This window comes from Rhinatrema bivittatum, chromosome 3 (assembly GCF_901001135.1).
Source record: "Rhinatrema bivittatum chromosome 3, aRhiBiv1.1, whole genome shotgun sequence".
Classification (NCBI taxonomy): domain Eukaryota; kingdom Metazoa; phylum Chordata; class Amphibia; order Gymnophiona; family Rhinatrematidae; genus Rhinatrema; species Rhinatrema bivittatum.
The window spans coordinates 23,758,797-23,830,541 of record NC_042617.1 but is presented as its reverse complement, the minus strand read 5'-3'; the positions used below and the strand labels follow the sequence as shown (position 1 = coordinate 23,830,541).

The window sequence follows — 71,745 nt, the reverse complement described above, 5'->3', positions numbered from 1 at the left end:
AATATAAATCCTGTATCTCCAGTTCTGTAAATATATATTCTGTGTCCACAGATCTGCCATTCCCACCTCACCTCTAATAATGGGAGCAGAACAGAGCTCGGTTATTTCCCTGTACACCTCCCAACACAAAAAAAAAAAACATTCAAATTGTAGTGTCATCTCAGTAACACAAACTCCCTCTACTAAGAACGTAAGAAATTGCCATACTGGGTCAGACCAAGGGTCCATCAAGCCCAGCATCCTGTTTCCAACAGTGGCCATGCCAGCTGTGCCTGGCAGGATCCCCAGGGCTAGAGAGACTCCATGCTGCTGTCGCTTAGTGATAAGTAGTGGCTGTTCCCAAACTCTACTTGGTTATTTATTTATTTATTTATTTAGCATTTTTATATACCGACGTTCTCGATACAAAATATCAAATCAGGTCGGTTTACATAAAACAAAACAATCGCGGTGAGGCGTTACAATAAACGGAGTTTCAGAACATGAGAATAAATATTAAATAAACAACAGTGACTCATCAAATGACGAGAATCTATATAGTAAATAACATGTAATAAAATAGAAAATGGTGGTAAATAACTAACTTGAAATAAAATAAATAATAAATAATTTATTATTTATTTTATTTATTTATATTTTTTATATATGTTTAATAAAATATATATTGTATATAAGAATTTTGGATATTTTTTATTTTAATAAATAATATAAATTTTTTATTTTTTATGTTTAATAAATAATAATAACATATAAATAAAATAATAAATAAAATAAATAATAAAAAATAAAAAATTTTTTTATTGTTAATAAATAAATAATTTATTATTTATTTATTATATTATTATATTTTATATATTTTATATAAAATTTATATTTTATATAAAATATATATTTTATATATTTATTTTTAAATAAAATAAATAAATAAATGGTTAATAACAGTTTCTGGACTTCGCCTCCAGGAACTTGTTCAAATCATTTTTAAACCCGGCACACTCTGAAATAGTACAAAATCCTGCAAAAAAACCCCCAAAAAAAGCCCAATCAGCGCGTATGGAGAAAACCTGCCATACACCGTACTGTAGCGCTAATTCACAGGGCTCCAACAGCAACTCCCCTGCCTATGAAAAGGCAGCACTGAAATATTACACTGGGTCCTACAACATTACTACATCTCCTCTCAAGAAAACAGAACGAACAAGACTGCTACGTGCCGAATGCCTCAGCTCGGACACCCGCGCAGAGCAATAAATCTAGAACAGGGGACCACAAATTGCAAATGTGCAAACAGAACCCGAAACGGAAAGCCCCAAGAAGCCAGACTCTGTGGGAGTCATTTTCAAAATCATTTGCACCCATAAAATGCAGTCTGACGGGCGTACACGGACATTTTGAAAATCCTCCCGGGGGCTGGGCGAGGACAAGGTGCACGCGGAAGTGATTTCATGCGCGCGTTGAAAGGTACTTCAAAGGGGCGTTCCCGGGGGGGGCAGAGCTGGGGGCAGGGAAGCCGCTGACGCCCGGGCTTCTGATTTTCCGAAGCGTGCGCATAAACGCACGCAGGCGCGTTTGCACCCGCGCCCCATGCAGGCGTGCACGCCCTAATTTTCCTCTTAAGTCCTAAAGCTGCCCTCTGTATGCAGAGCAAAACTGGAAAACCAGAAACGGGAATACATTCCCTCCTCCTCCTCTGCTGAAGCCGCGCCCCCTGCGTCGTCCCTGCGGGGAGTGGGGGAGGGGAGGTTGCGTTGGAGCCGCCGAGCTCCTGTCGGGCATTTTGTTACACAACATCTCCCCGCACCACGCCAGGGGCTTGGTGGCCCCCGGCACAGCGTCTCCCACCGCACCCCCTTTGCCCTGCACTGATAATCCCCCAACTCCTCTCTTTCCCCCTGTACCCAGCAGATGCCCCCTCCTCCTCCTTCTGTCTTTCTTTCTTTCCCCCGCCCCCACCAAAGGACCAGGGACGGGAAGAAAGAGGGAGAGAGGATTGGGGATGAGGAGGGAAGAGAAGACTAGAGGGAAGGCGGATAGAAGAGGCAGAACTGGAGAAAGTATTTTTTCACTCCGTGCACAATCAAGCTGTGGAATCCGTTGCCAGAGGACGTGATGAAGGCGACGAGCAGAGAGGGGGTTTAAATGAAGTTTGCACCAAGTTCACGACACATTATTAGCCGGGCAGACTAAAGAAAGCCATTGCTGTCCCTGGGAGCGAGTAACAGGAATTAGATCTGCTTTACGGGATCTGCCCGGTACTGTTGGAGAGAGAATGCTGGGCTCGATTGGGCCTTGGTCTGACCCAGCGTGGCCTAGGATGAGGGGAAGAGGCTCCCAGGATAAGGAGATATCGGGACCGGGGGGGGGGGGGGGGGGGGGGGGGGGGGGGAAGGAAGGTGGGTGTCTTGTCCTGCTCCTTCTCACATCCTCCCGCCCCCTCGAGCCTCTTTCTCACTCACCCCATCCTCCCCCTCTCTTACACGTGCACACTCACACAGCCAGGCCCCTCCCCTGTAGCCACTAGCTTGCAAGCCTGGCCAGCCCCCCCTCGAGTCAGACATTCCCTCTAACTAACTAGCCTTGCTGCCTCCCTCCCCCGCCAACCTGTCTCCAGCCAACCATTTCTTCCCCATCAGCCAGTCTGGCTTCCACCCCAGGCTGCAAACGAGTTCCCCTAGTAGTTAGTCATCCCCACAGCCCTGCTTGCCAGCCGCCACCCCTCTCAATGACAGGCCGATACAGGAAAGGTTGTGGGAGAGCGGGCGAACTGTGCGCACGATCCACTAAATTAATTTATTTAAATCAGGGCCCGCGGCAAAAAGAGGCGCTAGGGACACTAGCGCGCCCCTAGCGCCTCTTTTTGGACAGGAGCCGGGGCTGTCAGCGGGTTTGACAGCCCCCGCTCAATTTTGCCGGCGTCGGTTCTCGAGCCCGCTGACAGCCACGGGTTCGTAAAACCGGACGCCGGCAAAATTGAGCGTCCGGTTTTCAACCCGCCAGCCGCGGGCCTATTTCAAATTTTTTTTTTTAAATTTTTAACTTTTTTTAACTTATAGAAACATAGAAATGACGGCAGAAGAAGACCGAACGGCCCATCCAGTCTGCCCAGCAAGCTACGCACTTTATCCTTTTTTTTTTTTTTTTCAATCTTTTTTTCTCACCCACCTGTTACTATTGGCTTCCAGTACCCTCCAGCCCTAATTCCCCTCCACCCCACCACCAATGTAGAGAGCAGCGCCGGATCTGCATCCACGTGAACATCCAGCTCAATTAGGGGTAGCAACCGCTGCAACAAGCAGGCCACATCCCTGCCCCATACTCTTACCCTTTGGGGGCCTCTGACTTAATATCGCCACGGGAATAACTAATAGCACCCGCAACATGCATTTGCATGTTGCGGGTGCTATTAGGTTCGGGGGGGATGGACGCGCGTTTTTGATGCACTATTACCCCTTACTGAATAAGGGGTAACGCTAGCGCGTCGAAAACGCGCATCCAATCGCGGGTTAACAGTGCGCTCCGCCGGAGCGCACTGTACTGTATCTGCCTGTAAGTCAGCCAGCCTCCAGCCTTGATCCCCAACCCCCCCCCCCCCCCCGTTTCTCTTGCACTGTGCCGGATGTGCTACTGCCGGCACACCCGACTCTGTGGGTTTGTGCCGTGGGGGTGGCTGTAGTTTCATGCTAAAGAGACTGCAGATCAGCGTGAGAGTACAGGCACCCACGCGGCATGCACTCCCAGAGAGCTGCGCAGTCCTGGAATAGCACCACCGAAAACGTCGGTCCTGCCAGCATGTGGTGTCCTCTCCTAGGACTGATCGTGGGGTTCCTGCTTGCCCCCTGCCTCTCCTTAGCATGTCAGCACCGTTCCTGGGGCCCCATTCAGTACTAAGGGACCAAGCACTGTCCCAAATTCCTGCACAGGGATTAATTCCCCTAGTACTGATTGGGGATTGGTCCGTTCATCGTATTGTAATGAAGGAATGAATGCTAAGTGGCAGTATTTATTTATTTTCCTAAAAGGACTTGCATCCTGTACTATCGTACCATCCAGGTGGATAACAAAATAAACAGTCATGTTGCTCCAGATTTATTGGTATACCTTTTATCTTTCTTCATATCGATTTAGAAATATTGACTTATATTGAATCTCTGTTTGTTTTGTTTGATTGTTATGAATTCTGACAGATGTAATTGCCTTAAGAGATTCTTTGTAAGTTTTTTCTTTTTTGTAACATTACGAAAATTGAAAAAAAAAACAAAAAACAAAAAAAAAACCAGTCATAAAATGGTAAGAGCACACAAATCAATGCATAAAACATAGTTACATAAAACCTTTATGGCACCAACCATTAAAAATGTCATAAAAGTCATAAAAACCATATTCCAATCCTACATAATTAAATAACACCAGCTGACTCATACAAGATCGCTAGAAGCCTGACAAAATAAGTGAGCCTTCAATAATTTACAGAACCTAATTACACACGCTTCAGCTTATCAGGTAAGGCGTTCCAGAGATTTGGGCCGAACTTACAAAATAAGTGCACCGAATCATGTCCAAGCTTGATAAAAGCAAGGCCTCTCTATTATTAGCCTTGCGAAAACCGAACTGGAAATCATCAGGAAGACTGTGATTGTCAATGCAACTTGTAGTTCTTTGGGCCCCATATTTTGCCAGTGGGGTAGCTTTCTGGAGGCTTTGGAGGATTCAGGTGGGAGAGGGAGCTCGAGAGAGGATGGGATCTTTAGGCCCGCTACGTATTTTGGTTGGGAGGTTGGCAGGGGGGGAGGGGGGCAAACAGATACAGCTGCTGCCTGAACCAGACATTACCTCCTGTAAGGCCTCTGACGCTTGGATTTTCAGAGCCTTTGTGAAAGTGGATGCCCATATTTTGAGTGCCTAGAGACCTTTGTTTTCAGTTTTATTTTTACTAGGACTTTTTCGGTTTTTGTTCATTATTAGAAACAATGATAAATGCCCATAAAAATAAAATAAAAACTGAAAACTAAGGTCCCTGTGGATACCGTAGGGAGAGGCAACACTAATCTTAGCCAGTTCCTCTTTAAGCTAAGTCAACTCCTTCTTCATTATAGAGAGCAGTAGATGGTGCAAGTTCTAAGCTTTCACATGGTCTGCCTAAGGACTAGTGCCCCACAGTTATTACTTAAGGAGCCGGGTTTGTTATTTCCTCAGCTGCCCGCATCCTGGCTAATTAGCTGCTATCAAAACTGGACACCACACTTTGCTAGCTGGGGACACTTCCCTCAGAGAAACGATATTCAGTACTCATTTTGCTATCCAGGGCCACCTCCCTCTGCTATCAAAGTTTGGGCACCGCCAACCAGGACCACCGTCCTCGGAGAAATTATTTTCAGTGCTCACTCTTCTTGCCAGGACCACCTCCCTCGGAGGCATGATGGTCAGTACTCACTCTGCTATGAAAGCTGCGCACCGCACTCTCTTATCCAGGGTCACCTTCCGCAGAGATACCATGTTCATCACTTCCACCAGATTCACAAAAGCTCTGGGAACCTGCAAAAACGCAACACTTCACAGTGAATGTTTAGGCGTAGTCTCAGTTTTCCAGCTCTTGCCATCAAATAGGAAAAACACTTTAGTGTGTCCGGCTCGTAATCTGCAGCGTCTCAACACATATACAATAGGCAAGGCCCCCCCGGTCTCTAACAGCAGCTCGGGGTAGATTCTCCTGCAAGCGATAGCAAGGTTTATGGCCCGTCTTTATTTATTGATGAATTGATTATAATTGGCGCCTTCCTGGGACACCATACAGTACTTGGAAGCAGCAGGAGTATCGGCACGGAGTAATGTGTAATCCAGAGGGCAGCACGGTGAAAGGAAGGAATTAGGCGTCAGGCACAGGCGGCTTTTTTTTCTGAAGAATGCCGGGGTGGCGCTCTAGGGCTGTCGGGAAGGTGCGAGAAGAGAGCGCGGGAGGTGCGTGGGGCAGTGCGGGGAGCACGACGCGCATATTAAGTCAGAGGAGAGGGAGGGGCTGAGCCACGTTTTTGAGATTCTACGTAGGATTTAACATCTACAGCGCCTCTACCTGCACTGTAAGTATCTATACTCTATTATTAGGTGCCTTCCTTTAAAATCTAAAAGAGCTTCCCGACCTTTTCCACTTGGCCCTCGTTTTGCTCTTTGTGTTTTCGTTTTCCCATCCCAGTTCTTATTCCTCTGGTTTCCTTTCTCATGCTCCTTCTGCCCTCTGACCTCACCCTGTCTCATTTCCCACCTGTGCTATCCCCCTGCAAATAGCAGCAGCCTCTTTTCGCCTCCCTTTAGTGTCTCTTCTGTCTGGTCGCTCCCCTCCCTCCCAGACTCTTTTCCCTAGTCTGGCTTTTCTTCCCTCCTTCTCTTAGGTTCCTCCTCCCTCCCTGGCTGATCCCCCTTCACCTACCCAGGACCTCCCCTCTCCCCCTCCCTCCCTGAGCCCCGCCAGGCTGCTTCCCATCCTGGCTCCCTCTCTTCCAGGATGCCCCCTACTGGACTGTGTGGGCGAGGGCGGCACCAGAGGGATCTCCAATGCCTTTTTCCTACTGCCCCTCTCTTCTCACAGAAATGATTCAATGTCCCGACCCGAAACAAGGCCACGCCGGCACCTGTTCTTCAGTTTGAGTTTAGTCTGATCCTAAGCTTTATCATATTATTGCAGGATTTTGTTATACTAAACATTTTTCAGAAGATTTTAATTTTTTCCTTTCATTGCACACTATTTATTTTGTAATATATTTTATCTTATTATTTACTATTTATTATATTAATTTATGATTTGTATCTTTATTGTATTCATTTCTTTTTCATTATTGCTACCTTCCTATCTGCCACTGCACCGTTTCCGGGACTCTGACTTCTGTGCGATGCCTCTTTGCCTTGGCTGTCGTATCAAGCCATGCCATCCGACCCCGGGCAATTGGACATTAGACACGCTTTCTGTGTCTGTGTGCGTACCAGGTCCGGTATCGTCCCCTTCCCTCTGAGGAGACTCCCCCATCCCCGTGAAGGGATTCCAGGACCTAACTGATCCCGTCGGGTTAAAAACTCTCACCATCACCTTCCCCCATCACCTTTTGGATGTCTCTGTCCAGTTCCTCCATCTGTGCTGGAGGTTCCATCGCCCGCACCGGTGTGGATGAACTTTCATCATGACCCACAGTACCTCCTCCTTTCTCCATGCCCCCCCTGCGCTGCAGTTGCTTTTATATTTATTTTTTTAAAAGTAAAGTCCTCCAAGTCCCACACCTGGTAACATCTGTATCCCTTTTTTTTCAAAAGCAGAGAATTAGAGAGCAGATAAAGACCTACAGGCCCAGCTGGCCTGCTCAGTGTCCCCTGCCTGTGAGAATAATACCAGGTCTCCAGTTCTATCCTCACCTCTCCTCTGCCGATAGGGTGACCGGACAGTCCAGTGCTGCAGCCACTTATACAGTGTCCGGTTACAAGTGTAAAATCCGGACAAGCAAGGCCAGGGGCCAATCAACGGTAGGCGTGTCAGGATTCGTAGAGCACCAGTCACTGCTGCTATGCAGTGCTTACTGCTCACTCAGTGCCCTGAGATGCAACATGCAAGGAGCTCTCCGATATCCTGGTTGGCTCAATGGCTGTTCCCTTCCTCCCTCAAGTCAGGCCCCCCCTTCTCCTAGACAGCTGCTGCCTGCCTGCCTGTCCTGTTCTCTCACCTCAGACAGGGGCACGGGCCCTCGGGCCTCGGTTCTCGAGCTTCCTTTACCTCCCCCACTCTGGCTCTTCTCCGACGCAGTGTGTGCCAGCAGACGTCACTCCCGCAGCCACAGCATCTTGCACCTGACATTTTTTTGCTTCACTCACTGGAGGCTGTGACTCAACTAACTGTTTCTAGTAAATTTGCAAATTCAGCTCCTCGCGCTGCCCGCTGCTGCCTCCCTCTGACCTCCGACACAGTCCTGACCCCATGTGGCTCTGCCCATATGTACCGTTCTTCCCTCCCTCCCGCCATCTTACCTGCAGGCTCCACACCACCCTACCCGGGACTGGATGCAGTCATTATGGCCAGGAAGGGACAGCAGGAGATAGTTTTAATCCTCAGTTCTAATTATTGAATGCTATTTCATGAATCTGCTGTTTTGAAATGTTATTGATTTATATAAAAAAGTTGTATCTTGCGCCCTCCAAGATTCAGGGTGGTGTTATTGGAAATGTATAAAAATTTGTATACTTTAATGTTCTGTTCATCAGCTGTTTTGAAATATTTATTCATTTTATTTGTATGGTTTTATTATTATGATGTTTTATATTTTCTGATTTTATTGTTTGATGTTTTCTGAGGAATGGTGTTATTTCTGTTATTCCTTTGTTTACTCCTGGGGGAATTCTGCGCACAAAAATTTTAAATTCTGCAAAATTCTGAATACTTTATATGGGTCAAAATAACACAATTTACATGACAGTCTTTAAGTAAGGGGTTGAATAACTGAATTATTTTTGATACTTGATCGACCACTTTGTGGCTAAGTATTTTTTGATTAATATCTGCGGGTTACCAGCCGGTTGAAAGATACAAAATAAGTTGTTTCATCAATTTGCACTTTAATGGTTTATATATAAATTTACTAATAAAAAATGGTTTTTGGAGTGTTGGATGGGTAGACATGAGACAATAGATGATTAAAAAATCTTTGAGCTCACAGGCTGATTACTGCCTGCGGCCCATTGCGGGCGAGAGACAGCGGATTAAAAGTCCACCGTGAGCGAATGCCTATGATATTGTCTCTAGTCTAGTCTTTGATATGTGGTGGTGGTAAATAGTTATAAAACTATTTCCCTCTCTAGAGTGTTACACTTTACTGTGTGAGCAGTCTTTAAGTAATTACATTTTTAATTAATACCAAGAAAGGTTATTACTTAAAGATGCAGAATTTTAAATATTTTGAGCAGAATTTCCCTAGAAATTCACTGTAAGAATGTCCCACTCTCTCTCTTTACTCCCCTGGCCACTTTGCCCTCTCCACCTGCCAGTATCTCTCCCCTTCACCTCTAGGCTCAACCCCTTCCACTCTATTGTCACTCCCAGAGTTTGACCCCATTCTCAGTACTGCCCCTCATACAGGCTCCCTCTGTCCCTCCCTCTCTCACACACATGCTCCCTCTCTCTAATACACATACACACACCCTCATACAGACTCCCTTACTCGCACAAACACATCCCCTTATACAGGGTCCTCTCTCTTGCATACGCACCCACACAAGCTTCCTTTCTCTCTCATGCATACACCCTCGCACAGGCTATCTACCTCTCCCTCACACACACCCCTTCTCACAGGCTTTCTCTCACACATACACAATCCCATAACACAGGCTAGCACCCTCACATACACACGATCCCTTTTTCATACACACGAGCTCCCAATCTCTCATACACATACACACTCCTACACAATTTCCACATACAGGCTCCCTCTGTCTGGCACCCACACTCAAGCACCTCCCCACTCTCACACCCCCTGCTAACACCTCTGGTCTCTCTCGCACCCCCTGCTCACCCCCCTGCTCTCTCTCTCTCTCTTACACCCCCCTCCCCTTGCTCTCTCTCATACCCCCTCCCCCTCTCACACACACACACACACACATTGTCACCAGGGCCTTCATCTTCACCTCGAACGGCACGTGCTCTGTTTGAAGTACACCGGGATCTTCATCTTCACCGCGAATGGCGTGCTCCATTCATAGCATGCTGGGACCTTCATTTTCGCCGCGAACAGCACGTACTCCCCCCCTGCACAGAATTTGGCACTTCTGTGCAGGGGGGGAATTCTGCACAAATCCTGCGCTCCTCAGTAGCACAGAATTCCCCCAGGACTATCTGTTGCACTGCATATAAAGTCTGTATTTTTGCAGTTTCCACTTCAGTTTACATCTGCATGTTTCTATTTTTAATTTATGGTATATTCTGTTTTTGGTGAAGGTCTTTCTGTATTCTGCATGTTTAGCCAAGGTGAGATATTTTGCTAGTGCAGCGGTTCTCAACTGGTGTGTCACCACACTTCCCAGTCCCCCCGCCCCAGCGAAATAGAACTCATTCTCCACCCAGGGCTTAAACTGCTGATAGCCCTGGTGGAACGTGTCAGGTGAGCTGGAGTCGGCGGCACTGGCATGGTCATTCTTCCGGTCCCCTGCGGCTGGGAAGAGGAAGTGGTATGCAGCTGGCACGCGCGCGGGAAGAAGAGACCATGCTAGTGCGAGCAGTGCGGCCTGAAGAAGAGAGGTGCGGCCTGAAGAACGAGCAGCGCGTGCGGAGCACAAGAGGAGCAACGTCAGCCCCCGTGGCTGATAGGAGTCCTTTCTCGAGGCCGCGAGGGCTGGAAGTGGAGGGGATTGCTACTGCCACTAAGGCAGGAAATGGAGTAGGCTACTGCTGTTGCTAGTTTGGTGCAGGGAGAGAGAGGGTGAGTAAGTGAGCGAGCAAGCATATGTTTTTGAGATCCTGTGTGAGAGACAGAGAGAGAGACAGCATGTATGTAAGTGTGTGATTGAGAGCCTGTATGTGTAAGTGTGTTTGAAAACTTGTTTGTGTGAAAGAGAGTATGTGTGTGTAATTGAGAGCCTGTGTGTGTGATTGAAATCCTTTGAGTGTGAAAGAGATAACATGAATGTAAGTGTATGACTGAGAACCTGTATGTGTAAGTGAGAGAGATTATATGTATGTATGTATGATTAAGAGCCTGTGTGTATAAGTAAGAGAGAGAGCATGTGTGTCTGTGTGTGATTGAGAGCCGGTGTAGGTAAGAGAGTATGTATGTGATTGAGAGTCTATGTGTGTGAGAGAAAGAGACAACATGTATGTAAGTGTGTGATTGAAAGCATGTGTGTGTATGTGTGAAAAGACAAGACAGCATGTGTGTAAATGTGTAATTAAGTGCATATATAAGGAGAGAGAAAAAGCATGTGTATATGTGCATGATTGAGAGCCTATGGAAGTGAGAAAGAGAGAGATTGTGTATATGTGTGTGACTGAGAGAGAGAGTTTGTGTGTGACTGAGAGAGAGGAGAAAATTGCACGCAAACCATCCCTCCACCTGCTAATTCAAAACAATCTTAGGGCACCTGGATATCAAACGTTCCCAGGTATGCAGAGCAAAGCATTTTTTTTATCCTTATTTTTCATTATTGGATCTTTGTCTCTCCTATTTTGAAATATTTTATTGGTCTTTAGAAATGTTTGATGAGTTTTTAATTATTGGATATTCCATTCATCAGCCGTTTTGAAATAATCTGTTCTTTTTATTATTATGGTTTTACTGCTATTGATTTTATATTTCTTGATTTGTTTTATGAGGACTGGTGATGTTTCTCTTGACTTTGATATTTATTTATTTATTTTTAGATTTTTATATACCGGTGTTCCTATATGAAATAAAGATCACATCGGTTTACATTGAAACAGAACATGAAAATTGCCAAAAGGCATTACATAGATATACTGCATGCAGTCTCTCTGGCAAGTTGCGGTTTCCAGTTCAGTTTTTGTCTGCATGTTTCTAGTTATGCTTTATGGTCTCTTTATTCTTTGTTAGGTGAGGGTCTGCACATGTGACTGAGGGGAGGTATTCTGCTGGCGTGTAGTTTCTGTGCAGGACTCTATAGCAACCCGGCTTGTTCTGCTTTCCTAATAGAAGGAGTATTGGTGTAATATTTTCAGTTTTGCCTTGTAAAGTGGTTACTGTTTGAGTGCTGGATATTGGTACTGTTTTGGTATGGGATGTTTACTATTTATGCAATTTCTGTTCAGACAGAGTACTTATCTTTCCCTTGTGTCATTCTTAGCAATAAAAATAATACTGGGCCTTTATTTTTTATTTCCACCGTGAATTGTAATGAGCAGTGTGTCACACATGTGAGCGTGGTCTGTCAGGTGTGTCACGATGGGAAAAAGGTTGAGAACCACTGTGCTAGTGTAGAGGGATCTATAGCAGCTTGACTTGTTCTGTTTTCTAATGGGAGGTGTATTGGTGTTTAGGGCCTGGTGTAATATCAGCAGTGTTGCCTTTTTCATAGGTAGGGTTGTTACTGTTGAGTGCTAGCAGTTAGTGCTGTTTAGCTACAGGAGGTTTGTTATATTGTAACTGTAATTCAGCATACTCATTGCTTTCCGAGGGCCAAGACCACACCCAACATGTATTTTAGAGCAGGACTAACATCATATGGGTTCCAAGCAGCAGGATCGGAAATATATGCAAATGTTTGCAGATTTATGCAAATAAAGGGGAGGGAACATACCCCCAAACCCCGACCCCCATCCCTGGGCCTCAAGTGTCCAGTCCTGGTCTGTGGAAAAGTTGACAACCCCATCTACAGAGGTTGCTCTGTGCTTGTTCCAGGGCTTATTGAATTCTCCCTCCCCTGCCCCCAAACTGCTCCTTCCATTGAGGGGCTGCTCTCTTCATACGCAGAAATACTACCTCATATTACTCAGAAGTCAAACCCCTCACCCCCCCGTGCAGCTTCATACTGCGTCCCGCTCCTGGTGCTTTAGTCAGAACCTTTGAGATACACGAATATCTCAATTATAACCCCCCTTTCCTTTCTCTTGGGCAGGATATGCACACGTTTAGGCCTCTCATGGGGCTCTTCCATCCTCTGGCTGCCTCTGCTGTCTCTGCCCGTCCAGAGATGTGGCTTTGGTGGATTTTAGCATCTCCCTTCCTCTGCTGGTTCTGTCTCTCCCTATGCAGCCATTGCCTTGTTACGTTCTTTGCTAACCTTGGCGTCACCTGATATGTTCACCCCCCTCAGGTCCCTCTCATGTCTGGTGGTCAGCGCTTTCCCCCTCCATTTCTCCACGCCCACCCCCCTCCCCTTGGGTATCACTGCCCCAGGTTTCCGTGCCGCGAATGCTTCTCTGCACCTCCTCACGTTAAATATTAGCGGCCACGATCTCGAGCACTTCTCAGGTTTTCTTAAATCTCTCGGTTCTTCCCTCCCTCAGCCTCCAGTGAGCCTCTACGCACTGTCACATCCCTTCCACTTCCCAACTGGGCCCGACACAGACCCTGCGCACACTGCTGACCCACGGACACCCACCTCTTTATGAAGTATGTCCAGGGCCTCTTGAATTCGACTGGAAAACTTAAGCGGCGAATGGTAGTTCTGGTAGGAAAGATACGAACAGACGTCAGTTCACGTTTCTTACTTGTGCAGAGAGGGAGCAACACGCAGGAGGCCCCCTTAGGTCTCGTTTGCTGTCTTTCTGTCCACCCTTGTAATTAACAGTTTCAGCAGTCTGTCTCCCTTACATGGAAGCTGCCTATCCATTGAGGAATGCGTCTCCATGAACTTCTGTCCACTACGGTTTCCCGGCCCTTCCAAGGCTGTCTCCCCTGCTGCTACTTACAACCCAGCCCGTATGGTTTGCTTTGCATTTTAATCTGTTCACGATAACTAAAATGGACCTGCATGTCCAACCTCTTTTCTTGTTATCTCCAGCTCTAACTATCCAGGAGGCAAATTCAAATCTATCTGAATTGCCTTGGGCGTGGTCCCTGTGTCAAAAGCATCCAAAATTGGCTTCTTACACACCAAAGGCAACAGCCGTCCATACGGACGTGAACAAAAGTGAGTGGGTGACCAATATTTCACCCGATTTCAGGCTTTACTTACGGAATCCTTGCAGTAGTCACAAAGGTCGTTGGCTCCGACAAACAAAGTGATGACTTTCCAGTCGTTCTGATAGTTGATTCTCTGTTAAAAAACACCAAAGGTTCAGTATTCGGAAACTTGCTTTCCTGTCCCCCGAGTGCGCTGGCTGTCTCTGCTTCCCCTCAAATGCTCTTGTAGCTGACGCAGATGCGGTTATTGGCTCGGGTTTCTGCTTCTCACGGGCCTAAGTCCATGGGAGCTCTGTTACGGGCACCCAGGCCCCTCCACAACGCAATAAGCCACTGGACTAGCCCAAAGAATCTTACTTTCTATGCCCAGGCTCTTGTACCCTACTTTCAGTGTAAAAATACATCTCTACCCTGCACAAAAGAGTCTCTGCTTCAGCCACATAGCAGAAGTGTCAAAGAGGAGGCTTGCCACTATAATACAATGCAGTAGAACTACGTTGCCCTTCTGAGGGGGCCCGATGGAATAAGGGGCTGTGTGCACGTTTTTGGCACGCAAACTTTACTGCCAATGCATAAAATAATACACACGCAGCGTGTACAGGTTAGCGCCCACCGATGTAAACGTACTGGTAATGAAGACATGAGCTATTATCCACACACCCTCCCCCCAATTCAGAGGCCGATGCAACAAGACGCACGATAAAATGGACGCTCGTATTGCGCGTCCGTTTTCCTAACGCGTGCACAGCCGCATGCCTCCGGGCGCCCGATGCAATATGAAAATGAGGTGCTGCGTTAAAAAGGACGCAGTAGGGAAAAATTGTGCGTCCCCAGCGCTCGAATGCATCGGGCGCCCGGAATTGCAACCGGCGCGCGTGCGTTTCATCCCGCCTCAGGCCGATTTCGCTGCTTGCTAGCGTGTGTGCAGGTTGTGCGTGTATACGGTGGGTGTACAGCCTGCGTGTAAACTGTGTGTCCAGAATTTTTATACCTATATTTTTTAAACGCCAGCAATAGCAGCGCAACAATACTAAGTAGCAGGAACCTCAGAAGACAATCATTTTTTATTTCTCCTGAGCCCTTGACTCACGGACTAACTTAATGCCAGCTCCGGGGCTGGAGTTAAATTTTCCACGTTAAAAAGTGTGCATTGGGCACCCAGTGATTTTCTGCATGGGGGGGAAGGGGGTAGTAGCTATTAGCCTCGTCTACATGGCATTTACATGTGACGAGCGAGATCGGCTCTGCAGTTGTTTGGGTGAACGTTTTGGACGCACTAATCTCCTTATTTTATCGGGTGCTAGTCTGGTGCGTCCCAAACGTGTGCCCAGCCTCATGTAAACTTGGTGCTAGGGCTGGGCGCACTTTACTGTATCGGCCCTGCAGCGAGGTGCGCTGGCTGCCCTCGTGTTTCCTTAGCGCTGGAAACTTAACTCCTGGTCTGAGGTGGAGTAACGTTTCCAGCGTTGGTGCTGGTCTGTGGATGGAAGCGGGAGTTCCGGTGCCTTGGGATTTATGCTCAGAAAATAAGATTAATGTGCATACAAAGCACGTATTTTGTGCATGAATATGATTTATGTGCACATACAATGCTTTCTGCGCTGCAAACGGTTTTTTTATGTACAAAAATCATATTTTCTGCATCTAAATCCCAAGTACAGGTCCGAGGACAGCGCAACTCGGGATTTCCGTGCTGAACACAATTTTTGTGAGCATAAATCAGATTTTATGCGCAGAAAATATGACTTGTACCCATAGAGCATGTTTTCTGTGCATAAATCATATAATTATGTGCTAAGCATTTTTAATGCATATTTTCTGGCTAGCATGGTTTTTTTTTTGTTTGTTTTTTTTTTTTAACTCCAATGCATTAGCACGCCATTCGCTGACAGCATAGGGATCTGAGATTGTTTTAGCACGTGCGCTGACCTATCTCGGCCCCTGAAGGAGGAAAGGGGACAGGACTTTCCATGGTTTTCCTTCCTTTGAAACAATGGTCAGATGGCTAGCACCTCCAGTATCAAAACACGACGACCCAAAAATTACCAGACAAGCTGCACTGAAAGGGCTAAATATTTAAACTGAGGTGCAAGTGCAACCTATGCCAGAATTTGTACCTCAGCTCTAACTGTTCCATGCCAGCCTGAGAATACAGGCCTTTTTAAACCAAAAATACTGGACACGCTTTAATATAGTAGTGTCACCATATGTGTGTGTGGAAGAGGGGTTAGTCTGTCCGTGATTACTTGAAAAAGATGTAATGCCACCAGTACAACATGCCAAAGGGCCTGAAAGCCTCAGACAGTTCAACTGGATGATGCAGGATTTATTTATGCAAAACGCATTAACCTGGACCTGAATTAGTGCCCCCATCCTCCCAGCCCTGTCAGCCCCAGTCTGCTTCCCAGGCCGCTGCTGGTGATGTCATAGTTGCACGTGCACACCAGAGGCTTCACAGAGTCAACGCTTAGGAGAGAGTTAGCCGGGGTTCGGTTTCCTTACCGAGTCGTTCCTCATCAGCGTTATCAGCTTCCTCGCTTGAGCCGGCATGTCACTGCAAGGAAGGGAAATTCTGGTTAGGAAACCGGCTGGTGGGAGATGACGAGGGAGTGGGTTTGGCTTTCCGCCTTGGGAGCATGGTCACCTAATTTCAGACACTGAGATTGTCTCGCTTGTGTTTTTAGTGTTGGAAGCAAAAAAAAAACAAAACAGAAGGAGTCTTAACGGTCTCTCTGAACCACTGCCAGCAAGAAGGTAGGCTCTGCAGGGTCATCTGGTAGGGTTAGTGACAACTGCAGCAGGAATAAAGTGAGGAGAAGAGGGGCTTCCATGAACTACAGGATGGCCAACTTTATCTGAAGGCACTGTCTGAGTTTTTTCTACGTCAATAAAATAATTTTTTTCTCTCTGGCATACAACAAAAAAGTCATCCGATTTGGAAGTATTTCAACAGAGCTTAAAGACAGGCCCTTCGTGTTCCAGAATGTTCCACGAGGCGGCTTTTGAACGTCGCTCGCCTTCCGTTACAGCCCTCATCGCCCATTTCTTTCGCCTCCTTTAATTTCGGAGTCCGGTTAGGGGGAGGGGGCTACCAGCATACACAAGGGTCTGAAAGCCCCAGCAGTCACGCGCGCGCGCACACCGCGGTAAGTCCCGTCTCGCGCTAGCGGCAGCCGTCAGCGGAGCGCAACGGGAAGCCGGGGGATGGACGTTTGGAGGGAGAATGCTTTAATCTTCCTCTGCGGGCGGTCACCTAACGTTGCGTAGGAGGTGTGGAATGGGCGCGCATATCAGAAGGACTACGTTACCCAGCTGTGATCTGATATGTAACCTACGGCAGGGGTGGCCAACGCCAGCTCTCAAGAACCACAAACAGGCCTGGTTTTCAGGATTTCTACCTGTATGCAAATCTATCTCATGCACATCTATTGCAGATAAAAGAAACAACCGAAGATAAAGTGATGATACCAGGGGCCCTCACATTCTCCTGCTTCTCTGGGCTTGGGCCAGAATGTGAGGTTAGATGGAGCTTGCTGGTGCTCTGTACTGGCATTTATCTCTGCCCCACCAGCAAGCGAGCAAAGGGTGAAAGAGAGAGAGAGGGATGAGAACATTGGGAGGCTAACCCAACTTTTTATTTTCTCTGCAAACCACTGAAATACTTTTGGGGGTGTTCACTGTTGGCTGGTGAAGGACAGAACAGCAGAAGCGTCCCTCTGAACCACCTCACGCAGAGGGCCAGCGGGTGGAGGGGAAGTGTGGAAGGAGGGGGGGGGGGGGTGTCCCAGCTTTTCCGGGTGAGCCCCAGGCACAGCCAGGCCTGGCCCCCATGTTGGCATAAGAGGAGGCGGCTGTGCTGCTAACACTGCTACCCTGGAGCTTCAGTAAGAGGGAAGGATGGAGGGATAGGGAAGAAGGGGAATAAAAAAAGCACATTTATAAAACAGAGTAAAATTAATAAAGAATACAAGAGGAGGATACGGAGGAAGAGAATACAAAGGTCAGTACGGAGCTGGGGAAGGGATACAAGGGGCTGATGCAGGAGCAGGGGCGATAGGGAAATTGTGGATGGATACAAGGGGATTGATGGAGAAGTTGGGGAGAGACTCCACACGTTATTACCCCAAGTAACGCTGGAGGCGCTGGGGTCGCGTGGCACAGTGACCCTTGCATTGAAAACGGGGGGCCCCATGCAGATATCGGATGGGTGGGAGGGCTTCTGGGGAAGGGTGCCTGCCTGGGGGTGCCTATTTGTGGGGGGAGAAGGCGCAATTTATTGGATTCTTAAGGAGGGAGGCAGAAGGCCTGGATGCCCGGGCCTGGCAGCAGTACTGTTTTTGGAGTTAAAATTCATTTTTTGAGGTTGGGGGGAAGGGGTGTTGTGACTTGTGATGGAGGGGACATCGGACAGGGAGGCTTGTAACTTGGGGTTTTGGGGGTTTCTATTAAAGGTGTGCTACGTATCCAGATATATCTGAAGATATCCAGGTAAGCGGTCACAGAAGGCCAGATAACTTTAGGCATGCTCTGAAGTGCTAGCCTAGCCGGATATACCCGATATTCAGCTGTGTTAGCAGGAGAACTCAACCCCTCCCAGAACACCCCTTTTTTATCTGCTAAATTATAACCACATAACTATTCATCTGCCTATAATTTAGCAGGTTAAATGGCTGAATGTTCCAAATTCTCCATTTAGATGGATAACATTTGAGCTATTCCTCTAGATGGCTTTTGAATATGGACCTTCCTGTAGCTAGGACGGTAAACATGTTTAAAGTGAGAAGACCAAGATCTGGAAGGGTCCAGGATTTGGGATTTAAAAGCAGTTCTCAAACAGATGGTGCCAGAGATGGAGCAAGATGCATCAACTCAAGAAGGCTCTTCCAGGCCCCCCGGTGCCACAAGACAAAAAGCACAGAGTCTGGAATGAGCAATGGAGGAGAAACGTGCAGGGAAGAGAAGGATGAATGTAGGGGGAGATATGAGAGGAGAAGTGGTGTTGCTGGCATTCTGCCACTTCTGCTGCTAGGTTGGTCCAGACTATTCCTACCATCCCACTAAAGAAGATGGCTGCCCTGAACCTTCCTTTTGAAATAAAAGAAAAGATGAACCTACCCAGCTTTCGCTTCTGAGACGGCTTGATTGAGAAAGGTGGTGGGCTGGTTTTCCTTCCCAGTTCCAATGGCATAACCCGTCAACGTGGAGTTAAATTCCCGAAGAATATCTAGGCACACACAGAAGACAGAATGGCTCTAGCAGCCTTACACATCTCCAGCACACAAACAGGCTAATCATATTGAGTCTCCCTCTGCCCGTCAGTCCAGTCCTTTCAGCAGGAAAAATACCCCCTCCCTCGAGAAGGTATTCTCCACTGTTGGTGGCACCAGAATGTCATCCAGTCATGTCAGGGCTTTCTGGCCAAAGTGTCACTGCAATGGCCCAGCAAGGAAAGGTAATGAATAGAGGAGGAACAGCCCGGGTTGTCATGACTGAGCATCTTGGGGCCATGACCCACCAGAGGCTGGAAACTGCCGAGCCAAAAATCCATAGTTAATCAATTATTTTGATGTCTAAGAAACCCATGACATTGTGGGATGCAAGAAATGCATTCTAAGTTTAATTCTGGACCTTTAGACCTAAGATTATGGGACTGATGACAGTAAAGTAATCGTCAGATTAGTATTCATTTCTGATAGGGCGGCGCTTCCATCAGTAAAACTCAAAGCCGCAGTACTTTCAATTCGTCGCAAAACCTGCGCAGGGTGATTTTCAAAGCCACTTATCCCGGGTAAACTGCCCTGCTCGGCCCGGCTTCCCCGGCACTTGTAGTTTCAGCCATGTTAAAAAGAGGCATTGTCCTGAGGGGGTGTGTCTGAGCCAGGGGAGGAAAGCAGCGCACGGAGCTGGCACTTTCCCGGGTGCATGTGCTATTTTACCACCCCCCGATCCATGCAAATTGCAGCTTCTCAGGACCCGCACTTTATGCTCGTTAATCGTTAAAGAGAAGCTCACCTCTTCTGAAAATCGCCTGCAAGCAGACGCGCTGAAAGCGCCCACGTACTTTAGAAATACGCAGACAGTTTGGAAATTGCCCCCAAAATCTGCAGAGAGTAGGGGGGGTTAGTGGGGGCATCTGAATGAAAAAGTCTTTGCCCCCAGCATATTTTGAGTCTTAATATTTGTAGTTTTCCTTAAGAAAATTGCTAGTTGGTCATGTCTTCACCTGCCCCCTTCATCTCTCCCACTCTACCCCTTCCACCTCCCCTGTCCTCCCCTCCCTGCCGCCTCCTCTCTGACCCGGCATGCCACAAGGCACTCCCGAAGCCGCAGCTCCAAAATAAAAGTTGAATAATCGTGGCGCACAGCGTGTTGCACGTCCGCCCCTTGATTTTACAGGCGACGATGATGATGATGATAATGTAGGTGCTTGAAAACCAGGCCCTACCAACGGGGACCAGAACCTGTACCGCACTGCAGCCGCACAGCAGAGGACTCGCAACGTTAGACGAGAGATTAGGGCTTATTGTCAGGTTTTTCTTCCCTACAAGCTCGGAGTGACCTCTGTCATTTTCAAGGCCGCAGGCCTGGGGCTATGCCCTTGCACTCACTTGGTAGAGTGGTGACAGTCCTTAATGATGCGTCCCCTCCGATGCTGAAACAGAAGCAGAGAAAGAAGAGAGCTGACACACGGGTTCTAGAAACTTACAGCGCCAGATGAGCACAGACATAGATTTCACGTCAGTCCGTCCCTGCAGCAAGAGCAAAGCAGCAAATCAAATGTTTCCTCTCCAGCTTTATCGCCTTAAGTCTCTGCTGGTCTACATTTGATGCCCTCACCAGCACAGACTGGCCAGGGAAGCCTGGTATTTTTAGCCGGGTCTGCCTGGCGGGCCGCCATGACAGAATTCATTAGTAGTGGAGTCTGTCGGGCAGGCGGGCATGCCAGGGGAAATGCCGACGCCCAAGTCGCCTGGTTTGTCTGGTAAGCTGCGTGCTCCGTGCGCCGGTCAGGTTGGTGCACTGGCTGGCGGTGCTGGGGCATTATTCAGAAAGGCCACGAGGACCTAGAAAGCTGGATGTTTGGGTGACAGCCATGCTGGTATTAGTGGTGGCTGTTTGAATTATTTTGAGATTTTGTGGGTGGAAATGGGAAAGAGGGAGGATTGGGTGTGAAATTAAAAAGAGGAGTAGCCTAGTGGTTAGAACAGCAACCTGGGTTCAAATCCCACTGACACTCCTTGAGATCTTAGGCAAATCATTTCAATCTGCTATGTTTCAGCTACTAATTTAAACTGTAAGCCCTCTGGGGCAGGGACAGACCCACTGTACCAAAATGTAACTCATCTTGAGCTACATCTAAATAAATAGTCATATCCAAATACAGACCCAATGTGCCAGCACAGTGCTAGGGCACACTTCCCTCTCAGCCAGTACCGACCCAGTATCCCAGCCTGATATATAGATTAGCCATGCTGCTGCCTTTTAAGTGAGCTGTTAAACAGGGGTCCTCTCAACCTCTGCCTGTCACATGGCAGGGCAGGGATATGAAACCTGGTGTCCTGGCTGCTTTCCTTTGCAGCCTGGAGAATCTGGCCCCCGCCTAACTTTTCTCCGTAAAAGCCCTCCTGTACTTTGGACATGAGAGAGCTCAGTGCTGCCTGCCATATATTTGAATGTCTGGAACAGGAAAGCCGAAATGTTGACCCAATGCTGAGAACTCTGTGACATCACAGTCATGGCGGCTTCATCCTGTACAAGACATCTCATGGCTGCATTCTTTCACTGTCTCTCTATAAAGATATACACACGTACAAAAAATTCATGCACGTCTTCCTCAACCTGCCCCTTTGAATGTTGACATCTCTCTTAGACCAGTGGTTCCCAATAAGAACATGCCATACTGGGTCAGACCAAGGGTCCATCAAGCCCAGCATCCTGTTTCCAACAGTGGCCAATCCAGGCCGTAAGTACCTGGCAAGTACCCAAAAACTAAGTCTATTATAAGAACATAATGCAATGGAGGCAGTGCATGCACATTTGTCTCATGCACATTTGTCTCATGCATATTCCTTATGGAGATCCTAAAAACCTGACTGGCTGGGAGTCCTCCAGGATAGGTTTGGGAACCACGGTCTTAAACCTTGAGACGTTCTGAACACACTTCTGATTTGGCCTCAGGTGTAATGATGGCCAACTCCAGTCCAGAAGGGCCGCAGAAAGGTCTGGTTTTCAGGGTAGACAGCGGTTGTCTTTATGGCACATTTGTGCACCCATTCTAATTCACATAGGGGTCAATCTTCAAAATATACTCCGTGCCTAGAGTTTGGCTAAGTTAGCTACCCAGGGCTGAAAATCAGCGCTAAGTGCTTTACTCTTTTTTCTCCATCCTAACTCTGCCCCGTAGCCTCTTATATTTTAGACTCCTAAATTTATGCACTCAAACCTAGTAAATTTTCAAAAGGCACCAACTTAGATGCCTGACATCCCAAATTAGGAACCTAAATTTTGAAAATTGATCAAGATTGCTCTGACTATCTTGGGTTATCCTATACAATGGACCTGCTTGCATCTGTTAAAGGTTGTCCATCCTTCTTCCAGCAAATCCTGACCTGAGTGTTAAAGCCTTCAACCAGGCCATGGCTGCTCTTAACCTATTGGCCTCCAACCTCCAGCTTTCTATCTACACACAAAATGCCCTTGGCCTCTGTGATTCTGTACAGCGTTTCCAGTATCTGGGCCGCATCATGGCATACCTCCATGACAGGCCCCGGTACTCCGTAAGAAGACCCAACAGGTCACCTGGTTTAGCACCAACTCCATTTCCAGCCTAAAAAAAAAAAAAAAAAAATCATCAACATTGCTTTATGATAATCAGTTCTGGTGACCTGGCGTTAATTGTTTGCAGACACTTACTTTCCAACCTGAAATGATATTGCTTTATAAGCATTTCAAATTCCACCTTTTCTTAAAGATAGACCCAAGGTGGATTCCGTAAAGTAACAAGGCGTTGAGTACGCACACAGATGTGATGCACAGATTTCTTTATTTTCAGTTTTTATGTTCCTCCTATCATAGTGACGACCAAACTAAGCAAATTACAATCTAAACATTGACAGCTCTAACAACATGGACAACAAAACACGTATTAGTTAAAATAAACTAAATACAAGAGGTAGATTTCCACTAAATATATAAGAAGTGGGTACATTAGGTAGGAGTAAGGAGATGGGAGCACTGGATATAAATTGCACATTCATAGTTAAGAAGTTAGACACCAGCAGTGTGAGGGATATTAAGGATCAGTTGGCTAGAGGTAGCCCGGAAGTAGGCAAACCTTGTAGGATTTGCGGTCAGGAAGACCTCCAGTAGACTAGGATGAGCCTCTGGTATGGAGTCTAGGGGAAGACTTGGACTTTAGTTAAACAGCCAAGCTTTGATTTTTTTTTTTCCCAGTGGAAAGCCTCTAATAATCTCCTAAGAAAAAAAATCCAGGGCACTCAGAGTTTCATTCTCTGAGGGGAGAACAGCTTTCTTCTTATTCTGTGTCAGAAAGTAGGCTGAGCACAGGCTGCAGGGAATAAAGGTCCCAGGTGGGCATTTACAGCTGTTCCCATCTCACTACAATGTGCAAATTAAAAACAAAACAAAACATAAAAACTTAAAAAGTGTTGCGTTCATTAAAATAAAAATGTTAAAAAGGGTTCTTACAGTCAAAGAATCCCCCATAGCAGCTACAACTTTCACATCTGCTGGTCGCAAGGCATGAACTGAAATGCAAACCAAATGCAATTATTTTTTATTTAGCCAACAATTGTAGCCCACTAGTCCGAAAGTCAATTCATTCTATGTAGCAGATATACCATTCAGTGCATGGGTTATGTTCATTAATAGAGTATTCAAGAGAAAATCTAGTCCTGTAATCGGCATCCAGACATGGATGTGACTAGTAGATGCATGCCTTGGCTCTAGTCAAGTAGAAGGTGGTTTAGAAAATGGAAGATGATGAGAATGCTTGGGACAGATACCAGAAGTTAGTAATGGCAATAGGGGTTGATGACAGGAGATAGCTGTAGGTAGGGGCAGCTGGGTAGCTTATCTGGGTGAGATTCAGTATTATAAGGCGGCTCTCTGTGCCTAGGAAGCCAGCAGTTTGCATTTCTCTGTGAGATGTGCTATGTCTGGGATCTTAGTCTGGGGGAATTCAGCAGTATCTGGATCTAATTGTCAGACCTCACTGGTGCAAAGGATAAGCCTTCGATAAGGAGTGAGAAGCACATGGGTGCACTCCAGTTCAGCTCAGAACGTCTAGGCTTCTGCAAACAGACAAGGCTAAGCCAGGTCAAGGTCCTTGAAACTGAGATCCAAGATGGGAGAGTGGGAGAGACTGGAGGGAGCACTGGCAGGGGGGAGGGGAGGGGGACTGGTCCTGCAGGAAGAGTGTCATGGTTTGGCGGGACGGGGGGGGGGGGGGGGGGGGGGGGGGGGTGAATGCCAGAAAGCACACAGGGCAGCACTAAGTAGGAAAACAGCTGAGGAAGAAGTGATAAAACTACCAGAGGTTGGAGGGGTACTGGATGGAGCCAGGTCCGTGCACAGCAACTGACTTCCATAACCCTGAAAAAAAACAAAAAGCAAAATATTAAACTATAATGTCTGCATGATATCAAGCAGGACTGGGGGTCGCCGTGTTCAGCCTGTTCTGAATCACATTACATAAGAGCGCATAAGATCTGCCATACCGGGTCAGACTGAGAGTCCATCAAGCCCAGTATCCTGTTTCCAACAGTGGCCAATCCAGGTCACAAGTGCCTGGCAGGATCCCGAAAAGTAGATAAATCCCATGTTCCTAATGCCTAGGGATACGTAGTGGCTTTCTCTAGAACTATCTGGTTGTTAACGGTTTATGGACTTCTCCTTCAGGAACTTGCCCAAACCTTTCTTAAACCCAGTTCCACTAGCTGCCTTTACCACATCCTCTGGCAATGAATTCCAGAGCTTAATTGTGTATAATAAAGTTACCCCAGAAATGAATGGGGAATATTTGTGTTGGAAACTGAAGGTGCCTCCCTGCATGATGGGTGGCAGACTCTCCTCCGATGGGGAAGACCGTGAGCTGCCCTGCTGCTGGGACTCTCTTTAGCGCAGTGGGAAGAGGTCGTGAGCATTTCCTGCCTCAACGCTGACATCGCTGACTGGCCCCCAAAAAAGGTTGCACCCCCAGGAGCAGCAGCAGGGAGCACTCTCCCCAGTGACCTGCCTCACACTGGGGTTTACAACGTAACATCTGTAGTGCCGTTACTACTGCAGTCCCAGCTCTGTCCTTACGGAAGCTATAGTATCTATACAAAACACCCCAGACCTTCACACACAACCTGCAGCACCACTCGCCCTCACAGAGGTCTCACCGAGGGCCTTAGAGTTCCCTGCCGGGGGCCTGTGAATATTCTGCAAGATATTTTCCTAATCCCACCCACCCCCACCGTAGAAATTCTAAAAGTCTTTCTGAGATCCTACAAAAAATATCCATATGGATAAGAATGAGGTGGAGATTCAAAAGGCTTTGTTAGCTGGACAAACCCCCGAGATTCTAGCCAGGTGAGTCACTACGTGGCTGTAATTTAGCTGGACAAAAAGAAGCAGCGAGAGGAGTGTACCGCGGACGACATGGCTACAAGTTATTAGGCTCACGTCAACATAGAGCACTAGCAGGATAAACCTTAGCCGGGTAAGTCTGATCGGGAAAATCTGTATAACGTTATCCAAGTATATTCAACAGCTAAATCCTGCTGAATATCCCAGATAAAGTTATTTGCATGGCTTTGGCTATATTTTTGCTATATTTGACTATCTATCATTGTCAAAGTCTCTCCCCCCCGCCGGGGCACATACTAGTAGGCGGTATGTACTAACCTCTAAATACAGTCAGAGTCCCCCCGTGTTATTAATGTGGGGTGAGGTCACAGAGCTGTGACCCAGGAGGCCTCAGCTTGATTTCCCTTAAACACCATTCACCCTGTGACTGCTTACAACAATTATTTTATTCTATTTAAATATTACAAATTCAATATTAAATTGAATATTAAATTACATATTAAATATTTATATTAATATATATTAAATATTAAATTCAATATTAAATTACATTCGGTATTAAATATTCAATATTAAAAAAAAAAGCTGAGCTCCAAAATGTAGAAACTTAAAGTTAGGAGCCTAAGATAGATGCCTATTTTCAGTCAAACGTATGTCCTTAAATTATCGGCTAAATATTCACCCTAACTTAGCGGCATAAAATGTAGGTACCTAAATGTATGTCTCCTATTCATATGACTAGATTTAGGATTCTAATTTATGTAACTAGGGTTCAAAATCAGTGCTAAGGACCTCCATTTTTTTCCCCTGCTCTAACTCCACCTCTGTAGCCACCCACTTTTTAGGCCTCTAAATTTAAGATACTTCATTTTCAAACAGGACAAGTTAGGGGAGCCTGGCTCCCAAAGTTAAGGCTTCTAAGCCCTTTAAAAATGTACCTCTGTAAGCTTTCGAGGGAGGAGAGACTACATGGGAAGAACCTGGATATACCATGACCACGGCTGGCCTTAGGAGGGTGTGGGGCCTGAAATGAAGCAGCCATAGTGCGGCCTCAGCACGTTGATGTGCATGGCTCCGCCCTCCAGCTCGCAGGGACACGGGCAGTGCTGGGGGAAGGTTGTACAGTGGCAGTACGGGGTCCCCCAGAGTGTGGGGCCTGGGGAAGTCGCCCCCCAAGAACAGCCCTGACTGAGACGGCACTGTACGACTTTTTAAAGTGTTACTCCTTCTCCAGCTGTTCTCACCTGATCTGGTTTCTGAGTAGGAGGCACTTCTGGCGATGAGGGGATCGCGTAAGTATAATTGCTGTTTCTAAACGTTCTCAGGAAAGGCTGGTCCTATGAAATAAAACAAGGAAAGAAGCGAAAAGCAGGCTTACACATGGATGTTTTGGCACTTTTCAACTATGGCCCCATTTGACCCTATCAGAGCAAGGCCGTTTACAATAGGACATGGTGCCAGGGCGCTGCTCCATTTTTTTTCACCCACATTTGGGCCCAATCGGTGAATTCTTGCAAATGTTATAACTTCGATAGAGGTGCTTTTCAACCGGTTTCAGCCCCTGCTTGAAAAGCACAAATTTAAAACAGAGGTGCCAACGTTATTACTGCCATTCCCTGGCCATGAAATACTCCAGCCTGTCAAGGCCTGGATTCCAACTCGGATCCCGTCATAGCCTCTCCCGCGTCACACGTGGGTCAGAATTACAGCCACAGGAACAAAGCAGCATGAAATCTAGCACAGCACTAGGGCGTGCACGCAAGAAGCGGAGGCTGAGGGGTCCCATCTGTTAAACGTGTAATGACATTGCTGCCTGTGAGGAATGCCTGTGATTTAACAGGGGTAATGAGCTAGCTTTATTTACATTGTGGGGCGCAGTCAAAGGAGGTTGATTCCAACTGAGCTGGAAGCCCTGGAAACTGCTGGGACCCGTCCCATCCCATTTTAATAATAACCAGTAGCGCGATCATCTGCGCTCGATCCCACTAGCTCACGCTCTGACAACGCTGCGTTTTATATTCCCAAAAGCAGAGGATCTGCAGCTTTCCAATGGCAGCAAACATTTCTCCAGCATTCCTGGAGCTCTTTTCATAGATAGATAACAGACATAGCTATATCTACACACTTAGAAAGGAAAAATAACAAAAGCCAGGGTACCGTTTACATAAAGTTAGGATACCAAGATCTTCATTTTCCACAATTTCTCTTTTCCACTGTACCCAGCAATGACAGTGTCCCACCAAGCCAGGTTTAAAAGGAAGTCTAAAAGTACCTGTTCTGGACATTTGAGAGAGATAGGTGCATCAAGGCTCTGGTTGTTTGTTTTCTCGCCCAGAGGTTCCAGCTGCCAAAAGTACCCAGAAAAAAATAAAAGATAAAATATAAACTGGATGAGAGTTGTCTAGAATGCAGATACCGTATGTTCAAATAAACATCATATTTTAAGCTGATACCATGTAGTCTTAATTATATGGTGAAGAGAAACCTCATATAAAATGGCTGGCTTCTGGTAGCCCGGTGAGCCACGTTTTGCAAGAGTTATACGGTCATTAAACCATCATATGCCGTTTGCTTCATATAATCATTGGTTTCTCAGGAAAAGTTTTTTTTGTATTTTTGCAACTTTTAAAGGCAGTAAATTAGTTTATAACTTATCGTAGCAGTGGAGGCAGTGGCGGTATAGAGCTTGGCGTTGGTTGCTTGGCCAATGGGGGGGGATGGTGAACTGCTGGAAGAATCACAGCTGGGCAGACTGGAAGACAAGGCAGGCCCAGAGGAAAAGAGTGACACAGTTATGAGAGCAAGTTGATAAAAGAGTCCCTGGGTGGAGCTCCGGGGAGCGGCAGGGTCCAAGCTCCACCCTTACCTAGGGACAGGCCTTGAAAAAGGAGAGGAGGGCAGGCCAGCCTGGAGGCAAGGAGGGAAGCCGGCAGCCACCAGAGAAGAGAGCCTCAGTGAGTGGGAGTTAGAGCAGAGGCAGAATTAAACCAGGAGTGTCCGAGTCCCATAGGGCCAGGTTTATCCGATTTCATTTGGGGGCAAAGGCTCAAGAGTGGCGACAGTACTCGGATATTTTGATAACTTTTTGAGATCCCTGACATTAAGTGGCAGGAATAGAATAAGATCTGGTTAGAAGTGTGTTTTCAATAAAGGGACCCACCAAGGAAGAGGATCAGATGGGACTGACAGAAAAGAGATGCAAGCAACTTTGGGCCGCTGTTATTCTATTTTTCAGGACAGGTGGTGTGTGTATGGACATGCCATCCTGTTTCTCCTTGGGAAATCAGATCAACAGGGCCATGGGTGCCCTGGGATAAAACCAGGGAGAGGGTCAGCCTGTTCTGATAAAATGGAACCAGTTGGTAACCCTGTCTGGCCCTTTTCAATGCCCATTCGTTTCAACTTGGTCCCCACCTTATTGCTTCCTATGCTCCTCCATACTCTTCCCTCACATATTCATTTACGCACATGCTCCCAAATCCTCACCCTTATGGACTGGTCTGTTCATGCTTCTGCCCTTTGCCTACCTCCCTGGTCCTCTGCTGTCAGCAGAATCCCTTCCCCTTCCCTTCCGCTTCCCGATATTGCTCTTTGTCCCTTTCCTACAGAACCAGATATGGTCAGTATTCATCTGTCTCCCTTCGTAGTGCATTTCAGGAGATTATGTAAATTATATCCACTCTTCCTACCCTTTACTGTCAAAATCGTTCTTTTTCTTAACATCCAATATGTTCCCTTCTTGTGGATAAAGTTCTGATTCAGGCAATCGCTAATGTTTTGGGCCATCTGTTTAATCCTTATTGCACACTTTGGAATACATTTAAAAAATAAAAATACTTATTAAATAATAAAATAAGAAAGAAGTATCCCCTGTCAAAGCAACTCAAGACAATTCCCTCTTTGCCTCAAATTTCTCTCCCAGGCGTTTCAAGCCGTGGCCCAGCTGGGCAAGATTTGCACTGGCTCTGACCTGGCAAACATCCAGGCACAAATTTGCAGAGCCGTGCCACGTTTATGAAGCCACGAGAGATGTACAGGGCTTAGATTTATTTACTTATTTGCTTTTATATACCGACATTCGTAGGAAACATCACATTGGTTTACAATGTAATAAAATATAAAAATATAATTAAAAGGTGTACAATAAGTTACACGGTTAATTAAGAAAAATGTTAAGCTAACAAATAAAAAAAAATTCTATTTTACAAGAAAACATCTTAAGAGAGTAAGTACTACAATAGATAAAATAAGACTATAAAAGAAAACATCTTAAGAGAGTAAGTACTACAATAGATAAAATAAGACTATAAAATAAAACATCTTAAGAGAGTAAGTACTAAAATAGATAAAATAAGACTATAAAATGTGCTCTGATTTCTGAGGATAACATGAAATCCAGTACGGCTAAGGGGAGTGTTAACGTAGCCATCTTTGGATTAGGCATAGGCTCGCTGGCACAGACAGGTCTTTATTTTCTTCTTGAAGATTCGGGAGTTTGCTTCTAGTCTTAGGTCTTGTGGTAGAGGATTACACTGTGCTCATTACAAATATGTTGGCGCACCGTCCTCAGTACAGGGCGGACATCCGACGTTCTTTCACACACTCGGTTCAGCGATCCCTCTCTCCGAGCTGCCATGTCCTGGGCTCTCAGAGAACGGTTTCGGGTAACCATTGCTTTGCAGACCAAGGGAGAGATGGGGAAAGAGTGAGAGAGAGAGAGAAGAGGTGAGGAACAGGTTCAAGCTCACCATGTTATTCCACAGGGCCCGGGCACCTTGGGCATGAGCCTTCTCGCCAAAGTGGAAACAGTCGGGAGCAAAATAGGAGCTGTCAGGCACGCCCTCCTAAAAAAGGAGAAAATTAAGCAATATTACTGCAATACGTCAGCAGGACAAGGACTAACCTGGTCCGAAGGTTCCATACACTACCTTCCTCTGCAGCCTGAAATACGGAGGTCAGCGGTGGTCTTCTCAGAGGGGAACCTGCGAGCTTAGAACTCAAGGTGGCTCCAGAATGAGTTTTAGATGTTAGCAGACTGAGAACTGGGCAAGCTTGGGAGGTCGAGGTAAGCCCGCGTCCTCCTCCTGGCTCGGCTGGGGAACGTTTTCAGTGGGGTCTGTGCAGGGCCGGCGCGCCCATTAGGCGAACTTCGGCGGTCACCGAGCCGTAGGGGGCGCTGAAGAGCAGCCACGTGGTGCAGCAAGCGGGGCCTATCCCGCTCGCGGCAAAGAGAAACAGAGACTGTGTGCTACTCAGGGCCCTAAGAAGCACACAGTCGGCGCCGAAACAGGTAGGGGGGGTGACCGGGGAGGGGGCGGGCAGAAGTGCAAGGGTTGCCTAGGGCGCCCAATACCCTTGCACCAGCCCTGGGTCTGTGGGGCTTTTGGTGGGCAGGAGGATGAAACTTAGGGAGCTAAACTTTGCAGCTCAGACTGGTAAAGTTTCAAAGGCTTTGATCTGACTATCTAAGTCCTTACTTAGTTGGCCAGAGAGCTGGCACCAAGATTTTTATTCAGGAGGGTTTTTGGGTGAGGATCTCGGCTAGCAGGAGTTTGTTAAATTTGAAGTGTGAGGGAGGGGGGGGAATTGGGTTGGGAGGCCCGCGGTAAAGTATTTTTTCTACAGGAATGCCACTTAACCGGATAGCTTGTTTGTCAAGTGGCTGGTTATCCACCCACACAAGGCCGGATAACTTTAGACCTAACCGGCCATATTCAAAAGCTGGCTTAAGAACATAAGAAATTGCCATATTGGGTCAGACCAAGGGTCCATCAAGCCCACCCAGGATCCTGTGTCCAAAACTGGCTTAATGTTATCCATCTAAAGGTAGCCAAGTATATTCCATGGGACGTTTATTCCACTGAATATCTGGGACAGGCTATCTGACTAACTTTATCCAGATAACTTGTCCGCTCACCACCTTTCAGCCCTAAATTTAGATGCCTTGCTTTAGGAGTGAAAAATTAAAAAGCATGCTCAGCTTCCTTTGAACATCAGCCTCTTAGCCTAATATTCAGAAGTCTGAAGGCATGGGCTCAGGACTTGTCACTGTTGTTGACTATCGGCAGAAGCGTGACCAAGCCACTTGGGGAGAATTATTCAGTAGCGTGCCTACCTACAAAGCGACGTGCAAAATTTTCAAAACATGTACAAAACAATCTGAAATTTCAGTACAAGTTACCTGCATAAACTGAGGTTTGGTATCAGATATATGCATGTAACTTTTCCCATTACAAAATGGGGCATAAAGTTATCTGTGTAAATGGCAGGCCATTTTGGTGCATAGTTTTTGAAAATTCAAATTAATTTGCACATTTCATAACTGCCCCCCCTTCCCACCGTGGCGTGCCTCTTTTTTAGGCAGCCGAATTTTATGTGCTGGGAACATAGGTGTGTATTTCCAAATGGCTGAAAATCCACTTCAGTGCAGCTGACTTCCCTGGGGCGTGTGGACGTGGAATTTTCTCCTAGAGGATGTAGTAGAAACAAGAATGCAGGCTTTCAAACTGGAGTATAGCAAGTTATGCAGCCTAAGGTGGGCTACTTTATCTGCACAATGGTGTGCGCGGTAGGATAAGATCGCAAGTCCTCTGCAGCCTTGAACCTCTCCTTCCCTGGCCTTGATGAAATAGCTTTGCAGATACCTTTTTATTTTTAAAAAGCATCTAAATAATGCCTAATGCTTACTGCTGTTCTTGGCATATTCACTTTCTCCAGAAACGGCTGTACAACCACAGTAAAGTCATCTCTTGTGTCATAGCGTCCACTCTCAATCAGCTGATGAGTTTTCTCCTGAAGGGAATAGAAAAAAAAAAAACCAAGTCGGTCTTTTGTCTGTGCTCATGATCATCAGTTCCAGTGCTGCAACACCAGCACCAAGGTTGCGGAAGGCTAGTACTGTAGTGCTAGTACTGTATTAGCCTGGCTATCACTTCAGCTGGTTATAACTAATACATTTTACTGCAAGGCTTAAGATAAAACAAGAGAAAAAAATTATCAGGACTGTTACACTGCAGAGAGCTGAGAGGAAAGAATGGCACAAGGGGAAGAAACTTACTACTTACTCAGGTTAGGGTCAGTACACAAGAAGTGATTAACATGTCCCAGGTTGCTAGGCAACTCTTCCCCTTGAAGCTAAGGCTGAAACCTTGTACCATTAAAGGTTAACTCTTTGCTGTCTGAGTGGAAATAATGTTCTGCTATTGTTTTCTCCAACATGCTGTAGTACCGGTACTCAGGAATGTCATTCATTATCTCTGTTATTGTGCTCAGAATGGATGCCTCTGATACAGAGTGGGCATTGGCAACAGGATACTCCTGATTACAATTGGTTAAGAAAGCATCAGAAGCTGATGCACCACTAGTATGCACTGGTACAAAGGGTTTTTATGGCCACTGGCACAGACACAAAAGAATGCACGTATGCCCAAATCCTTGTCTATATTCGTACCGAAGCTGTCAAGGGACCTGGTTTTTGGCAGGAAACTTTTAGCCACTCTTGGTTTTTAAATTATGGTGCATTGTGGGATTCTTCTTTCATCTGGCATTAGTGCTGAATGTATCCAACTGTATATTTTGTGCTCTATGATGTATTCCACTTTGTACAATATTATTGAGAAAGGCGAGCTAAAAATGTATAAATAAATTGGAACTGGCTGTCTGAAAGCCAGGACTGAGCTAAAATTTCCCTTTGAATAGTGGGGTCTGTGGCTGTTAGGGAAGCGCTAGGGAGCGATCCCAATTCCAGGAAGGTTGGTATGCTCTTAGACCGTGGCATGACCCCAGAGGAACTCCAAAGAAGCAAGGGCGGACAGGCTGAGGACCAGGGGCCCTGACTCTGCCAAACCCGATCGCACCAGAAGAGACCCAGCAACGCAATGCTGTTCTCTGGAGTAGCCCTCCGACCACTCGATAGCCCATTCGGACCCGCCGTATGGGAATGGCAGGTGCGACAGGTCGGACAGAGGTCAAGGACAGGCGATGGTACTGGGACAGGACAAAACATAGGCACTAGGAGACTTGGATGAGACAAAGACACTTGGAGACTTGGACGAGACGTAGGCAGGGCTGAAGCTCAGGATGAAGGAGGGGTCCGGGCGGCACTCGAAGCAGGATCCAGCCGGAACGGGGGCTTCAGTGACCGGGCATGGACACCGAGCTAGATGTGGAATTATACACAGGCTTGTCATCTGGAAGCAGAGTCCGGCGAGGGGGCTAGGATTAAAACCCGGAACCAGGAACATCTGAGGACAAGGACATCTGACGAGAGGAGCCAGAGGGAACTAGGACAACTGAAGACGGAATATCTGAAGACTGGAACATCGGGAACATCTGATGACAGGATGGACGAGGACGCAGGATCCGATGAGAGACCAGGAACCATGGACAAAGACAAGGGAATTCCCACAAAGAACAAAGGACCTTGAAGAAGCGACAGACTTCAGAAGCCTCCTGGACTGGTGAGCTGGAACAATGGAGAGTCCAGGAGCGAACCGACTCCCTGCGAAGGCAACGAGGGACTGGCGAGGGGCTTTTTTATAGGGCCTACATGAGGTCATCAGGTGGGGCCACGGGGCTTTTCTCGCTGCGGGCCCTTTAAATAATCAAGTGAGGCGCGGCTGTGCACCTAGAGAGAGGCAGGACCAGGGACGGTAGAGGCAGCGGCCATGCCGCAAAGATCAGGGCCGGAGATGGTACCAGGCCGCAAAACGAGGCCCGGATGTCAGCGGCTCCACGCCACAAAGATGAAGCAGGCAGGTCGGCGGCGACCCCCGCCAAGAGGAAGAATGGTGGCGGCGGCCCTGCCCGCCGCACAGAGAGAGAGGACTGCGGCAGCAGCCCCGCGGTGCAGGAGAATGGCGTCAGCGGCCTCCGGGCCTCGAAGGTGAGAGGCTGCTGGTGGCTAGGCCCGTGAGCAGCATCGCAACAGCGGCAGCAATGCAGGGCTTAGGGGGGAATCAAACAAGAAAATCAGGGTGCCCTGTGCAGGCGTGCGTAAACAGTTCTATGTGAATGCAGCAGGGGTAAAACCAGGCCTGGCTTAACCATTCTCTCATGACAGAGAGCTTATTGATAACCCAAGGCCTACCCTGAGTAAATAATGGCACACCGGGAATTATGAAGAGAAGTCGTTAGCTGGATGGGAAAATCTAGGGGAAATAAAAAAGAGCAGTGGGCAAAACTAAAAGGAGATATCATAAGGGCAACTAAGCTTTGTGTTAGGAAGGTAAATAAAGAGGAAAAAAGAGACCACGAGCTGAAAAGGTAAGCGAGAAAAGGTTAGCATTCATAAACTGCAAGAGATTGCAGAAAGACAATATCTGGAAAAGCTACGAGAAGCTGGGAAAGTAATCAGGAATGCGACAATTCAAATGGAAACAAAAAATAGCAAATGCAGTAAAACAGGGGACAAGATTTTTTTTTTTTTAGTTATGTAAGAGAATGAAGTGCAAAAGAGCACTGTGAGACTCGGAGGTGGAAGGGAGGAATATGCAGAGGCTGATGAGGAAAAAGTGAAATTGCTTAACAAATATTTCTGTTCAGTGTTCACTGTGGAAGGGTCTGGAGCAGGTTCACATAACAGAAACACAAATAAGATTGGACGCGAGGTGAACCCAAATCAATTTTTAGAACAGAGTGTTCATGAGGAACTAACTAAACTTAAAGTAGATAAGGCAATGGGACCGGATAGGATACATCTAAGGATACTGAGGGAACGGAGAAGTCCTGGCAGCTCCGCTGGTGACCTTTTTAATGCTTCTTTAGAGTCTGGAATAGTCCCAGAGGACTGGGGATGGGCGGATGTGGTTCCTGTTTATAAAAGTAGAAGTAAGGAGGAGGCTGGGAACAACAGGTCGGTTAGATTGATGTTTTGTGGTGAGCAAATTAATGGAATCACTGCTAAAACAGAGGAGAGTGCAGTCCCTGAAATCCAATGGATTACAAGATCCGAAGCAGCAAGGCATTTTCCAGAGGTAAATCGTGTCAGATGAATTTGATCAATTTCTTTGACTGAGTGACCAAAGAGTTGCATCAGAGAGTGCGCTCGATGCAATGTATTTGGATTTCAGTAAGGCCTTTGATACAGTTCTGCCCAGGAGACTTATAAATAAATTGAGTGCCTTGGTAAAGGCTCTAAAGTGACTGACTGACTGGGTTAGAAACCGGCTGAGTAGGAAGCGACAAAATATAATAATAAAATGGAGTTCACTCCGAGGAGAGAGATGTTACTAGTGGTGTACTGCAGGGATCAATCCTTGGACCAGTTCTTTTCAATATTTTGTGAGCAACATTACGGAGGGATTACTGGGAAAGATTTGTCTTTTTGCCAATAATACCAACATTTGCAACAGGGTAGACAGCCAGGAAAGTGTAGAAAACCTGAGGGGGGATATAGTGAATCTTAACTTATGGGCAACTAAGATTTAATGTTTAGAAATGTAGAGTTCGGCATTTAGACTGCAAAAACCCACAGGAGAGTTACAGTATAGGGAGTGAAATTCTTCTAAGCATGAAAGAAAAGTGAGATTGTATCTGATGATCTTGAGATGGCAAAGCAGGTGAACAAGGCGATGGCAGAAGTCAGAACGATGCTTGGCTGCACAGGGAGAGGAACGGTCAGCAGAAAAAGGGAGGTGATATTGCCCCTGTACAGGTCCCTGGTGAGACCTCACTTGCAATACTGTGTACAATGCTGGAGACCTCACCTGCAAAAGGATATAAACAGGATGCAGTTGCTCCAGAGGGCGTCTACTAATATGGTCAATGGTCTTCATTCTAAAGCACATGGGGATAGACTTAAAGATCTAGACACGTACACCCTGGAGAAAAGGTGAGATATGATAGAGACATTCAAATATCTCAAAGGTTTCCGTGCACAGGAGGTGAGCCTCTTTAAAAGGAAAGGAGGTCTAGTTCAAGTGTAGGCTCAGGAGTAATCTAAGGAAATATTTCTTTACAGCGCATAGCAGATGCATGGAGCAGTCTCCCAGTAGGATTGGTGGAGAGAAGGACAGTATCTGAATTTGAGAAGGCCTGGGATAAACACAGAGGATCTCTGAGCAAGTGTCAGGGATCGTCAAGCTGAATCGTTGGTATGGAGGGGCAGATTGGATAGGCTTTAATGGCCTTTTTCTGCCCTCTTGATTCTATGACATACCTTTTCATACAATAAACAGATAAGCAGCAAGGTCATCATATCACAGGATGTCTAATGGGACTTAACGTGGTGGCTGAATGTTACTTCTGCCAAAAGAAATTTTTAAAAATTCACCAGCGATTAAGAACGGGAAGTGGCTGTTTCTTTGAGGAGACAGCCTACAAATGGGGATAAGTGAACTACCAGCTCCGAGACGTCCATCCTTGGAATTTACTCCTCGGTTACAGCAACAGCTTCCTTGGTATATTTAGGACACGGAAGCTTAGAGGGTACCCATTCATTATGCAAAGCTCTTGAACGATGTTTCCCATTAATAGAATAAAACATGGCCTGAGGCACAAAAGTCCAGTTGACCAATGTGTGCACAAGGTCTTTAGCACCCATGCAGATATCTCTTTTCGTCATTGCTAACTGCCCAAGAGTTCTCCTTCTCATTTTTTCTATTGGCCCGGCAGTTTTCTCCAGCTCTCGTGGACCTCCAGATCAACCACAATTGGCCTCGTTTCCATTGGCCTTCATTCATAACTTACCAGAGACTTTTCTGCTATTTTGTATTCCATCCCTACTCACCCAGTCACTGCAGTGACAGTCCTCGGCCGGGGATTGTGAACCAAGATTACTCCTGCACCACGACAAGCACGGGTCCTGAGTCCCGTCACTAGGTGTCGCCGTTGCATGAGGACCGGGACTCCCTTTCCCCCAGGGACTGTGAAAGCTGCCATCGCAGCATCTCTGGCCCAGAAAAAGGATGACCTGTCCTGGCAATCAAGTCCAGGTCATCCGCAGGACAGGGCACAGCAAGACACTGGACTGGCCCAAGAGTGGTTCTCTAAAATGGTCCTGGGAAGTCAGTGTAGAAATGCTCCTGACTTTTCTTTACAATGCCACCAGCCTTACCTGATACTGTCGGTTGTAGGACATGAGCGTCTCTAGCTCTGAGGAATTGTCAGCAGGATTTACAACACAAGAGCACAGACTCCTGCAAGAAACAAAAGCCAGCGGTCACACGCACGGGAGAGGGGAGCAGGCCACACAGCAGAAGCCTTCAGCCAACATTTGTCTGAAATGTAAAAGGGGATTTTCGGGGAAACCTAATCACAGCTTTTCATCAACTCAGCACCAAACAGCTCTAATTTCAGATGATTTTTAGTCAAGAGCAATTTAGCAGGCCGATACAGTAACGTGCTGGCGCTGGGGAAGTGCACAGAAAAGCAGTAAAAACTGCTTTTCTGTGCACCCTTGGACTTAATATCGCCATGATATTAAGTTGGAGGTTCCAAAAGTTAAAAACATTTTAAAATAAAAAAAAAATTTTAAATCAGCCCGCGGCTCGCAGGTTGAAAACCGGACACTCAATTTTGCCGGCGTCCGGTTTCCGAGCCCATGGCTGTCAGCAGGCTCGAGAACCGACGCTGGCAAAATTGAGCGTCAGCGGTCAAACCCGCTGACAGCTGCCGCTCCTGTCCAAAAAGAGGTGCTAGGGACGCGCTAGTGTCCCTAGCACCTCTTTTTTACCGCGGGCCCTAATTTAAATATTTTGTTTTACTGTATCGCGTGCACAGGACACTGGCCCGCCAACTTTACTGTATCGGCCTGGAGGTTGGAAAAAGTGTTCTGGGAAAAAGGAAGTGCAAATCTCTGCAGGAACCTTTGCTTCAGGCAATTTTTTTTGACAGGGAAAGTACACACGGACTTTTCAGCTGCCTGCAGGGTTATGAAAATACGGTTAATCACTGTAGCGCCCCTAAAGACATGAGATACTTTGAGATAAAAATCATATCTCCCTAGAATAAGAAGCGCTGATCTGTGCTTCACCCTGGCACCAGTTTGTTATGAAATAATTTGTTCCCCGAGGGACCCACTGTGCCTGCCACGGCAACCCTGCCAGATCCCCAGTGAATGTGTAGGACAGTGCCTCACTACCTCTCTCCTACCCCTCCTCTCCCCCCCACCAAGAGAACCAGGGGGCTCAGACCTGATGAGAAATCGTGGACAGCTGACCCTGTCGTCCTGGTATAAGTCCCGCAGTGGAATTATGTGAAGTAGGGACAGCAGATTCACAAACATCCGAGGGACCTGCCAAGAGAGACCAATGACAGACAGCAAAATGTTAACCCTGCTTCTTAGCGAGAGGAACCCCTCCGGGCCCATCTGCTTTGCCCCCATTCCTTTCCCGTTGCAATGCTACACAGGCGACTTCATTTCCGGCCTTACCCTGGCGGCCCCACTGCTAACGATCCTCTCTACTTATCCCAGCCTCTCTAATACTCTCTCTCCATCCTGTCCACTGGGACACCGTTCCACGCCTCTGCCGCCCTTTCTGTGAACAAAACATTTCTTTAGGTAATACCTGAATCTGCCCTCTTCCAGCCCCATTTCACCACACCTTCTTCCACAACCTCCTTTCCACCGCAAAAAAAGGTTTGATTCGTGTGCAATCTGATACCTTTGAGGCATTTGAATGTCGCCAGCATACCCTGCCCACCTGTGCTTTCTCCTAGGGCAGGGGGTGGCCAACTCAAGAGCCACACACAAGCCTGGTTTGCAGGATATACGTTTGTTTGCATACATGCATATTCATTAGGGATATCCTGAAAACCTAATCTGTTGGTGGCCCTTGAGGGCTGGGAGTGAATACCACTGGTCTGGAGGGTCCAACCCTGTTGTGGATCTTCGCATCATCTGCAAAATGGCAAATCTTTCCTGTCAATCCCTCTGCAATCTCACTTTAGAAAATACTGGATAGTACTGGACTTTGGACTAATCAGTGAGGCAGGAGTAAGCAGCTTCGAGCGGGAAGAGCACTTGAGGGTGACCTGTCCCGCACTCCAATCAGAAGAGCACAATGCAAGCAGGGGGACCGAGAGGTCAGCACCCCATGCTGTGTCAGCCGAGGTTCCTGCCTCAGCAGCTCTGCTAACGGTGGTGGTGGCAGCGTTCAGAGTCCTGTTCTCACGGTGACACATGCCGTCAGAATCTGAAGCTCCGCAGGCGTTAATTTCTCTCGGTACCAGGAAAGTGCACAGAAAAGCAGTAAAAACTGGTTTTCTGTGCACCCTCTGACTTAATATCATGGCGATATTAAGTCAGAGGTCCGAAAAATTAGAAATAGTTAAAAATTAAAAAAAAAAAATGTTTAAATGGGCCCGCGGCTTGAAAACCGGACGCTCAATTTTGCCGGCGTCTGGTTTCCGAACCCGTGGCTGTCAGCGGGTTTGAGAACCGACGCCGGCAAAATTGAGCGTCGGCTGTCAAACTCGCTGACAGCCGCCGCCCCTGTCCACAAAAAAGGCGCTAGGGACGCTCATGTCCCTGGCGCCTCTTTTTACCGCGGGCCCTAATTTAAATAAATTCATTTACTGAATTGCGCGCACAGGAGAGTGGCCTGTGCGCGCGTGCCCGCTCTCCCGTGATTTTTTCTGTATCAGCCTGAGAGTGAGGGTAATTTCGTAACTGCCTGCCTTGGAGGAAAGGCGGTGGGCGCTTTTCACCTGCCAATCTGCCACCCATTTACAAAGGGAAAGTACGCACAAATCTTCCCTTGCAAAATTATCCCACCATAAGAACATAAGACTTCCCACACTGGGGCAGACCAAGGGTCCATCAAGCCCAGTATCCTGTTTCCAACAGTGGTCACAAGTACCTGGCAGGATCCTAAAGGATAGTCAGGTCCCAAGCTGCTTATCCCAAGAATAACCAGTGGATTTCTGCAACTCTGCCTTATTAATGGTTTATGGACTTTTCCTCCAGGAACTTGTCCAAACCTTTTTTTAAATTCTTCTACACTAAAAGATTTCACCATATCCTCTGACATTGAATTCCAGAGCTTAATTATGCGTTGAGTAAAAAAATATTTACTCTTATTAGTTTTAAATGTATTACCCAGTAACTTCATTTTATGTCCCCTGGTCTTTGTATGCTTTGAAAGAGTAAACAACTGATTAACATTTACTCAATCCTTTCCACTCATTATTTTATAAACCTCTATCATATCCCCCCTCAGCCGTCTCTTCTCCAAGCTGAACAGCCCTAACCTCTTTAGCCTTTCCTCATAGGGGACTCGTTCTATTCCCTTTATCATTTTGGTCACCCTTCTCTGTACCTTTTCTAATTCTGCTATATCTTTTTTGAGATGAGGTGACCAGAATGGCACAAAGTACTCAAGATGAGGTCTCGCCATGGAGCGATACAGAGGCATAATGATATCTCTGTTTTATTCTCCATTCCTTTCCTAATAATCCCTGGCATTCGATTTGCTTTTTTGGCTGCTGCTGCACACTGGGCAGAAGATTTCAACGTATTTTCAACGATGACACCGAGATCCTTTCCCTGATTGGAGACTCCTAATGTGGAACCTTGCATTGTGCAGCTATAATTTGAGTTACTCTTCCCTAAGTGCATCACCAAACCTACCTGCATGCATTTACACATACTAATGCTTTTGAAATTTTAAGAAGCACGTGCATAAGTGCAAACATCTCCCCTGGAACGGCCTCTTCTCACCGAGGGTAAAAGCATGGACTTTCCTCCTCGTTTCTGGCAGGCAATACTGTAAAATCCCATTTCTGCTGTTCTACAGTAGACACAGCTTTGAAAATTACCCTCAGAGAAGGCACTTTCATAAGCCTTCTTTTCCTTCAGAAAGTAGGATAAAAAAAACCAAATCCTCAAAGCCAATGCAGCCACTATAGATCATAACCTATGAACGTCCCCTTCTGGGTCTGCCACTGCCCCCAGAGGTGTGGACAGAGAGTGGGCTTTAAAAAATGTCTCAGATAGCAACTTAGCAGCATAAAGAGGGTGATTATTGCTGCCTGCCATGTAGACTTGTTAAAGAATACACTGCACAGGGACGAGACAGCGAATGACAAGGCATTCTGAATGCACGCCTGCTATTTTTGTACTTCTGTAGACCCCTTGCATGTTCCTTTCTAATATTCAGACCTTAAACTTCCTATGATAAAAAGCAGGATAGGCTTTGGTCCCTTGAAGTGCACGAGAGCCAGCAACGTTTATGCCCTCCTGACACAGATATCACCAGCTCTTCCTAGTACAGGAGATTTTTTATTTCTGCCCTGGTGTCCTTGCCTTAAGTGAAGAGTTACCTGTCATTGTCTCATATTATCCCGAGCACTTTAAAACTCTAGGGACAGAGTGGGTATGTCTGTGTGTGTGTGTGTGTCTGCGCATGTCTGTGTGTGTCTGTGCGTGTGTGTGTGTCTGTGTGCGTGTGTGCGCGTGCGTCTGTGTGTGTCTGTGTGCGCGTGCGTCTGTGTGTGTCTGTGCGCGTGTCTGTGTGTCTGTGCACGTGCGTCTGTGTGCGTGTGTGTGTCTGTGCGCGTGCGTGTGTCTGTGCGCGTGCGTCTGTGTGTGTCTGTGTGCACGTGCGTCTGTGTGTGTGTGCGTGTGTGTGTCTATGTGCGTGTCTGTGTGTCTGTGCACGTGCGTCTGTGTGTGTCTGTGTGCGTGTGTGTGTCTGTGCGCGTGTGTGTCTGTGCGCGTGCATCTGTGTGTGTCTGTGTGCGTGTGTGTGCGCGTGCGTCTGTGTGTGTGTGTGTGTGTGTGTGCGTGTGTGTCTGCGTGTCTGTGCGTGTCTGTGTGTGTCTGTGCGTGTGTCTGTGTGCGTGCGTGTTTCTCCCCTTACATAGCTTCCCTGCTGCAGAAGCAGCAGGATTGGTCTTTACCTCTGCATGAAGGAAGTCCAGGGCTTTTTGTAAGTTGCCTGTGTAGTTCGCAGGGGAATATTGAAGCTGTTGAAAGAGAAAGTTGCAAGTAATTTCCATGAATAACAGCAATAATAATAATAGCCATTATTTTTTTTATGTATGGCAATGCCCACGCGTACACAGTGCTGTAGGAGGTAAGTCAGATGGTTACAGTGTCCCTTCCCAGAAGAGCTTACACCCTAAATCTGAGCATAGGAAAATTTAGGAATTAGTTTAAGGAGAGGGGACTCAGCTCCTGGCTTCTTGTTTTAACCACAACACTGCCAGCCCTATGTGCATCCTGCATAAATAAAAGGAGGGGTCAGAAGGGAAAGGAGCTGTTTAAATTTGTTATCTGAAGTAAAACAAATTCAGAATACAAAATATTAAAGCATGGGAAGAAACACAGTTATCTGAGCAGGGCTGGTGCAAGGTTTCTACCTTGAATGGCTTCAAAATTTGACAATCCCACTGCCACAAAAGCCTCCACCACCACTGATGAGGCCCTCCACTCTCCCCTCTCCACCCCCTGCCCCTCCACACACACATCTGTGCTCAGCTCTTTGCACATATATTCGGTGGCTGTACACCGGGCTGTGCAAGTGTGATCGCAGAAAGCTGTCGGCAGAGTTGCAATCTCACCCCCAGGCAACCAAACTGCTTGATCCAGTCCTGATTTTCTCCATTGCAGGCCTGGAGTCCTAGTTCGGATTTTCATAAAATCGTTGGGATAATGGAGAACTAAAACTCCATGTATGCAATGGGGAAAAACCGGAACTGGATCGACCTGTTTGGCTGACCTGGAGTGAGACGGCAGCTCTACGCAGTCTCTGCAATCACCAGGGAGGGTTGTTTGCCACTCTAGGCCGTTATCTATGCCGCCCTGCAACGGGCCCTGCTTCTGAGCCCTTACAGTGTGTGAAGCCATAAAAAAAAAAGCAATCGGATAGCGGAGATCAGTCCCAGCCCCTAAAGATAAGGATACTGATCGCGACTGGTAGGTGAATGACCTCCAGTGCAAGCAGAGGCCTCTGACTGGGGTGATGTGCACCGGGAGGTGCGGTGGGAGTCACATTAGACGTTACAGCACGGACAACTGTGCTCTTTGGAAGGGGCGCACCCCCCAGCCCCACCCGAACTCCTGGGGGGGCTCCCATCTCTTACCCCCAGTGTCTGAGAGTAGCGTAGACAAGGGAAGCGCACGGACCCTGGAGGAGAGGTTCAACTGCAGGCCCCGCCCTCTCTGCTCCGCTAACTCTTCTCACTACCCCTTGCTCCAATCCAACCTTTCGGCGCCGCTTCCCTTCTTCTCCCTGCAGAGGGGGCTCAAGGTTCCCCCTAGGAGATGGGAGGTTCGGGTGGGGAGTGACAGGAGGTTCCCTTCCTTAAAGCAGTGCAGCCACCGAAGGCCTTAAAGCCGGGTGGATCTTTGGTGCATTTCCAACGCACCCTGAATTGTGATTCGCCCGTCAGCTGTCCGCCCGTCCGTCTGCCTGTCACCAGAGCTGTTGACCTTGGTGCTCCATTTTTTTTTTCCCCTGCCAGAATCCCAGGTCCACTGATCTTGCGTGGCCATTTGGAAACAAAGGCCCAGAGGGCGGGGTTCTTAGAGTAGCAGGTGAGGGGCGTGGTGCTGATTTGGGCTGTGGCCAGCTGTGGGGAGGTGAGGGGGGGGGATGGTTTTATCTTGTATTTAAATTAATGGACTGATAAATGGTAAACTGCTTGAGGTGGAATTGTTAAGCAGGTTGTCAAACTGAAATAAATAAAAAAAAATAATCTACAAAATTGCAAATAAAAATCAAATTGTACAGTATTTATCACATTTACAGGATTATTCAGTGGGCTCTGGGAGACAGAGAGTGTTTGGACACAGCATATTATCCTCAGTGACGCCACGGATCGCACAAGCCAAAGGCCCAGGCCCACGGTGCGTGACCTACGGGAAAGGCTTACAGTATTCGTTGAAACCTCATTTGATGATGATTCTCTCACCTTCCGCCATTCAAGAAATGCCCATGAAAAAATCCCACTCTTGACTGGTCATTCTTGCTCTCCGCTGAACCGAGCAGGGATGAGCGAGGAGTCACCGCACGATGCGTGCCAATGAAGAGGATGGGGGGGTCTCGGGAGCTCACCTACAACACCCGTCCTCTTTGGATAATTTTTACTCTGGTTCAGTAGGCGCAGGCGGAAGCCGCAAAGTATCCGGTTGGTTTTACGCCGAGCGACTTCTGCCATTGCAAGCCCCTGTAGGCGCGACACACCGTCCGGACTGTGCGCTGGAGTGCGACGTGGATGTGTCGCGCACGACAACAGATGAACTAAAACCGATATTGTTTTACCGTTGACGCAGCTCATAGCGCAGGTACGGCTCTCCTTTGGGATAACGTCCCCAGCATTGTCCCGTGGGCGAAGAGCCGGCCTGAGCAAGCCACGTTGGTCCTTGGGTTACCGCTGTGTCGCAACAGAGCCCGCCTTCATCGCGAAGCAGGTCACAAGTGCTTCTCGGTCCGATTTGTACAGTAGATTGCACCATCGCAAGGGAACACACTGCCTTTTCTTCCGGGAATGAGACTTGATTTTTTTCCCAGGCAAACTACTGTGAAAAGTGAAACCAAACTGCCAATTCAGAAGAAAAAAAATCTCGTCGTAAAGATAGCTCCCATGCACCGGATTAATGACTGATTTTCAAATATATTCCCGTCATGTCTGAATTTTCGGTACATGAGCTGTGAAATTTCACCTTCCGCACCCCCTTGGGAACTGCTACTGCATCTTTTTCTTCTTAAGCCTGTTTCACTTTTGCCTCCTCCTGTTATTTCTTCACTCTCCCTGCATAAAACATGCAAGAAACTTCCTTCTGAATGGATTTGTTCCCTCTGTGGCTTTTATTTCATGCTTGCTCCGTTATTTGTTCAGTTACTGGGTTTTTTGTTTTTTTTTCGCTAGTCTTAGATCCTGCACATCCACCCTAATTGTATTCCCTCTCCTTCGTACAACCTGAAACAGAGGCTCAGGACTCAGATTCGGGGATATTTGCTGCTGGGGATGATGAATTAAAAAGAAAGAACAGTTTGAGCCTGGATCTGCATTCCTCACGATTTCCTGACATGAGAGAAGCAGAAATGGAGAGTAGCTGCGGTTGATTGTGGAAAGTCGGAGTTTTGTGGTTAAAACGAATCCGTTAATGAGGATGAGCCTGTCGACCTCCATGGAGGTGAAGGATGTGCGGAAGATTATGGTATTGTCTCTTGCTGAGGATGGGTCGGCCAGGCCGCAGCAGAGGCTGATAGAGGCATCAGGATGGAGAGAAAGCTCTGCGGCTGAGGCCGTGGTTCTCGAGGACATCCCCCGTCCCCTCCCCCCCCCTCCCCGCCAGACGGATTCACAGGGTATCTGCAATGAATATGCCCTCTGCCTCCACTGCGTGCAAATACATCTCATGCATATTCTTTGCAGATATCCTGAAAAGGTCTGCAAGGACTGGATTGAGAACCAATCAGTGTCCCATCCCTACAAACTCCATAGACCTGAGTTTCAACAAATCAAACGCCAGCACAGACAGATCTGTCTTGGGTTTGGTTTGGTTTTTTTCCTGTCAGGACAGATAAAACAGGGACTGCTTGTGCCTGGATGGCAATAATATTAGGTCTTGTTTGAATGTTGTATTTTATAGGCTAAATTTTCAAAACGCGTAAGCACGTAAAATTGGAAGTTACTCGTGTAAGTAGCCAGAAGCACGCGTGCACCAGCAGTGAAAGGGAAAAAACAGGTGGGAAGGGGATTGGGGGGTGAATCATGCACAAGTTGCTACTCTGGCAGCGGTTCACACCCATGCGTTACCAAACTTGCCCGTGCACGTGTACGCCTGCTAAATTAATTGCGGAAGTGAATTTGCACTTGTCTGTGCAGCTTTTGAGTGGGAGGTCTGCACTAAGTGATGGGGGAGGTCAGGGTGAAGTGCTGGAGGGTCCGTGTGAAGTGGGTGGAGCCGTTGGCCAATTGGTGATTGCAAGTCCGCTCATAAGTCAGTATTTTCATAAGCGGAGTACCACATGCTACATAAAGGGGCAGATTTTTTAAAAATACGCGCGCGTACTTTTGTTCACACAATCGGCACGAACAAAAGTACACCGGATTTTAAAAGATACACGCGTAACCACGCGCGTCTTTTAAAATCCGGGGTCGCGCACAAGACTGCGCAAAATCAGCAGCCTGCGCGCGCCGAGCCGCACAGCCTGCCTCTGTTCCCTCCGAGGCCGCTCCGAAATCGGAGCGGCATCGGAGGGAAATTTTTTTTTTGTCCCCCCCCCCCACCTTTCCCTCCCTTCCCCTATCTAACCCACTCCCCCGGCCCTACCTAAATCCCCCCCCACCTTGTTCGATGGAGTTATGCCTGCCGCTGGCAGTTACGCTGGCTGGCCAGGCCCCGACACAGGCCGCTGTGTCGGGGCACTCGGCCACGCTCTGGACCGCCCCGGACTGCAGACACGCCCCCGGACCACAGACACGCCCCCCGGACCGCCCATTTTAGCAAGCCCCGGGACGTACGCGCGTCCCGGGCTTTGCGCGCACTGGCGGCCTATGCAAAATAGGCGCGCTGGCGCGCGAGTGCCCTGCGCACATAAATCTGGCAGGATTTACACACGCAGGGCTTTAAAAATCTACCCCAAAATGCTTGCCTCCACGTTTAACTTCTTACGTGCACATGTTACTATTAGTACACGCAAAAATTATATTTGCGCACCTCTATAAAATGTATGCGCTGTCCTGCATGACAAATATGCACGCATACAAACATACAGGCGCGTTATTGGGGCAGAAATAAGCAGAATTTTATAAATCGCACAGCTCGCACCGCAGGGTTTATAAAATACTGCTGTAATGTGCGGGCATTATGAGCTGACTTATGCAGACTGAGAATTATCCTTCCCTATGTCAAAGTCGTAAGCTACATCGAGCGACCTTATTTAGGCCAGGATCACGGTATAGAAAATGGGATTTAAAAAACAAAATTACCTATTCGGCTTTTAGGCGCTGAACTTTGTCTAGAAGCGCTGCATGAGACCCAAATCACTACTGCTGTCAGCAAAGCCCCGATAATAAGCAAGCGATGGCGTGACCCTGCATTATATGTCTACAGTGACACTGCGGCCTTTTCCCCCGCGTAACTTATTGTACTTACAGGGTCCTTGCAGATGTCACAAAGATCATTTCCGCCAATGAAAATCGAGAGTAGCTTCCAGTCTTCGGTGAAATTCACTCTCTGGGAACAAAAAGCATGAGAAATCAAATGGTCAATAACCCATCCCCCACAAAACAAAACAAAAACAGTAGCCCACCAGACATTGCCCGCAACAGGGGCCTCAGTGGCAGCTTTCACCATTCGTTAGCCCTCTAAAGGTAATATCCACTCAACAACTTTATTACAAGATAAAAAACAAAAAAACGGAAGCCAAGAGAGTTTTTAAAAATTGGAACTGAACAAAGTCATGACATGATGGGACAATACTGCTGCCACCTTACCCAGGTCAGCCCAAACAGGCTCCTCCAGACCTGAATGTGTCTCCCCAACATGCATGGTTATGAAATCCTTAACCTTTCTTAGGGAAATCAGAACCGCAGCTCCATGCATGTGACGGGTCAGAACCGAGACTGGATCAGGCTGTTCTCACTGGCCTGGGTGACAACGATATCACTCCCAACACGTCCAGACAGCGTCAATTAGAAGAAAAAGAAGGAAACATATAGTCCTCAGCTTTATGGTTACCCAATTTGCGAAGTTCTGGGCTTACTTACTTCTGTGATTTTGTACCCCGCTCCCGAGCTCCGATACCTGTTCTGGGTTCCAACGCTGAGATTGGTGGTGGGAGCTGACGGCAGGAGGGAGCAAAATTCAATGCAAGCTGGCTGGAAAACACAGATTTTCCCGAATGTCTGTGTCTGTCTCCTGTGACATTTCACTTGATTTTTTTTAGGTGAAAATGGGGTCACGGGCTTAGTGTTGGAACCAATCCCCTAAGTATAACATTGTTTTCTATGGGAAAATCGGGTTTGACTTAAGACAGTTTTCAGCAACCAGTTGAGACCTAAGTGTAAGGATTTCCTGTATTTTTCTCTCAGTTCTCACTACTTTCTGAGTTAGCAGTTAGGTTGTCTTTTGGTTTTCTTTTGATTAGTTATATCAGGGGTTCCCAAACCCATACTGTTGACCTCACAGCCAATCAACTTTTCAAGTTATCTACATTGGATATACACGAGATAATCTGCACACACTGGTTCTCCAATGCGTGCAAACACATCTCATGCATATACATTGTGGATATCCTGAAAACCTGACTGGTTGTGGGGTCAATAAGACAGGTTTAGGAACCACCAATTTATACTTTTGGCTGACTAATATAGTGCTCTCTTTCCACAGTCCCAGCACAGGATCTGTGGGCATCAGCGACATCATATGCAATCCATTGTGCCCCAATACGCTAAGTCTAAGTATATCGTTACCTTGGTGTTTCTGGTGTTACGGGGTCTGCTTGATAACTGCACAGACAAGTGCATCCACCTTTGGAAAACCCCAATTGCTCTCTCGCAACTGGATCCAGTGGGTACAATCCATCCAGGACTTGTCCCCCTTTAAAGTTTGCTTTAAAGGGGGACAAAATCTCATTCAAGATTGACTGGTTTCACTTAGTTACGAATGGTCTGTTTTCTTTTCCCCACCCAAAGTTGTGATCGTCAGTTTGTACAGCATTGGATGTATTTTCATGCTCAGAAATCGAATAATGACCATACGATATTTTGGGTAGAGTTGATGAGGGCGAGGCAGTTTTGCTGGACTTACTAGATCGTCCTAGTACTGATGACATGGGGAACTGTGATATTCCGTTACAGCACTGTAGGGAGGCTCTCTTCTTTTTTTAACAGAGAGAAACACCCAGGTTTGTGTGAAGGAAATATCTTCTATCCCAGGGTTTGGATATGAGGTCCCACAAGGGTCCCCTCTCTTTTCTCTTTTGTTTAATGTCTCCTGTACTGCCAATGGTAATATTGGGTTACACGGATATTTTTCTGTGGATGAGATGGGTGCCACGCTGGCACTAAATACAAACTTAGACTTGGTTATGAATTGGTTAATGCAGATTAAGTTGGAGCTGAATTCAAATAAGACAAAAGGCTCTTAGAATTGGAGGGATAGGGAAGACTATGGTTCCCCTACCACTGCAGGACAAGAAAGAGCAGATAAAAATTCTGAAGACAGGTGAGGGATTTGGCCCTTGATTTTGAGGCTGATGTTGACTTACAGGCCCATGTGTCAAAGATGATTCGGGCTACTTTCTTAAAATTGCGGAGGATGAAACAGCTTCATCTTTATTTGGATCCCGGGTGTTTTTGGACTGTGATCCATTCATGAGCTGTTTCCCTGCTGGATGCTCACAATGCTACATTGCCTTCCTATGCCAGCTCGGACACAATTTAAAATCTTGGGCATAGTTTTCCAAGTGATGCGAGGCTTTGGGCCACTTTACTTGTTTAATAAAACGGAGAGGTATTACCCACGGTGGAACTGGCGATCTCAGCAAGTGTGAAGTGTCCATGGTAGGACAAAGATGCTTTCAGTTGCATCCTCTGTGCTGTGGAATAACCTTGCAATGGATACTAGGCAAGAAAAGAATTATTAGGAATTGAAAACACGGCTGTTCCCTGGGGGTGGTTAGCCCTTGTCATAAATGACTCCATAGGAGTGATCTGGAATAGCTGTAGTGTTGGTCTGTGATTTTTTTTATGATTGTTGTGATTTTTATTGCTTTTTTTGTATTATTTTGTATTTGCTGTACTGCATGCCTGTGTATTGTAATAATTGGATTTTGCATGCTTTGAATGGCTATGATTTTATGTTCTGCTGTTGTAAACCGCTCAGGATAATTTTTAATTAATGGGGCAGTTTTTAAGATGTTTTAAATAAATAAATATATAAACACGTCCAAGCTTAAATTTAAAAAAAGAGCTATTTTTAAAGAGAATTTCTTACAGCCTACTTATGTTGGAAATTGTGTGCAATGTTGGGGGGGGGGGGGGGGGTAAGGGTAGGAAGATGAAGGAGGCAAGCAAAACCCGTTCGGTCTACAGTATGGGTCAGGAGACCAAGGCTATAGACTGGCGATGCAGGTTGGGAGGCACATTTCATGAATTAGATGTGATGAAGCAGGTTCCGGATAGGTTATCTGTCTTCAGCCTCACCTATCTTCCTAACATCTACAGATGAGGCAAACATGAATTTGCAACCTATTAGAGTAATGCACCGTAACAGCCAGTGCTAAACGGCAACAATGGCACAGCAGAAACGCCAGGCTACACAACAGAACTGTCGCGCAGTGATACCCGGTACTGGGTTACACCGTTATACGTCCCAATATATGTGATGGAAGCACAGTCTAGCCCTACTGCATGACTGACGTTCTTGCTAGACTCACACTGTCGTTCTTCATCAGATTCACCAGTGTCTGGACCTGCTTAAGAATATCCCTAAAAAAAAAAAAAAAACCCAACACAAATCAGGTCAGCATTTTATTGATGAAAAAAAAAAAGCAACGCCTGAGAACTGAATATCCAGGAACGTGAGAAAAACTCCTGAGAACCCGGTGCGGCTGCCTGGAGCTCACTCAGGAGACCTCAGAGCTGCATTACTGCCGAGGGGAATACTCAGGAATATTCCTGCCAGTATGCACAAGGCAGCATCAACCTACAGCCAGATATTATCCAGCAATAAAGGTATTCAGCTATCGGGAGGCGTCTGTCTGAGCGTTCACTTAAATAAATGGGGAACAGGATCATAAAACTTAGGCTTCAGTCTCTCACTGTGTGACCCTGACCAGGCCATTTAATCTTCCAGATGGTAAGCTCTTTGAGGAAGGCACTCATGAACAGAGGGATTTGTTACATATGCTGACAGCACTGTGTGAGCATTGAATAGTTGTATCGTTACTTTTGTTAGTCTAGAGCTCAAAACAAGTCCCTGAAGCTTCCCCCTCCAAGCCCAGCTTTCTGAATGCGCTATGAAAGCACCGAGCTCTCTGCCGGAGATGCCGGGCCGCATTCCATGTTAATCTTTTTCTCCACTGTTTCAGCCGCTTGTTGCATTGCTGAATGTGAAAATATTTCTAGGTCTGACTGCTTCGCTAGCAAATGAACATCTCTTCTTTAAGCAGAAGACACGTTTACAGAGAGTGAACTCACTCAGCACATCCTCTGCTGCTCTCTACTGCCATTAGCTAAACTGGAAATTCCCTCCACTCCCAGAAGTACACAGTGAACACTGCCCTCCGATCTGCCTTTCCTGGCTAGGGCTTCTTTCCAACACTCCAGATAATGATCTGATACCCTCTGGAAGCAAGGGGGCAGGCCGAGCTTACTTCGACTTGGCTCCTGGTACGGCCTGGTTCAGGAAGGAGTTGGGGCCGTTGTTGCTTCCGGTGCCAGTAGAGAACCCTTGCAAGAGAGGGTTAAATTCCCGGAGGATATCTGGAAATAGATACAGCCACTGGGTATAACATCACTTCATAGGGAACAAAACACGGGCTGACCCCCGCCCCCACCATTCAAAGCTCTTGGGTTCGATTCCCGGGTCGGGTCTTCTGCTTCCTTGGCCTGCTGGGATGAGGGCTGCTGCAGAGGCAGTGTTCACAGCCCCCGAGGGGAGGGAGTTCCAGGCATTGCGCAACGGTGCCACCTAGTGAGTGGATTTAGGGTCCATGACTGCAGGATTCCGGAAGCCCTTGGCCCCTGGCTGCGGACCTTCGCTGCGCTGATGGGGCTAGGTAAGTTGGGAAGGAATAGAAAGAGGGGAACCTCCCCCCCCCCCACCCCACAGTTGTGAATGAAGGTGCAAGGCACCAGGCTCCAAGACCAGTTCCAACTGAGCCAAAAACTATAAGGAGCATGTGGAAACTGCCTTGCCTCTTCCCCCACTCCCCCTCCATAAAAAGGTAACTCTGAAGTGAAATCCGCCAATAACTAATTAGTTTAAAGTATTAAGTTAGTAGAGGTAAACTTTTCTGCTAATCATTTGGAAGCATCTAAAGGACCTTTGAGTTACCCTTCCATCTGGATGACGACGTCATCACTTTGTGCCATTTTGCCATCAACAAATCCACATTTCACGATACTCTGATGTTGAAATGTAACTAATGACATAAGCATGGTGAGTTCACATACACTGCTGGCCTTCATCTAAACCAGATCCCAACGCTGTAAGGTCACTTCCCTTTAGAAACACGTGCACACACACACTCAACTCTAGGGAGTCGGCCCGGCACGACAGACTCCAGTGGCGGAGCAGAACACGTTTCAGATTATCTTGATCGCTGCTATTAGGTAACGAGTAACCCAAGGTCATGCAGAGAGTTCAGTGGTAGATCTGGGATAAGAACTCGGGAGATTTTCGCTCCCAGTCCTCAGCTTTATCCAGTTGTTCACACTTCTTACCTCAATAGCAAGAGAAAGTGTTTGCTTTCAGGTTCTGTGTAGTACATGTGGACAGCTAAATATCAAAATCTGGACCAGATGGTTTTAAGCACATTCCCTATAAGCACCTGAAGGAAGAGCCTCCTTAGTGCATTTGGCCCTATGAACTCTTGTGCACCCCCTGCAAGAAATGAAACTATTAGGAGGTAATTTTCAAACTCCTTTGAAATTTGACTGAGTTTTCAAAAGATTTTACGCACGTAAATGGACTTTTGAAAACTGCTACGATATATGCTACTTTTACGCACGCAAATCCTTTTGAAAATTACCTCCATATTGTGTGTTTGTCTGCAGTTCCCTGCCGGCTTACAACTCCCTCGCCCTATGATTTTTGTAGTTCTTTGTTTCCAATGCTTATTTTAAAAAAAACGATGCCTGCTGGATTCTTGTTGGAGACCCACATGGCTGCCATGAACTCCCTTCTTTTCTTCCTGCGGCTGGCAGGGCCCCCTCGTTGGGTCTGGTCAAGACAACACAACAAAGGAATGCAGGCAGGTCTTTGGGCAATTGTGTCCCATTCCTTAGGTCGACGGATCAAAGCGTTCCGGGTTTGGAGAAAAAGAGGAACTTACTTGGTAAGGTGGTGACTGTGCTTATGTTTTCGTTTCCGCCAATGCTATTAAGGAGGAACAGAAAAGCAATGGTTAATAATCAACCACAGGTGAGAGTCTACAGAACGGCTAATTTAAGGTCCTATCCAAGAAACTGGGATGGGTAAGAATTGTTGGGAGAGGTCAGTTTCAGTCCATCACAAAATGCAGGGACAGTAACTTTCAAACAAATGTGCAGGTGCCCATACTCGTGCCTATGGGCGTGCGAGCGGACATACGCTGGAATTTTAAATCGAGCGCGCAGTTGTGCCCATATGATTTCATTTACACTTACTGCGCCTATGCATGCTCCTAAGTTTAAGACGTTACTCAGGAAAATGTAATTCATGTTTCTTCCTTAGGACTTTGTCGGCTTTAACAAGCTCGCGTGAAGGGCATTCCTAGTTTTACCACTTAGTCCGCCAGTTTGCCCAGTCCTTCTTGATGTCATCCAGACCTCTCTGGCACTTCGGCCTGCACTCCCCCCCCCCCCCCAATTGACCCAGACCCCCTTTCTGCAGACTTCCTCCTCATCAGGAGCAGCAGTAAATATACGCGGCTAATGAGCCGCGCACTGTGGCCTCCGGTTTTAAAATACGGATTTACACGAGCAACTGCTGGTCCCACCCTGGAACGCCCATGCCCCACACATTCCTCACCAGTTTTTCTGCTCCTCTTTGTTTTTTTGCTTGCGTATGCGAATATATGCACCTAATTAGTGGTTTCTCATCATAGCAAACTCCTTAATAACAAACCTTGCTGGTAAACATGCTGAAGTCTTTTAAGAACATAAGAACATAAGAAAATGCCATACTGGGTCAGACCAAGGGTCCATCAAGCCCAGCATCCTGTTTCCAACAGTGGCCAATCCAGGCCATAAGAACCTGGCAAGTACCCAAAAACTAAGTCTATTCCATGTTACCATTGCTAATGTCAGTGGCTATTCTCTAAGTGAACTTAATAGCAGGTAATGTGCAGTATGTGTTATATCAGTTCGGTTATAGCAAAGCCTCTTTATAACACAATAGTTGGCTATTATCAAGACGAGCCTCTGTGCAGTAGATGCCACTACTATGCACTCCTGTTGCAATCAGAAGGGGCAACCTTTCAACATCTTGATGGGCAAACTTCCTCTAGGCCTGCTGTATGATAATATCCTGTCTGCGCAGACATTTTTATGAGTTCTCTAACATGTCTCACAAAAAATGAAACCAGCGTGTTTCCCTACGCTGTGGAGTTGTACTCACGTCCAAGAAAGCCCTCTGTACTGAGTCAGGACATCGAGAACATTGTTAGGGGAAGACCCTGCTCCGTTTCCTGCCTGGCATCAAGAGGACAAAACGTTACTGCAGATAAGAGTGGTCCCAAATCACAACAAGCAATAGGTAATCTGATCCATGCTGGGTTGATAACGTCCAGCTGATTTTGTTTCTTATTCCATTCAATTCAGTTAAGTCCAGGACTTTGCTGATCTTTATTGCCAAGAATGAGCTTTTCACAGTAATACATATGTTCTAAAAGGTTGGGAAGTAAAAATTATTGCGCAGATACAACTATCAAACCCTACACTACAGTGGAACGACTGATCGTAGGCTGATGTCACAACAATATAGCGAACTTAATCCTTTTAGACAGAATAATCCCCCATCCATTCAGTGTGATACCATCAGCAATGGCCACTGTTGATGAATAGAATTGGGTTATGATATAGACTCACCTATGTGCTGATCAATCACATTGTTAAAAGCTCACCACAGACATGGGCCACCTTTCTAAAATGTGGTAGCCACAAGAGGAAAGGAGAGATTTTAGGACAATGCCACATATGATATGATGTGGAGTAAATAACTGATCATTATATTGGCATCCTCTCCAATGTGTTTATCAAATAAGATAATAAGATATCCAGCTACAATTTAGCTGGATAAGTGCCCTAATAATCATTTACCGGATAACTACTAAGTTATCCAACTAAGTGCCTCTGAATATAGACCTTTATCAGATTAGCTATTTGGATTGGATAATTATGATGATGGACAATCATGGTTACATTATATTAGTTGTTCTTGACCTAGCCCTCAGGACACAACTAGCAGTATATGCATGAGAAAAATGTGCATAAAATGGAGACAGTACATGCAAATCTATCTCATGCATATTCATTGTGGCTATCCTGAAAATCTGACTGGATAGGTGTGTCTCGAGGACTGAGTTGAAAATCCCTGAATTATATAACAGTAGTTAACATAATTTGTGTTGTCTGATGGCAGTTAACTATGGTAAGGTTAGGGGATAATGGTAAATTAAAGCTAATCTATGTAGCTAACCCATGTTTGGTGACAAACCATTCTGCATCTTCAGGTTAAACTAATTATCCATGTGATCAAGCAACCTAGTCATAGATTACCTACATGGATAGCAGCTAACAACCTACAGAATACTGATTTAACCTTGTCTTAATTGCATATATGTATTTTTCTTACATTATCATTCTTATAATAAGCAATTATAGGGAGTGGACGGGTAGAGCAGAGAAGAGTTGAGTATCTGATGCTTTAACATTCTGAGAATCACCGAGGATCTATGTTTTGGAATGAAAGTTTGCTGTGATCCTCCATTCTTCTTTTCTCCTTTCCCCATTTTGTCCCCCAGTGGTTGCTGCCACTCTGCCTTTCCCAGGCAGTACGCCCTCACGTTTCAGGGGCCCTCACACTGGCAGCAGCTGCCGAGCCTGAGAGCAGTGCCTCCCACCATGCAGCCAGGGCTGACTGGCCCTGATGGACAGGGAGATCCAACCCTGGACCCCTCGGCCCGCAGCACCCATCGTCACTTCCGAAGCCATCGGCGCTGCCCTGATTCCTACCATTAGTCCACTGGATATGATTAATCAGAATCTTACATCATAGCAAACTGGGGTGGACAATTCACGGCTTGACCTCTTAACGCATTAATCTGCACTTACTGTGAGAGAGTCTCCTACAGCAGCAACCACCTTAATGTCTGCAGGCCTCAAATCATGAACTGAAAAAAGCACATTTTCAAATTATGCATGTGCAGTCTGCTAAAAACAATGAAACATGATCAAGTCCTTATGAATAACATATTTTACTAGTTCCCCTTGTACAAGTTTCCTTCCCTTCAGCTTAACTGTTACCTATAGTGGAGGTTTGGTTAAAAGATAAATGTCTCAGTTCACTGTATCGACTTGAGTAGCTTAACAGCCCAGTGAAGGCGGACTTCTTAGCCGGAAACCCCTTCCTCTTTGGGAAGACCGTAGGCTACGACGGCATCAGAAGAGATAGGATGACTGTGGCTCAAACACTAATCTTGGGAGACGATCTTTCTCGCGTGGGGCTGTAGACATGCAAAGCCCTTTTACCTGAGATGGGAACTGTGTCAGAAGGGGATCTGTCCGAGCAAGAAAAGTTGGTTCCGTGTTTCCGTTCCTGAAAAATACAAGCATATTGCATTAACATAGGAGGAAGAAGAGGAGGTAGAAGACAAGGCTTGGGATAGCTTACTGGCAGAGGTGACGGAGGCCAGCACTATACTGGGACTTAATCATTATATAGAGGGCCGTGGTAGGAAGTGAGTTAAAAGATTGAGTAAAAGGCATAGGGGGAGGGGCAGGTGTTGTTTTATGTAGGGGAAATTTACAGGCTCATCTATCCATAGTGGCAAAGAACCAGAGAGGAACGTAACTGGGCTTTATCTGCCACCATTTACTATGTTACTATGAACTTGACATGAATTGGGCTAAATCTATTAAGCATCCTGTGCCCTGTGGTTACTGGGCCTTGGAGAAATGCAACCCTCCACCCCGGCAGGCTCATACTGGAAGACTCAGGAAAAATGGTCAAGCAGGGGACTGCAGTATTGTAAGTTGCTTGGATTTCCACGTTTGGAACTAGTTTAAATCCATTTGGAGCCCTGAATGTCGCAGTATCAAGCTGCCTGATTACTACCATCTATTACTATGCCACAGTGCCTTTGAAAGCGTGACTATACAGACTCACATAACAGACAGTCCCTGCTGCATGGGGCTTATAATCTAGTAGTCTACACTCACACAGACGAGTCGAATAGGAGACATCAGGTCATGTAAGGACTACAGTAAGCATGGTTAAAATTGACAAGGCTGTGATCAAGAAGAGTCAGGGTTTCAGATTTCAAAGTGGCTCAGAGAGATGGGCTTTAAGGTGAAAGTTTAATTATTGATATAGAAGAAACCCAGCCCAGCACCTCGGGAAGACTTTCCAGCCATGCAGTGCAGCAAAGCGAGAAGCACAGTTGGGATCTGGCGATGGCCTGACGTTCCCAAGACTCGTTAGCCAATCAAGGATAGTGAACCAGGCTGTTCGAAGCAGCTTTCAGCGACATATGCCCTGCCGACACCGAGTGTAGAAACCCATCAACCCCTTAACTATCCACAAACCCTGATTCTCAGAAAGCTTTTATGACACATTCGGGGAATGTGAACTGTGCTACACCCAGGACAGAATTCCTAAACTTTACGGACAACCACTTATCCATGCATAATAACTGCCTCGACCCAAAGGGATTTGTCTCCAGTCGCATACCTAAGTATGCCTGCGGACTGTGTACTGTTTGGTCAAATCCTAATTATAAATTGTACACAGTATTTAAATGGGTAAATTACAGCTACTACTGTTCTCTGTTTAAACAAGCATGCTCTACTTTACCCCTGCTAGTCTAATGAAACAAATTCTTGTATAACACCACCATTGTTTATTTGGTTTATATTCTGCTTTCCAACACTTCAGAGCGGATTATATTCAGGTACTGTAGGTACTTCCCTATTCCCAGAGGACTCAAAATCTAAGTTTGTACCTGAGACAATGGAGGGTAAAGTGACTTGTCCGAGGTCACAAGGAGCAGCAGTGGGATATGAACCCTGGTTTCTAGCCTGCTACTCTAACCTAGGCTACTCCTCTCCTGTAATGGTCATCCTATTGCTGCTTTTATAGTACTGACCAATGTGGCCTACTAAGTTGCACCAGATCTGATTATCCAACTTTGTAACTCGCTTTGAACTCCCCGGCTGGAAAAGCGTGTAATAAATAAACGATGAGTGGTGATGAGTGCATGGCCGAAAGGTCCTTGCTGAGCTGTCTTTGGGACTGCATTACTGCTCATGCACGACAGGGGAAGGAAGTCAAAACGGATGCGAGGAAAGCAAAAGAAAGAGAAAAGCATTTCATAATTCACATTTTTCCTACCTGAGGCATGCCTTCCGCAGCCCGACGTGGAGCAGAGCTCGACGTCTCGTTACTGTTTTGATACGTGAGCAGATACGGATGGCCCTGGGGAAAAGAAGACCTCCGTGAGGATGAGCGACCTCCTGCGCATTAGGGACGGTAACTTTAAAACGAGCGCCCACATACACGCGGGAAGCTTACATCATCCACACACAGGCACGTACATTGTATAAAATACGCCTGTTCACACGTATGTGTGCTCCTAATTTTAGGCAGTTACACGAGCAAATGTTCCTCGCAAATTTTCCTTCGGACTTGTCGGCTATTACGCACACTAAGTGAGCACATTTTGTAACATGCACGCGTGAAGGAAATAGCCAGTTTTACCAAATGGTCCACCAGTTTGCCCAGTCTATGTCTAGGACCGCCCTGGTTATTCAGTCTGCACTCCACCAGTTCATCCTGAACCCTCACGCAGTCCATGTTTGCCTATAAGGGGTTTTATTCTGTCTTACATCTGATAAACAGCAGAAGTAAGTAGGCGCAGGTAACAGCCGTACCCATGTTACGTTCGCAGGTTATAAAATCCCACTTTATGCCCCGCCCCAGAACGCCCCCCCTGACCTGTCCCAAACCCGCCCCGTTTTTTACATGGAAAAATGTATTCACGCACTGTAAGCGATGTGGACCTTTGCTGCTGTGGCGAGGTTGACTCAGCCTATAGGGCGCGCCCCGTAGGTCCGCACAGTCAGATGGCGGAGGTTCTCTGGCGGCAGATCAGGGCCGGCGCGTCCCATTAAGTGAACTAGGCGCTGACCATTAGGGGTGCCGAAGAGCAGTCACAAGGGGTCGCCAAGAGCGCACAGGAACCGCTTCCCCACCGCCATGGCCTCTCCCGGAGAGAGCACACCAGGAGCGCATCATGCGTGGTAGCGGCACCGGAGACCGCAGGGGATGGGGAGGGAGGGGAGGGGAGGGCAACAACCAGCCGAGGTGCCCTGGGGGAGGGGGGGGTGACGCGCAAAGGGGGGGGGGGGCAGACGTGACAGGAGGGTGCAGGCGCAAGGCAGAAGGTTCACCTAGGGCACCTAATACCCTGGCACCGGCCTTGCGGGAGACTGGCCGAGAGCTTCATCTTTACCAGGCCCTTTTTCCCCACAGGTTGAGCCCTTGGGTTCCAGGGGCCAGCAGGACTTAGGCGAGAGTCTCTCAGAGAATGGGGTAGACGGTGGTCCAGGGCCAGGCAAGGGTCAGAGGCAGGAAGCAATCAAGAGTAGTCAGAGTCCAAGGGGTCAGATCCAGAGGTCAGTCTGAAGAGAAGACGAGGATGAGGCAGGACAAGGCAAGGCTGGACAAAGCAGGGCAGGCGGGAGAGATGAAGCAAGGCTGGATGAATTAGCAACATGCACTACACTAGGTGGGAGGACCTGTTGCTGAGGCATCAGGGAGGTGTTCTATGATGTTATCAGAGGGGGCTTTTCCCGCCGTGGCCTCTTTAAGATTGCTAGCACGCAGTGTGCGCATGTGTAGGGAGGCCCCCTTGCCAAGGCGGGAGGATGGCGGCGTCTGCTTGCCGGTGGAATCCCCGCCGCCAGGGTACCCAGCCGGCGTCGGGGGTGAGTGGGGCGTCTCGCGGGGACTTCCCATGAGCTAACGATCGTTAACGCACGCCAGTACTTGCGTACGTATGTGCAAGGTTTATAAAATAGCACGCGTGCGAATATGCGCTATTTGTGCGTACATCTGCTATTTTGTCTGCGCGCATCTCTTTTAAAATTCACCTTTAAAAGTGTGAGGGTCCCCTCTGATCACCGCCTGTTCCCCACAACCTCCTGCCAGACCGTCCCGCCATTGTAAAACAGAGAAGCTGAGATAAAACGCTTGTTTCCCCTTCATTACCGGGGACAGTTGACAGTGTGCATAGTCAAAGGTTGCCTGGGCCAGGTTTAGGCATAGGCAGCACAGGCATGAGACTATGGTGCGAATCTCCAGGAGACAGCCCCCCAAATCCCACTCTTTCGGTCCTCTGCCTATGGACACCTTATTAAACGTGGCTCTGAAGACCGCTGCGTCAACTACGTATTCCAAGAGCTCGCTTCTCTCAATGTGGACTGGATAACGTAGGGCAGGGGTAAGCAATGCCAGTCCCTGAGTGCTGCAAAGAGGTCTGTTTTATATGTCGGGCTATCCAACACGAATATGCATGACATATATTTGAATGCACTGCCTCCACTGTATGCAAATCTATCTCATACATATTCATTGTGGATATCCTGTTTGTGGCGCTCGAAGGCCGGAGTTGTCTACCCCTGGCTTAGGGGAACAATCACAGCCTTACAGAGCCTTTCTTCTCTAGGCCACTTGATCAAATCCCAGCTCAGGTGAACCTCGTGATGTCAGATGGTGGTCTCAGTCCAGGGGCCACAGCAAATGTGTTCACATCACAGCGCCTGTCAGATCCCTGTCAATCTGTGAATTCTGCTGCAATACCTCTTTGCTAACTTGTGACAAGGACGCAAACAAGAGACATCGTTTAACAATCAAAAGTACCTGCACTCTGCTTTCTCCTCATCAGTGCTACTCTCCCTGCCCAGGCACAAGTAACAAAGTCATTACATGTTTTGTTTCCGATGTCCCCCACACTTATTCCTCATGTCTAAAGTCATCCTCACAGCTCTCAGCCAGCAGCATGAGACGGGTCACATCACTTTTTCCAATCAACAGCCCTCCAGCCAGATAAACAGTCAAGTGCACAGATAGCACTTTTCTGACCAGAATCCGTGTTGGAAGCAAGCAGGTAATGAAATAAAAATGCCGTAACTGTATGTCAGAACTATCCTTGACAAAACTGTAATTCCACCAGAAGGCTACTGTCATATCATCGCAATGCAGAGCTTGAATGTTCAGCCTTTCCCTGGAAGCTCCTTCTCTATTTTCACTCTGAGCGGAATGAGTGTTTCCAGCACCAAGGTGAAATGTTAAGTGTTGATGAGTGGGAAATGTTTTATCCCTGAGATCATCTGCCCACAGAATGACTGCTGCTTTAAGCACAAGAAGACTAACAGGCTGGCTCGGAACTGAAATTTCTAGTCTCAGTTTAGTCAGGGGGCAGTAGATATTGAAGCCACCATGATGGCTGGCAGTAAAACTATGCAGAGCTCTGAAATGAACCAAAGACCAGGTGTTAGCTTCAAGCGGAGTAGGGTTAATAGTAATAATGATGTGATTCAAGCTCTGTCTGACACAAGAAAGAACGCTGTCCTGTAACGCCTTAGCACTATCCCTAACACCCACTCAGGGTTAACTCTGTAGAAACTTGGAGGGTCCTGCCAAGCACTGCTTGGACCCATCTGCACCTGCAAATGTGCTCCTACACTGGTAACCTCCCGCTCACCATCTGGGTTCCTGCTTGCCTCTGGGCAAATACGCTGCTCACAAGATATGGATTCTAGGGATACTGAGACCCCACAAAACCCAGGGAGGTCACACAATTCCTAGATATGCACCTACAGACTGAATACAAAAAAAAAATGCTGGAATCACCAATCAGTCAAACAGTGAAAGCTAACAAACTAAAAAGTTTATTAATAAACATAACAGTGAACAAAAAAAAGATTTAATTTACAGACAACCAATAGGTAAAATCACAAGGATTCATACAGTTATCACTAGACAAGTTTAACTTGTCTAACCAGTGCCTGTGGAGGTTCAGGAGAGGCTGTCCTCACAAGGATGTGTGGAACTGGGAGAGGGCCTTGGCACAACCAAGACTGGAGAGTTCTGAGTTTTGGGCTAGTCCCCACTAAATCTGGTACAGTACACCCAATGACAGCCCAATGATGGCTTTCAAAGCAATAGCAACACAGAATGTTGCAACATTATACCTTATTGTAGAGACTGGGGGAGTATGAATAAAAGCCTCACTTTGAGGTATGCAGCAGGTTAACCCACTTAGTCTTAGCTGCCAGAAACTACAGTTAGGCTGCCACTTGCCTGTTAGTTTAAAGGAAAGGAGGTCTTACTGGGGAAATCAAAAAGGTCTCAGAACAAATTAAAGAATCTCAACAGGCACAAAGATCGTTATTTTATCACAAAACCAAATCTTGGAATAATTAGTCAGGAGTCACAAAATTTGTAGAATGTCCCACAGATGCATTGAGTGCTATTTGTCTTCTGCTAGGGCCAGAGTCTGAATCTTTGTTGGCTCTTTTTTTATCCATCTCTCCCTAATGAACATAAGTGAACCAAATCTTTTGCCAAGTTTGGGTTTGGAGTCCGTCTTGAATTCAGTCAGGGTAACCCCTCTCTCCTGTGCTTGTGCCAAGGGAGAGTGGCGCACTGACAGCATTAGAGTGGGAAATAATAGCCTCATACCTGCATTGAGCACTGTACTTCTGGGTAACCAGTAGCATCCTTTCTCCTACTGATTGGCTCCATCTATAAGAAGAAATACATGCATTAGTGCACAGTGTCCGAATATACAAGCAGCCAGCGGGAGAGAGCCTGCTCATCTTCTCAGGTGGGGTAAACAGGGTAAGAGAGGAGAAACTCAGAGCGAGAAAGGTGTAACATCTGAAGAAGGGGACATATGTTGCCTTAAAAATGCAGGTACACCAACATTTATAAATACACAAAAGGCAGTGTGTTTTATATGGTTCCCTTTTTGCACTGCCACTCTGTGTCCTGTTGTAATATTGTTTGGCCTTATTTTCTGCAGGGCATGAGACCTTTGCTCTAATTGGTCATTGGAGCTGCTGTTTGTTTCCAGCCACACAGTTTATAAAATACCACATATTTCTGCCGCAAAAATACATGCATGTGTTTCAGTATTCACCCATTTTATAAAAAAGCATGCATATATTTTATGCACACAATAATCGTAACAATTCTTGCATAATAACCCAGGATTAAACGTAGTGGCAGGTATTTTATAACGTATGTGCATACGCCGCTTATAAAAATACTCGCTTGCTCCCGTACTTGAAATCATCAGTTCGCTGATACTTCCACCAGTTCATCTAGTCCTTCACCAATTCACCAGGTCCCCAGATCCTCCAGCAGTTTACCCAGACCTCCAACTCCAACTCAAAAACTACAACTGACAGATAAGTACGACGTCAACTGTGCGAGTCAATTAGCTGCGATAAACGTGTGCAGACAGGTTTAGAAATGTATACGTATTTAAGAACATAAGAACATGCCATGCTGGGTCAGACCAAGGGTCCATCAAGCCCAGCATCTTGTTTCCAACAGTGGCCAATCCAGGCCATAAGAACCTGGCAAGTTCCCAAAAACTAAGTCTATTCCACACTACTGTTGCTAGTAAGAGCAGTGGCTATTTTCTAAGTCTCCTCCAGGAACTTATCCAATCCTTTTTTAAACACAGCTATACTAACTGCACTAACCACGTCCTCTGGCAATAAATTCCAGAGTTTAATTGTGCGTTGAGTGAAAAAGAACTTTCTCTGATTACTTTTAAATGTGTCACATGCTAACTTCATGGAGTGCCCCCTAGTCTTTCTACTATCCGAAAGAGTAAATAACCGATTCACATCTACCCGTTCTAGACCTCTCATGATTTTAAACACCTCTATCATATCCCCTCTCAGCCGTCTCTTCTCCAAGCTGAAAAGTCCTAACCTCTTTAGTCTTTCCTCATAGGGAGCTGTTCCATTCCCTTTATCATTTTGGTAGCCCTTCTCTGTACCTTCTCCATCGCAACTATATCTTTTTGAGATGCGGCGACCAGAATTGTACACAGTATTCAAGGTGCAGTCTCACCATGGAGCGATACAGAGGCATTATGACATTGTCCGTTTTATTCACCTTTCTAATAATTCCTAATATTCTGTTTGCTTTTTTGACTGCCGCAGCACACTGAACCGATGATTTCAATGTGTTATCTACTATGATGCCTAGATCTCTTTCTTGGGTGGTAGCTCCTAATATGGAACCTAACATTGTGTAACTATAGCACGGGTTATTTTTCCCTATATGCATCACCTTGCACTTATCCACATTAAATTTCATCTGCCATTTGGATGCCCAATTTTCCAGTCTCAGAAGGTCTTCCTGCAATTTATCATAATCTGCTTGTGATTTAACTACTCTGAACAATTTTGTATCATCTGCAAATTTGATTACCTCACTTGTCATATTTCTTTCCAGATAATTTATAAATATATTGAAAAGTACGGGTCCCAATACAGATCCCTGAGGCACTCCACTGTCCACTCCCTTCCACTGAGAAAATTGTCCATTTAATCCTACTCTCTGTTTCCTGTCTTTTAACCAGTTTGTAGTCCACGAAAGGACATCGCCTCCTATCCCATGACTTTTTACTTTTCCTAGAAGCCTCTCATGAGGAACTTTGCCACTTACAAAACAGTAATTTGCGCGTTGCTTCCAAACCTCACCCCATAAAGCCCCTAGCCTGCCCCTTATTTTTCCTGTTAACTCTCACATGGGACACTGCAAGTAAGTGCGTACTCTCAAGGTTTTTAAACTATCACATGCACACGTACACACTACTTCCATGCGTATATGCTAATTTTATGCACTCAACCCCTATGTAACTCTTTGAGAACTACTTCCTTACAGGTCGATACTGTAAGACCGCGGGAGAGCGGACGAACGCCCGCTCTCCCGGCGCCCGCACCGGCCCCTCGCCGGTGCGGGCAATTCAGTATTTAAATGAGGTGACGCGGGAAAAACGGGGAAAAGGAGGCGCTAGGGACACTAGCGCGTCCCTAGCGCCTCCTTTTTGTCAGGAGCGGCGGCTGTCAGCGGGTTTGACAGCCGACGCTCAATTTTGCCGGCGTCGGTTCTCGAGCCCGCTGACAGCCACGGGCTCGGAAACCGGACGCCGGCAAAATTGAGCGTCCGGTTTTCGGCCCGACAGCCGCGGGCCGAATTCAAATTTTTTTTTTTTTTTTTTTACTTTTTTTTACTTTTGGGGACCTCCGACTTAATATCGCCATGATATTAAGTCGGAGGGTGCACAGAAAAGCAGTTTTTACTGCTTTTCTGTGCACTTTCCTGGCGCCGGAAGAAATTTGGTCGGCGCTAATTTCTTAGAGTAAAATGTGCGGCTTGGCTGCACATTTTACTTACTGAATCGCGCGCGCATACCTAATAGGGCCATCAACATGCATTTGCATGTTGAGGGCGCTATTAGGTGCCGCGGGTGGGCCGCGTGTTTTCCTCCCCTTACTGAATAAGGGGTAAGGGAAAACACGCGTCCAGAGCAGGCTGACAGTGCGCTCCGACTGAGCACACTTTACTGTATCGACCTGTTAATGAGGTGATAGATGTCTCTGGTGCAAGGATCAGGTACAGACCCCTTCCCCGCAGGTGTTGGAGAATGGTTACTCCTATTCCCCAGATGACTCCTCTGAGAAGTGGTCTTCCCGTTACTCTATGGGATTTTAGTCTCCGAGCAATCTCCACAGTGAACGGGGGCCTGGCAGCAGCTCTCAACCACAGTGGCACAAATTCAGCAGAACAGTGGTGCTGTAACTCCTAGTGAGCTGCAGTTGGTCTTTCCCAAGCCATTCACTAATCTTCCACTGCCCAGTTTAACTGGGACACTCATTGTGTGAATCCCTGCAGGGGACAGCAGGTACTTCTGCTGTCTATCTCTCTCCATCTGTGCTCCAGACAACCCAAGCAGATGTAAAGTCTTTGTCCTCTTGGCTTTCTCATTGGTCAAATCCTCCCTTGCGCTCCACTAGCTTTTAGAGTCACATGTTCGGTGGCACATTGCAGTCCCATGAGGAAATGACAGGCTGAGGCAGCCATTTTGAGAAGGGCTACATAGGTCTCAGAGGCAGCAAATCAACAGTGTCCCTGCTACACTTTTGAGAGAGGCCTGAAGGTATAGTGTGACTGCACAAAATACAAGATAGGAGGGCACTATACTCCCTCTCTACTTAAAGTCTTTCTTGGCAAAGAACGTGGTGGTTGACATAACACAAGATACAATTTACAGAATATTTACAATAAATGGATTCTTGTGTATATAACAATGGCTTGATAATCTTTATCCGACTAATCACATATTTTGCCAATTTCTTTAATCATTCAGTATACCTTTCTGAAGTACTCCCTTGGCTGAGGGGTAGGTGCTATGCCTACCTCCCCTAGTATTGGAAATGTCAACATTTGCCTGGCGGCGAGATGCCATAAATAGGACTCAGTGCTCTGGCCTGGAGCATCGTAGGTTAGATGCCTGGGAGGTGTGATTTCTCTTCCTCTTCTTGGACCCTCAGGGCTTTGGGGCATATCACCTTGTATATTCCGAGGCTCTTCTGGGAGCAACAGATGAGTCCTGTGAGGCTGGAATGTTTTCTCTGACATTGCGCTCATCTAGAAGCACTTCATTTACAGGTCCTTCTTCACTAGGACTGAAGGCAGGTGCTTCAGGACTCAGAGTGGACTATACCTCCAAAGGAGGCCTTCATTCAGGTTCTGCTGCCTCTTGAGGCCCTAATAGTTCAGGCTCAATGAATAAGGTGGGGAACCCCCTCTCAGAGTTTTCTTCTTTCTCTTCAGGATTGGGCATAGTTTGAGAGGGAGTAAGATCTTTGCTTAACCATTCTGATCTTTGAGGTATGTCAGAAGGCACAGAGTCTCTGATTTGTTCTTATGTAATCCTTTCCCCAAAATAGATCAAATGATTATGGTGCTACATCTTGATTGGGCCTTCTACAGCCTCAGGCTTTAGCTGATAGACTTGTAATCCATACATTTGTGAATAGATTACATAAGGTATGAACTCCCATCTATCAACAAGCTTATGCTTGTCAGGAATGCCCAGATTCCTCAGTAACACTTAAGATCCTGGTTTAAGGTCATGACAATTGATCTTTTTGTCATATCGGGCCTTGTTGCTGCTGTTTTTGATCCCTGTAGTCTTCTGGGCAAATTGATAGACCTGTTGAAGATCTTCTCTCAGTCTGTCTACATATTCCTTCAGGGTCTTCAGTGGGCTATTATCCACAATCACTGCAAAGCACATATCCATGGGCAATCAGGTTTCTCACCGAACATCAAGAAATAGGGTGAATACTCTAGCCTCATTCTTGGTGCTGTTATAGGCATCTACAATTTTCTGCAGATATGTCTGCTCTAATGAGCCTTCTGTTTTGGGTTCAGAGTTCCTGAGATGTCCAACAGGATCCTGTAGATCAGGGGTCAGGAACCTTTTTGGCTGAGAGAGCCATAAACGCCACATATTTTAAAATGTAATTCCATGAGAGCCATACAATATGTTTAAAACTAAATATAAGTAAATGTGTGCATTTTATGTAAGATCACACTTTTAAAGTACAATAAGTCTCTGAAAATATTACACCAGGCCTTAAGACACCAATACATCTCCTATTAGGAAAACGGACCAAGTCAGGCTGCTATAGAGTCCTACACAGAAACTACACGCCAGCAGAAAACCTCACCTGAATCACATGCTGTCCCTCACCTAACATAGAATAAAGAGACCAAAACGCATAACAAGAAGCATGCAGAAAAAACTGAATTGGAAACTGCAACAAGCCAGAGTCTCTGTATGCAGTGTAACAAAGAAAAAAAGAAACATCACCCATCCTTATAAAACAAATCAAGAAATATAAAATCATCAGCAGTAAAACTGTACTAACAAAAAGAACATATTTCGAAACAGCTAATGAGTGGAATATCCAATAATTAAAAACACATATAAAACATTTCCAGATACCAACAAAATATTTCAAAATAGCAGACACAAAGACCCAGTAATGAAAAATAATAAGGATACAAACATTTTTTTGCTCTGCATACCTGGGAACGTTTGATATCCAGGTGTCCTGAGATTGTTCTGAATTAGCAGGAGGTGGGGTGGTTTGCTTGGAACTTTCTCCTCTCTGTCACATACCAGCGCTCTCTCTCACACTGGCTCTCAATGACACACCTATACACACATGCTCTCAGTACTCACATATACACGTTTTTTCTCACTCACTTATATAGGCTCTTAATTACACATTTACACACATGCTGTCTATCTTTTCACGCTTACACACACACACAGGCTTTCAATCACATAAATACATGCTGTCTTTTTCTCTCACACACAGACTCATTCACATGCTTACAAACATGTCCTCTCTTTCTCTCATTTACACACAGGCTCTCAATCACATACTCACATGCTCCCTCACCTAAATCAGCTCTCAATCACACACAGACACACATGGTCTCTCTCTCTCATTTACACACAGGCTCTCAATCACATACTCACATGCTCCCTCACCTAAATCAGCTCTCAATCACACAGACACACATGGTCTCTCTCTCTCATTTAAACACAGGCTCTCAATCATATACTCACATGCTCCATCACCTAAACCAGCTCTCAATCACACACAGACACACATGATCTCTCTCTTACTTATACACACAGGCTCTTAATCATACATACATATGATTTCTCTCACACACAAAGGATCTCAATCACACACACATACTCTTTCACACAAACAGGTTTTCAATCACAAACTTACACATACAGGTTCCCAATGGTAAACTTACATTCATGCTCTCTCTCTCTCTCACAGGCAGGCTCTCAATCACAGACATACTCTCTTTCACATGTACAGGCTCTCAATCATTCACATGCATGCAATCTCTCACTCTCACACACACACACACACAGGCCCCCCCTCGCGGCCCGGAAGAGGAAGTGAAGAGTATCGGGTGCCTGCGCGGCAAGAAGAGGCCACGCTAGTGCGCTCGGCATCGGCCCGAAGAAAAGAAGACTGCAGCGCGGCTCGGAGGAAAATGAAGAGCTTCAGCCGCGGCCGATGGGACTCCGCCTCCGCGAGGGCTGAAAATGAAGGAGGTTAGCGTTGGGAGGAGGAGGCTGCTGCTGCCGCGAGTTCCCGGGGTGGGGGTGGGGGAGAGAGAGAGTGAATGAGCGAGCAAGCATGTGTGTTTGCTCGCTCATTCACTCTCTCTCTCCCTCACCCCGGGAACTCGCGGCAGCAGCAGCCTCCTCCTCCCAACGCTAACCTCCTTCATTTTCAGCCCTCGCGGAGGCGGAGTCCCATCGGCCGCGGCTGAAGCTCTTCATTTTCCTCCGAGCCGCGCTGCAGTCTTCTTTTCTTCGGGCCGATGCCGAGCGCACTAGCGTGGCCTCTTCTTGCCGCGCAGGCACCCGATACTCTTCACTTCCTCTTCCGGGCCGCGAGGGGGGGGGTGAAGAGAGCACGCCGGTGCCGCTGACTCCAGCTGTCCTGCCGCGTTCCGCCCGGGCTGACAGCATTTTAAGCCCGGGCGGAGGAGGACCGGGGAGCAGCTGGGTCAGCGGGAAAGTGTGGCGACTGTCTGCGAGCCAGATGCAGCCCTCAAAAGAGCCATATCTGGCTCGCGAGCCATGGGTTCCCGACCCCTGCTGTAGATCATCACCAGGCCCAGTCTGGAATGAGGCAGTTTGGTTTCTTGCCAACAAGTCTACCATATCAGACAGGGCTGCCAATTGTTTTTGTAGCTGAGACAACTCCTCCCTCAACTGAGATATTTCCAGGGCATAAGCCTGAGCTCCTTAAAAATTTTCCAGTTCCTTTTATTCCAGAAGGACTTCTTCTTCTGTAATGAGGTGCAAGTGGGTGGGGAAGAAAGGGTGTAGCTTATCCATCCTTTTTCAGCTTCAGTTTCAAAGCAGCTTGGTTCTGTCCCAAAGCCCCCTTCAGTGTGTCTGGCTAAGGTACACCTTGTCTGCTTTCTGGGGCTCAGTTCCACATTTCAGAATGATTTGGTGATGCCCTTTATCCAGGCAGCTTATATACTCTGATAAATCAGCTTCTCCTGATCCTGTTGGTATGTATGCCAGAACTAGTACAACAGATCAGTAGCATCTTCAGTTTGGCCATATTCATCAGTAAGAGATGTTAGCAGTTTCTAGAGGTACACGAAGGATTTCCTTATTTTGGAGCTCTGATGATAGCTGTTGCCAGATTTCTTAGGCTCTCTATCACTTTTGTCAGTTCAAATACTCAGAGCAGTTCCATTCCCCTAGACATTGGCTAGCCTGATCCAACTAGGACTCAAACTCTTCATCATTGGAAGTGAGAGCTTCCCTAGAAAATCCATAGCTTACAAGAGCCAAATCCTCTTTGTTCTCGGGAGGGTTGGATACACTTTTCTATTAGGCGTTTATAACATCTGTTCCCATCGTATTATGCTGTGCCAGTAGCTGGGAAAGCTGTTTTTCCCACTTCTCTAACCTATTCCTTGACTTTACCCCTTAATTCCAGGTCCCTATTTGCCAGACGTTGGGCTGGAATAAGAGCTAGTATGATCCTGTTGGTATCTTTATGAATTTCAAGGTGGAGAGAACCGTTTGTAGGTTTAAAGCTGCCCCCACTTCCATTAGTAAGTGAAGGCATGGCACTCAGCACTTAGTATTGCTCTTCTTGGCCCTGCAGCTTGATACAGTAGACCTTCACCTATATTTTCACAATCATTGGCAATGCTCCTCTTACAGTGCCACTGATAGGGCACCGAGGGAAAAGCAAAGTGCATGATATATGCATGCGGCCCTCTTCTTAGTGTTTGGGTAATTGCCAGGTTCTTGTGGCCTGGTTTTTGGCCTCTGTTGGAAACAGGATGCTGAGCTTGATGGACCCTTGGTCTGTCCCAGCATGGCAATTTCATATGTTCTGCTCTTTTTTTTTCTGATTTCAACATTCAACATTCGTGTCACATTCCCCTGATTTCTATACAACATTCAGTTGCTTCCTCATAAATATAATAAGTGAGGCGGTTTTCACTGGGAACACTGAGTTTTCTGTTTTTTTTCTTTGACATCCCCTTCTCCCTGTTGCTGTCTATGAAGTAGGGCAGCACGCACGATGCTGATCATTTCTCAGTGAGGCAGTGTAGTGACGGAGGCGAGGACGTTTCTTGTCCTTTATCTGAGATGACATCTCAGTGGGAGCAGGCTCATTGTCCTTTCCACAGTTTCAGATGCTGGTGATATGATGAGAGTGAGTTTCCAAAATGGGGAAAGGAGTAATGAGGCTTGTGTGTATTGTAAGGAAGCTTGTATTACATTAGGAGATTCAGGGCAGGGGCCCATCAAAATATCTGTGAACACGAAGTTTCTTTTGTACACCTCAGGTACGCAGAGCCTCTGAGTTGCTTTTTTTTAACAAAGGACTTACTTAGTTGTATTCAACAAAGCTGACAAATAACTTTTGGCTGCAAATTTTTCTAACTCTGAAATTTGGGTGAATTAAGCACCATATCATTACTGTGAGTTCTCGTTCCTCATATTAAAAAGGGTTTTCGGAACACCATCCAATGTCCCTGAAGTTAATT

At 46.7% G+C, this 71,745-nt stretch overlaps 1 protein-coding gene and 2 long non-coding RNA genes across 3 annotated transcripts in view; all 3 read right to left on the bottom strand.

Moving 5' to 3' along the window:
• The window catches only part of LOC115088880, a 15,398-nt gene extending 9,913 nt beyond the window's left edge, over positions 1 to 5,485 (bottom strand). The window contains exon 1 of the long non-coding RNA XR_003855956.1: positions 5,432 to 5,485. This is a non-coding gene — a long non-coding RNA (uncharacterized LOC115088880). The remainder of the gene's footprint in view (positions 1 to 5,431) is intronic.
• A 17,828-nt stretch (positions 5,486 to 23,313) lies between these two features.
• Positions 23,314 to 26,520, bottom strand: LOC115088838. The gene is made up of 3 exons (XR_003855924.1): positions 26,438 to 26,520; positions 24,155 to 24,215; positions 23,314 to 23,368 (listed from the first exon to the last, which is right to left on the bottom strand). It is a non-coding gene; the product is annotated as an uncharacterized LOC115088838 (long non-coding RNA).
• A 658-nt stretch (positions 26,521 to 27,178) lies between these two features.
• On the bottom strand, positions 27,179 to 58,872 carry PLB1 (phospholipase B1). The gene is made up of 15 exons (XM_029596746.1): positions 58,777 to 58,872; positions 56,550 to 56,616; positions 56,133 to 56,191; positions 54,418 to 54,491; positions 53,153 to 53,196; positions 51,470 to 51,578; positions 50,531 to 50,582; positions 47,245 to 47,325; positions 42,036 to 42,101; positions 38,327 to 38,427; positions 37,249 to 37,330; positions 31,881 to 31,985; positions 29,942 to 30,037; positions 27,466 to 27,537; positions 27,179 to 27,277 (listed from the first exon to the last, which is right to left on the bottom strand). Exons 1-15 carry the CDS (start codon positions 58,870 to 58,872, stop codon positions 27,179 to 27,181), a joined length of 1,203 nt encoding a protein of 400 aa, XP_029452606.1.
• Between the last annotated feature and the right edge of the window lie 12,873 nt (positions 58,873 to 71,745).

Excerpts from the sequence above, each read along its gene's own strand:
- PLB1 (XM_029596746.1), bottom strand. The coding sequence starts at position 58,872 with ATGGACTGCGTGAGGGTTCAGGATGAACTGGTGGAGTGCAGACTGAAT. Across the intron at positions 56,192-56,549 it reads TGACACAGTTCCCATCTCAG|TTCATGATTTGAGGCCTGCA; the intron begins GTAAAAGGGCTT and ends TGCTTTTTTCAG. Across the intron at positions 27,538-29,941 it reads GGGCCCTGTGGAATAACATG|CTGGAACCTCTGGGCGAGAA; the intron begins GTGAGCTTGAAC and ends TACTTTTGGCAG.